The sequence below is a fragment of the Nesoenas mayeri genome (genome assembly GCF_963082525.1).
Source record: "Nesoenas mayeri genome assembly, chromosome: 13".
Taxonomy (NCBI): domain Eukaryota; kingdom Metazoa; phylum Chordata; class Aves; order Columbiformes; family Columbidae; genus Nesoenas; species Nesoenas mayeri.
In genome coordinates this window covers 20,993,073-21,045,042 of record NC_137550.1, presented here as the reverse complement: position 1 = coordinate 21,045,042, position 51,970 = coordinate 20,993,073, and the positions used below count along the sequence as shown (strand labels likewise).

Genomic DNA, 51,970 nt, shown 5'->3' with positions numbered 1-51,970 from the left:
AGGAGTCATCCTTTTAAAATACGCCTTTCTGTCTCCCTCCCCCACTTTCCTCTTTCCTCCTTCAGTGTGGTCACCTTGTAGTATTTTAATCGGAGGAAGCAGATATACCAAGGAAGTCAATGGCAGGGGCGAGGTGGGTGGAGGGGCAGAGAGGAAGAGGAGGGAAATCACATCACAGCCCAGTCTGCCAGTGTAAACACTCGATGATTTCCTGTTATTGTAGCCTAAAATGTACCATTACATCATTTGCGGGCCTCCCAGAATCACCCAGAAGGAGGAAACGCCAGCATTCCCAGCCCGCCCAGCGGGAATCCAGGGGATTCAGACCCTATAAGGCAGTGAAGCTTTGCAAGAGCACAGACAGAGTTTCGAAAGCTTTCTTGTTCTTGGCAACGTGGAGATTTCACAAACAGGAAAAACTGCTTTTTCTTTTCCTAAAGGGGAACCGTTTATGCCTCATGAAATATTGATGCCTTGAACCGTGGTTACTTTAGAAGCAGAGCTGAAATATAAGAAATATTCTCAGCTGAGGACAAGCACAGGGAGCCCCTCACCAAAATCACATCAGACACCCACCTTTTATAGTACTTCAAAAATACAGTAGTATAGTAATAGAGTACTTCAGAAATACAGTGCTGTATTTGGAATCATTTGGACTCATATCCTCTCTTGCACACCTGCCAACTACTTGGCAAACATCAGTAATTATAGTGTAACATTTTGTTCTTGAAACAGAAGAAATCAGTGTTTTCATGTTACATGTAAGGAAACTGAGGCACGGAGATTAAATTAATAACTACCTTATGGAACAGAAACTATTATCTTAATGTGGTCTTAAACAAATCCAAATAGTATCAGAAAATTAGGTGTGTCTTACCATAATGTAGACTTGAAAGGTCTGAAGGAAGTAAACCTGGAGAAGAATGATAGAAGCAAGTCTATTAAGTAAAGCACAGTTGGGATTGACATCGAAAAGAAACAGAATAGTCTTGCAGTTTACTGGACAACAGATAACAACCACGTATAAGTTTTGCTGTTGTTACTCTCATTTGGACTTACTGGAATACAAAAGTGGGTTGTTCCCCATGAACTATTTTTGGGTAGCAGAACCAAGCCATTCAGTTCTTCGCCACACTGAGCTCTTTCCAAAGCTATATATACAAGATGACTATCACTTGTTAGACAGTTTTCATTGCAAATGCTGCAGGATGCAGCACTGGGAACTGAAGTAGGCTTACATCTGTGCACGACTGTGTCAGGACCCTGCATGCAATGATCTCAGAGGCTGGGTGCTGCTCACGGCATTGGGAACCTGCAAATCTACACCCAGCTCTGCTGGGAGCCAGGGACCAGGACAGCACATCGCTCAGATGCTGCGGTGACGGCTGTGGCTGTTGAGGCCTTGAATTAACTTTATTATTCTGTATCTCACTAGAGGGATGAGGTTATCGTGTGGGCTTGGAATGGAGGGGAGGAGTCCTTCTAAGCACTGAATTTGCCAGATCCAGTGGCAGTTGTTCTGTCTGTGGGATTGTTGCTGAGTCTGACGCAAACACGTGGCCTGGTAAATGGCAGGGGAGCCGGCAGCAGGGCTGAGTACTGGATTGCAGCTCAGGGGAGGTAGCTGTGGGGTTTTGTGGTGTGAATATTTGTCTAAGGTGTGTGTTTCTGGGATATTGATCCTTGTTTGTGCAGGAGAAAGTCTGAGTCCTGTGCTGAGTCTCTGTCCATTCCGGCAGCACAGGGATGAGCTGCCGGTGCAGGGATGAGCTGCCGGCACTGGGATGAGCTGCCAGCACTGGGATGAGCTGCCTGTGCAGGGATGAGCTGCCAGCACTGGGATGAGCTGCCAGCACTGGGATGAGCTGCCTGTGCAGGGATGAGCTGCCGGCACTGGGATGAGCTGCCAGCACTGGGATGAGCTGCCGGCACTGGGATGAGCTGCCAGCACTGAGATGAGCTGCCTGTGCAGGGATGAGCTGCCAGCACTGGGATGAGCTGCCTTTGCAGGGCTGCTCTTCACCCCACCACCCACTCTGCCCGCAGCTGCAGCTCTCGGCAGGCAGAGCAGCGGCAAGTGATTTTTGACACAGATAGCCTTTGGTGTTCAATATTTCCCATTTTGGTTTTATGGCATGGCATTATACCGTGTTCCCTGAGTGTGATGACGATAACAATGGCATGGTACTGTGATGCAGCATGATTGGGATTTATGAGAATACTTCATCCCTTATGACAAATATGAAGTGGTGCAGAGGTTGGTAATGATGACAAAGTAGAAATAGTAGCAGTTTAGGTTACGATGACGAGTTTGGGAGAGCAGCAAAGCGTGGTAGATTTCCACGGGTTTGTACAGGATTACCTCTACTTATAGCCAGACTGAATCATCCTGGAAAGTTTGTTTTGTTTGTTGTGGAAAGCCAGGCAAAAACAAAGTGGAAGAGAATCTGGAAGAGCAGTCATTCATCAGGGCAGTAAATCCAGGTTTAAGACTCTAAGTATGAGACCAGAATCACGTTGGCCTGGTGATACAAGGAGCCAGTCGAGAGGTAGTTCTTTCTTCTGGTTCAAATTTATTAAAAAAAAAAGATTGCTGAACTTATTTGTCCCAGGAAGACGGACCATACATCCCCTTAAACATCCACCTCATGGACTCCCATGACCAAATCAAAATCCCAGCTTCAGTTTTGAAAAAATATAACATTTCCTCTCAGAATGTTGCAGCTCAGCCCTGGGGCTGCTGGAAGGTGTCTCCCTCCTCAGCTTCAGGGAGGACTCGTGATATCTCCTGTGCTCTGAGCAGCCATCCTCCTTCCTTAATCGTTATTTTTCGTTGTACACTACTCTGTCACTAAGAGGGACGTTGGTATCTCAATGGCTGTGTGGTTTCTAAAAGAAAACTACTCGGAGAGTTTTTGTGTTTTCTAAGCACTGTACAAATACCAGTGAGCTAATTCTCCCTGCCCCAAGACTGCTGAGGATGGAGGTTTCTGCTGGGGAAGGCTCCTGGACTCGGCAATCTTCTCAAAATATGTGTTTGGGCTTGAAAAACTAGTTTTGACATTGGGGGCTTTCTTACTTGTCCTTTTAATTCAGAGGATTTTATTTTCTTAAAAACAGACAGGATGGATTGAGTGAGAGAAAATTGTAAGACAAAGAAAAAAAAGTGATGGCTATGTTTTTGGAGTGGAAGTCTGTGTTCCTTATGAAGATAGCAAATTTCTGAAACAGAACAGGCATAGCTGCTGAGAACACAGTATGCATGTCTATATCTATGTATCTACCTACCTGTTATTTATCTACCCACCAATCCATTACTTTTTTTAATAACCCACTCACTCTGCTGGTAAGTATATCCTAAATGCCTTAACTCTGCATTTTAGCATCAGAGATGCCATGTGTTCAGTAAAAACCTAGGAAAAATAAGCGATGCCCTCCGACGCGGCCGTGCCTGGGCGGGCAGGGCAGCGCGTGCCGCACCGGCGCGCTCTGCTGCGGGGACAAGAGCTGGATGCAGAGCGTGGGTGCGAGCTGGGGCTGCCCGGGGTGCAGATCACGCTGTGAGTGTCGGCCGGGTGGCAGAGAACTCCCTTCGCTTGTGAGTGAATCAGCTGGGTGGAGAGGCAGCAGGAACATTCCCAGAGTAGAGTCCTGCTCTAGGCACCTCCCGTACTATAACGTTCTGGTGGCTTTGATTTGTTTTGTGTGGTTTTTTTGGTGTTTTGTTTGTTTTGGCTAAGTCTACTTCATGTTCTAGCCCAGAAACCTCTGTAATCCTTACCTAGACAACATTGTCATGGGTGACGGTTTGGTGTTCACCTGGAAAAATCCTGCCATCTAAGCAGGAGACAAGAGTAATGTCTTCAGTATATAATGTTCCTACATTGGAATAAAAATGACTGGCAACTCCCTGTATATTTTTAAGGTTTCCAAAAATAGGTCTAAGTTTCAGGCAAAATGAATGGAGCCAAAACTTAGATGGAAAGAACTGGTAAAGTTTATCTGAAACGGTTAGTGCTGAGATCATCTTCCGCATTACACGCCGCTCTCTGGAAACATGGGCCAGTTTTCTTTTCCCTCTCTATGGCTGTCTGAGCCCTGTGTTTCAGGGCGTTAATTCTCTTGACCGAGTTTCAGTACAGTGGGGAGAACTGACTTCACGTTAGCGGTGAGACTCAGATCTCTGGGATTTTCCAGGCATTTCCAGCTACTTCTGCCCTGTGGAATGGACAAGAGCTGGGACCATACACTGTAATAAGCTCCCTTCCTCAAGGTGGAGAGGGGGTCAGATAAACGGGGTCACACATCCAGTGGCCCCATCAGCTTCTGCCGTGTCCCAGCAGCCGAGTGGGAACAGAGCTATTCTCAACCTGTTCGCATCCTGCCTCCCTAGATGTGGTATGCTCTCCCTTTCCTTTGCTCCTCTCATCCTCCTAGCTTGAGAATCACTGCAAAGATCGCCCTGATGCTAAAAGCACGAAGCTGTTAGAGAGAAAGGGTGTTTGGAAAGAGTGGTTGTGTTTGTTTAGGAGAGATTATGCTTTTTGTCTCTAAACACAACCAAATACTAAAATGGTCCAAGATTATAATCGAATGCCTATCACTGTGAACTTGTGGGCATTAATGTCTGAGCAGAAGGAAACTGTCAGAGCAGGAGAAAGAAGCTTACCTGCTATTCAAAGAATAGCTCATACCTGGACTGGTTAATTTTAAATAGAGGACAATTGGGGACTACCGTGTGCTGAAGGTGTAGCTCTCATACTATGGTAATAATTTCATTTTGTGCCTCCCTTTGCCTATGTGAATCAAACTGAATTTCTTTCAAGCCTCTGATATACACTTTCTAGTATGGAACACCTTCGCTTTTTCACTTTTTGTTTTGTTTTTTTTAATTACATTGCGGCAAGCCGGATGGAATAAGGCCTTTATCTTCTGTCAAAGACATGCAAAGGGCAGTTCAGCTTACCCAGGATTAGTCTGAAGAAACTATAGACTGACGAAATGGCCTCTTGTTTAGGTGCTCATGCTAAATAATTCTGGTGTTTCAGACCAAATAATTTATGTACTTTTTCTGCTTAAAAGAAGGTATTAAAAAAGGTCTGATGTAAGTGAAACCAAGACAATAAATCCCCAGTGAAATACCAGACCTCCTCCCAGGAGAGTGCTTAATGTCATCCTGGTCTAATCTGATTCTAAAATACTTTAATACTATTTGGGCTCTGAGCAGTCTGGAAAAAATGGCATTTTTGAAGCCCTGAGTAACGTTACTCATCCCTCCAGCCTCCTGCAGGGAGGACCTGCTGTCGGCTGACAGTTCTCCCCGCGGGATCTCACCCTGCAGCCGGAGGAGCGATAACCCTCCGTGCTCCCGAGGAACCCATGATGTGCTGCTTCTCACACGGCCCGGCACAGCCCGGCCTGGCGCCGCCATCCTCACCAGGCACAGCCTGGCCTGGCGGCGCCATCCCTGCAGCCACAGCCGGGCCTGGCGCCGCCATCCCTGCAGCCACAGCCCGGCCTGGCGCCGCCATCCTCACCAGGCACAGCCCGGCCTGGCGCCGCCATCCCTGCAGCCAAAGCCGGGCCTGGCGCCGCCATCCCTGCAGCCACAGCCGGGCCTGGCGCCGCCATCCCTGCAGCCACAGCCGGGCCTGGCGCCGCCATCCCTGCAGCCACAGCCCGGCCTGGCGCCGCCATCCCTGCAGCCACAGCCCGGCCTGGCGCCGCCATCCCTGCAGCCACAGCCGGGCCTGGCGCCTCCATCCCTGCAGCCACAGCCCGGCCTGGCACCGCCATCCCTGCAGCCACAGCCCGGCCTGGCGCCGCCATCCTCACCAGCCAGCGGGAGAACTGGGGAGCTGAGGCCTTGGGGCAGCCCCTCTGCAGCAGGAATTCCTCGGGAATCCTGGAATCATAGGACAGTTTGGGCTGGAAGGGACCTCCGAAGGTCATCTAGTCCACCCCAGCCCCATGACTCCGTAGCTGGAGCACCGTGTGGTTCAAGTATTTCAGATATCTTGTCCTCCCGCTCAGCAATGCAGGAGAAGAGGAAAGGAAGCAGCAGGAGAGGAAATAAAACAAGAGCCTTGTGCCTGTTACAGGGAACTGTTGTCTTTCAAAGTGGCGGCAATGGTACTTTGTTTGGCTATTGCTATGAGAAATAGAGAAGAAAGACAAGAGAAGTGGCTGGGGTGAGACAGAAACGTTGATCATGCTGTAGAATTCACAGACTGTTCGCAGACTGTGTGACAAGCAGTTTGTGACTGTCTGTGCACACCGTGAGCGGGAATGTGGTTCTTTGGATTGATTGTTTCACCGGCACGGGGCTCCTCCTGCACCACGGCTCCTGTTCTCAGCATGCTGAAGAAAACATTGGCTCCCTGCGTGCTAAACTACGCCGTAGAAATACTGAGACCATTATCGCCTGAAGGTGAAGAAATGTTGGAACTGAAGTCCCCAAAGATGCGGAATCAGGCTCTCCCGGTCATATGTGACATTGTCAGTGTGGTAATGGAGAAGTGTCCCCAGAGTCACCTGAATTCAGTGAGAAAGCTCACACATAACTCACGCAGATCCGAACCTGGCACTGTGGTGCCTGCTATCATTTGTTAACATCACAAACAAGTGCCTTTATTATTCTAGATCTCTTCTGTCAATGTCAACTTCTGTAGAAACAAGTGGAGCCCTTTCATGGGGCAAACTTGTTGGACCTAGTCTAAGAAAGTATTAATGTAAAAGCAAGGAAGAAAAGTTTGTAAATAGGCTCTTAGGGACCCTGCAACTTTTTGTGTAGAAAAGTTATACCGATTTATATCAATCCAATTATACTGATGTTTTTTCCTGTGTAGACACAGCAGAGATTTTAGTTCGGGTGAAACCTGCATATTCAGATGAAGCAAGCAAAGCTTCTGGACCCCATTTCCACCTCCTGCCAGGGGGGCACAGGAACAGTTTTATTATTCCCGTGTACTCTGCGGTGAGGCAAGGCCTCGTCTCTTACAAACTTCGTTTTTCTTTTTTATAGGGTGAGAACTGTTCTGGATTTTCTCTTTCTCACATAATGCTACATGGTAAGGAAACATCACATTGAAAAGCAAATCAACACATTTTATAAGCTTCTAGTTTTAAAACTATTTGTTATATCACATCTACATTTACAACAATATTATTCCTTGGGGAAAAAAAGAGAAACATCCTTTCTGCAGACCCTGAGGATTTAGTTATGGGTATTTACAAGGCACTTAGGGATCTTTTGAATGAACTGCAATTTTTAAAGTTGTACAAAGTGTTGTTATGAATCTGATGTCAATTCCCAACATACCTCAGTTTAATTTTAATCCCAACAGAATCCTGTAGTCAAATTAAAGAAAACAGTTTACTCAGCAGGAGTCTGTGCTAAACTGCCTAGTAGACCTTGGCTTGCTCTCTGCCTATTTTATATCTGAATTTATGTGTTCTCATATTAACACTATCTTCATTTATTCAACATGCTGGGAAAATTAGGTACGAAGTACAGCTAGTCTGCATGGTCTTTCCATCAGCCAAGATGGCCTGAAGATTGAAAGTGTTCAGTAGATTTCACAAGACATTCAAGAAAAATGGGAAGATAGGTTTCTACCTTCCTTAAAAAATAAGCTGTTAAATTTATTGAGAACACTTCATTTCCTTCTTCTGGACACAAGTTGTTAACTTTAAAAAGAATGATTTTTTTTTTTTTTTTCCTGAGAGAAAATATGACTTGTGTCCTGTTTTACAGTTATCCTCAGAGCCCAGGGGAGATGAGATGGCTTTTCAGATCCCCATGAAAATGCTGGACCTTGACTCCCTCCATCAGTGGCTCCAAAACACAGATGGCACAGGAAGCTCTGGCGAGTGGCTGCTGGTGCTTGGTTATTTTCATCCATGAATTCGATTGTTCATTCGTACCCTGTGATTATGGTGGTGGCCTCCGAGAAGACTTGAGGACCAGAGGCGGTTTGCCTGCCAAGCTTCAGGGAGCCGCAGCCCTTTCTGCTTTTGAAACACCTGGAGCTGGATGAAAAACTGGTACCTGTTGGCCTGTGACACCCTGGTACCTGTCAGCATGTGACACCCTGGTACCTGTCAGGGTGTGACACCCTGGTACCTGTCAGCATGTGACACCCTGGTACCTGTCAGGGTGCGACAGCCCAGAACCTGCCAGGGTGTGACAGCCCAGAACCTGCCAGGGTGTGACACCCTGGTACCTGTCAGGGTGTGACACCCTGGTACCTGTCAGCATGTGACACCCTGGTACCTGTCAGGGTGTGACACTCTGGTACCTGTCAGCGTGTGACACCCTGGTACCTGTCAGGGTGTGACACCTTGGTACCTGTCAGGGTGTGACACCCTGGTACCTGTCAGGGTGTGACACCTTGGTACCTGTCAGGGTGTGACACCCTGGTACCTGTCAGCATGTGACACCCTGGTACCTGTCAGGGTGTGACACCCTGGTACCTGTCAGCATGTGACACCCTGGTACCTGTCAGGGTGTGACACCTTGGTACCTGTCAGGGTGTGACACCCTGGTACCTGTCAGCATGTGACACCCTGGTACCTGTCAGGGTGTGACACCCTGGTACCTGCCAGGGTGTGGCCACCCGGCAGCTGTCGGCGCTCACTGGTAGCACAGCCCCGAGGCAGCTGCAGACGCAGCAGCGCCCCAAGCTGTGCCCCGAGCCCGCAGGACAGACTGGAGGAGACAAAAGGGTCTGTCACATGTCAGTGCAGTGTCTTAACTTTGAACAGTGCCATCACCCATAAAAATGAATTTTTTTGGAAAATAATGCTTTTAGCAAGGACCAGAAGACCCAGTGACACCTGACATGCAAATTAACTTCAGTGTTCAGGGCTTTCTCGGCTCTTTTGGCGCCTAGTTTTGGGGCACTGGGACCCCCTCGGCCCTTGCCCGGGCGGGACGCGGCCGCTGCCCCCGGGGCCGCGGGACGGGTCACACCAACGCTTCCCCTCCCGCCGCGGCGAGGCCTCCCGGAGCCTCGGCGGCGCCTCCCGGCGCGGGGCTCCCCGCCGCACGGCCGGGCCGCGCCCCGCCAGCGAGGCCGAGGCGCGCTGGCCGCAGCTCCCGCCCCAGCGGAGGCAGCGGGGCGGCCGGGGCGGGGCCGGGCGGGGCTTGCGGCGGGGCGGGCGGAGAGGCGCGGTGCCGAGTCCCGTTAGGAGCAGCGCGGAGCCCGCGGAGAGCCCCACCGGCGCAGGAGCAGCGACCTGCCGTGCCCAGTCCGCCGGGAAGATGCCGAAAACGGTGAGTGCCGCGGGGGCGGCTCTCGGCGGCGGCCGAGCGGGGCGGGGGCGCGGGGCTGGGCGGGGGCGGCGGCGCCCGGGCCCGGCGGCGGGAGGGGACGGCGGCGCCGCGGCTGCCCGGCCGCAGGGGCTCTTCCCGCCCGGCCGCAGGGGCTCTGCCCGGCCGCAGGGGCTCTGCCCGCCCGGGAGCGGTGGCGGCCCCGGAGAGAGAGCGGAACGGGGGGGACGGCTCGGGGAGCGCGGCGCGGGCCGGGAGGGAGCGGAGCCGCCCGCCGCTCCATCTTGTGCTCCCCGCCCTGCCGCGGTGCCTCCGCCCGAGGGGCCGCGCCTGGGCCCGCCTGCCCGCTCGGCGTGGCGGGTAACGGCGGGGCCGGCCCTGCCCAGGCCGCCGCTCCGCGCTGGAGGGGCCGCGGCCGCGGAGCCGCCGCTCGCCCGCGTGTGCGCCCGGTCCGGGGTGGGGCCTCCCGGGGCTGGTGGGGAGGTGGCGCCATGGCCGCCTCTGCCGTGCGCCGTGCGGAGGAACCGGGGCTTTCACAACTTGTAATTAGTCAGCATGAGTTGCTAAGGAGCCTTGTCCCAGCTTGACTCGAAGTATTTCTTGGCTGGAGAGATCCTGGTACTTCAGAAAGTCTGGTCAAGTCTGTACTTGACTCTGGCTCTCGCAGCAGGAGTTTGGTGACTAATGAGGAACATGGGGTTTTTCCATTTAATTTCTCCTTGTTGGAGTAAAAGAATTGGTCCTGGCCCTTCATTGATAAAACAGGAAGGAGCAGCCTGGAAGGCTCTGGATGTTTCCTCACCGGGAGGGATCTGGAAGGCTCAAAGAACATCAAATGTTTAAGCTCAGAGTCTGTGGTTTACATAAGGGAGAAAAACACCGCAGCCCCTAAACAGAAACCTGCCCTGTGCAAGCTGAAGTTGGAATGGAATCCACCCTGACTTTTTCTTTTTTACAGATAGTTTAATGTTATTACTTTAAAACACATACTAAATGCCTGTTTGACTGACTTTTACTTTTCCTGCTGTCTTAAATGCCAGCTGAGACAATAGCTGGATGATTATTTTTTTTTAAGCATCAATATCTTAAAGGTTAAGACAGTATTTTCTAAAGCTTTGGAAAGGCCTTTCTTCAAACATCAGCAATGATAAGTGAAAAGTTACTTCCTAAAAAAAAAACCAAACCAAAACCAAAACCCCCAAACCAACCAACTGAACCCAACAAAAACCCTAACAAGCCAAAAACCCCAGCCCCCTCCCCCCCCAATCAGGCAACAAGTTCAGCAAGATCAACAGAAGTAGCTCAGGTTGGGGGAGTTCTGTGTAAAATACAGTGAAGGTATTTTAGCTTGAGAGTTCACAGTTGTGATGAGTGACTTTTTTTTTGTGTGACTCAACCAAGAAATCTTGGCTGTGTTGCAGAGACGCTTACGGGCAGGGTTCCCACCGCCAGGCCGGGTCTGAGCGTTGTGAGCGCTGGTTGCAGCCTCTGTATCTGCAGACACGCCCTGGGCTGGACCCGCGCGCTCAGCCCGCTGCTCTCCGGCTCTCACAGCAGTTCTGCTTTCGGGCTGTTTAAAAACTGGAACAGATGAAGAACTGCAAGTGCTTGCTGTGATGCTGTGTCGCACCCCGCGGATCCCGCAGGAAGCGGTTGGGATGTCTGTGCTGCGCGGTGCGGGGCTGCAGGGCTCTGCTGCATCAGCCCTCGGCTTCCTGCCCCATCTGCCCTACTTGCAGACCAAACTGAAATAATACTTTAAACATTACTTCTTGAGCTGTGGTTTGCAGGAACAGGATATGCTGGCCTAACTGTGTAATCAGTTCTTCATGTGAAAGAAACATGACTACTGCTGTGCTAGCTTAAGATTTGTAGCAGCTACTTAGTTAACAAAACAGTAAAATGCAAGCAACTTTCCTTAATCAAGGTCAAATGTGGGTGAAACTCAGGCAGTTAGATGTAGCTATATGTAGGCTTCATCACAAAAATAAATCCATTGTGAAGAAGACAGAAAGAGGAAATGTTCCAGGGAACAGTTCTGGCTGGGCAGGAAAAACATTTGTGTCTGAAGTGTTTGGTAGCTCTTATCATTCATCTGGCCGAGTTTACGGAACACGCTGCTGTGTGGCTTGCACAGCAAAACCTGTTGAGCTGAGTCCCTGCTCCTTGTTAAGCCAGGCTAAATGTTAACACGTCTAGCTAGAGATTGCCATTTCGTTACATGAGTTTTGCTACAAGTGGCACCGTGCTTTGGTGCACTATTAATAGGAGTCCAAGATTAACTCCGGTAACCTTTGAACTTGCGGCATGTGATGTGCAGTTGTGAAGTGAAACGTCTGCGTGTTTTGGGGGGGTTTGATTGCTGGAGGCCATGTAGGCTGTGTAGAAAGCACATCATGGGTCGGGCTGCGGATCTGCCGTGCTCTCCACAGGACAGCTTCACTGCCTTATCTAGAATGGTCTTGTAGTTAAGCAACCAACTCTGTTTTTACTTTTTTTTTTGTTCTGAAGAGTTTGCAAGATGTAAACAGTTACATGGCCCCTTTAGTGTGTGCTTTAATTTCCCCCAGCGCTTGGTATCGCAGAGGGGAGGCAGTGGTTGAGCGCTCACATGCCTCTTGCAAGCCAGAGTCCAGCTCTGGAGTCTCTCCTGGGGTTGTGAGGAGTCCCTGGCGCCCATGGGCGGCTCTGATCCATTGTGAGGAGTCCCCATGGGCGGCTCTGATCCGTTGTGAGGAGTCTCTGGTGCCCATGGGCGGCTCTGATCCGTTGTGAGGAGTCCCCATGGGCGGCTCTGATCCGTTGTGAGGAGTCCCCATGGGCGGCTCTGATCCGTTGTGAGGAGTCCCCATGGGCGGCTCTGATCTGTTGTGAGGAGTCCCCATGGGCGGCTCTGATCTGTTGTGAGGAGTCTCTGGCGCCCATGGACGGCTCTGATCCGTTGTGAGGAGTCCCCATGGGCAGCTCTGATCCGTTGTGAGGAGTCCCCATGGGCGGCTCTGATCTGTTGTGAGGAGTCCCTGGCGCCCATGGGCGGCTCTGATCTGTTGTGAGGAGTCCCTGGCGCCCATGGGCGGCTCTGATCTGTTGTGAGGAGTCTCTGGCGCCCATGGACGGCTCTGATCCGTTGTGAGGAGTCCCCATGGGCAGCTCTGATCCGTTGTGAGGAGTCCCCATAGGCGGCTCTGATCCGTTGTGAGGAGTCCCTGGCGCCCATGGGTGGCTCTGATCTGTTGTGAGGAGTCCCTGGCGCCCATGGGTGGCTCTGATCTGTTATGAGGAGTCTCTGGCGCCCATGGGTGGCTCTGATCCGTTGTGAGGAGTCTCTGGCGCCCATGGGCGGCTCTGATCCGTTGTGAGGAGTCTCTCGCGCCCATGGGCGGCTCTGATCCGTTGTGAGGAGTCTCTCGCGCCCATGGGCGGCTCTGATCCGTTGTGAGGAGTCTCTGGCGCCCATGGGCGGCTCTGATCCGTTGTGAGGAGTCTCTGGCGCCCATGGGCGGCTCTGATCTGTTATGAGGAGTCTCTGGCGCCCATGGGTGGCTCTGATCCGTTGTGAGGAGTCTCTCGCGCCCATGGGCGGCTCTGATCTCATGCTGACCGGTGCTCCTGCCCGTCCCTGAGTCACCCCAGGCTGGGCAGAGCTGGAATTCACGCTCTGTGCCACATCCCAGCAGAAGTGAATGAGCTGTCATGTTGGTGGTTGGTCTGAGCCTCACAGTTAATCACTTGACTTTAGTATTACAAAAAACACCTTAGTTGGAGGAGTGGAAGGGAAGGCGACATTTTTTGTACCAGTCATGTCAATGCAGTGGCCTGATACTCTACTGTATTTTTAGCTATTAGGAAAAGCAGTGTTTCTGTTCCAGGATTCGTTAACTGTTTTTGCCTGTGAATGTACTCACATCGTGGCTATATGAATGGATAGGCTACCAAGAACTTGAAATGTGAGCATCTGTCGTGTATGAGGCGTGTTCCGACTGTACTATCACTAGGACTTCAGCACTTCTGTTTGATGTAACTTAGTCTTCACCTATAGAGAAATGGGTTTAGTCAGAGCTACTCTCGTGAATGTAGAAAGCTTCACACTAAGGTATAATAAAATTTGGACTCCTCTTATTGTATTGGCAGAACCAAATGTTCCTCTAGATGTTAGGAACGTAAGTCTCCTGGTTTCTAGGGCAAAGTGTTAGTGCAGAGAAAGTCAACTTGGACAAACATGAAGTTTTCAGCATGAAAGAATAGTGAGAGTCAGGTATCAGCTTTATGATGCTATTTAAGAGTTTTTTAAAAGTCTCTTCTGCTGTTGCCTTTTCCTTTAATAGTGTCTAAAACTCAGTGTAGCAATAGCCATTAGGGCCTTCAGGGCCTGTCTGTAGCTTAAATTGGTGGTTATAATTTCCAGTTGGGCTTCAAAGGACCTTGAAGCATCTCTGTCTTCCCTGGGACTGCATGGGTCTGGTTAGAAGAAGGGTAGCAGACACTGGGGTAGGTATCGGAACTCTGGATAATTAGTTTCTTGATATGTAGGTACTTGCTACCAAATGCTGCAACGCGACGGCAGCTGTGAGCAGAGGGCACAGCTGTTCGAGTGTGCTGCTTTGTGCGCCTGGAGTTTGCCAGAGGTTTTGAAAGCTGGAAGGAAGGGTAGGCAGTGATGGAAACCGTGACTTGTAATGGGTGGGCGCTTTTGATGCCATGGGTTTGGATCCTGTTGTGCTATGAAGGAGGACTAGAAGCATTCCAGATGCCTTCTGTCTTATCTGAAGACTGACCCTTTGGTGTTTTGTCTCCTCTCCCTCATGCAGTACAACTTGGGAAGTGTGAAACTACTGATCAAAGTTAAACAGGCTTGGGTGTGACATTGGTGCTAGCTTGTTACAGAAAATAGTCCATTGTACCTCTCTTCTAAGGCTCAGATACGTGGAGTTGCTGTGAAAAGGTGCGTTTGAGAGCTCCCAAAGATCTTGCTTTACACAGAAATACATGTTGCCCCATTGGTGAATTTCAGATGACTTTGTACTTCAGAAGCACCAAGAGCTAAACTGTGGAACCAGCTAAACTACTGGACTGGTATACACTGAATTTTCTGTAGCTTTATACCTACCATGGAATTCCACAAACCAGGCAAGGCCTTTATACTCTTGCTTGCAGTACATTCACCAGCATCGTTTCTAGATTCTGCAAGAATAGCAAGGTTTTACCTCTTGTAAAGATGAAGCAATTAAGCCCGATAGTGAGCAAAAGCTTCTGTTTGGTGCTTCTGGGCTTTCTATGTTAAAACTAAATGGGGAGTTTAAAGAATACCATTGATAAGCTTAGCATTCACTTTGGTTTTACATACTGATAAGACCTTGCTTCCCCTTATGAAAACCCTTGCACACAACTGGCAGTGTTGTGCAAAAAATATCAGTGACAGTGCGTTTGGACTGTAGTGAGCAAGAACTATTCCGAGTGCCTAATCTGAACTGGTGGTCATGATCCAGTTATTAAAACTTTATGTTACGGTGTTAGGCCTAAGAGTGTGCATCATACCAGAGGCTCTAGAAGATCAAACCTGTTAGCTGAGTCCTTTCCTTTTGGACCTCTTGATTTGTTGCTTGAGGCAGATGGGCAAGAAGCAGGTTGGTGAGGTGCACGTAAAAGGAACCTGAGGAAAGGTTCGGATCTGCTGCTTCTGATGTAAGAGCCCCATGAGGAGATGGGTGCCCGGTGCAGCTCATCACCTGCTTCCTGCACGTCCTGTCCCCTTAACACTGACGGGCAGTACCTGGTCTGGACCTGCAAGAGGTTTCAGCACTTTCCTTGGGCTGTCTCTGCCTTGTCTGATTAATCACCTCTGAAGGTCAATTTCAATTCTTGCTCCTCTTGTGAGGATAGTTCGTAAAATGTCTTAATATGGACTCCTTTTTTTGACAGGAAATGGCATCACTGCCTCTAGAGGAAACTTGTTTCGGTTGTTTCATGTACAGTGTCTGATCTGCAGTGAAGTCTCCCTGCAGAGAGCTCCCTGAAGCCCCTAGGTAGCTACAACACAGGCAGCTGATGGACTGAAACCCAGTTATTCAAATCTCGTCTGCCCTGGCGGGGCGTCAGGACCCTCCGCGTTCCCCTGTGTGCCACAGACCCTGCAGAGGAAGATGACTAAAAGCTTCCTCCCTACGTCACCTCCTGGCCTCTTTCCTGGCTGCTGCAGCTCAAACAACCTTATTTGGATGCCTTTTTTTTTTCCCCTTTCTGTGCAGCGAGGGCCTCCCTGAATTTGCACAATAAAGCTGTTATCTGTGCTTAATCGCTGTTCTGAGGGCTACAATGGGGTCTGCTGGTGAAAGAGTTCCAGGATCTCCACACTAACTCCTCGGGTGCCCCCAGGGACTCGTTTTTCTGCCCAGAGACTGTACATGGCCCGCAGAGGAGTCTCTGCTGCTGCAGACACTGTTGGAAAGGAGGAAATCCCTCTCTGCCCAGAGATAATCCAGGGCAATTAACTGATGTAAATGAAGAGCACTAGTAAGCAGCTGGTTAATTACTTGCATTTCCCCAGGGGTGTTTGAGAACAGCAGGAATTTGTACGGTGCAGCCAATGATACTGCATGGTTTGGTTTTTATCCCATCTGAAACTTGGGAAGCAGGCTGAAGCGTCTGGATTCATGGAAAGCCGCTCTTCGGGACACACGTCTTTGGAACACTGCTGTGGCTGCTCCTGGGTGGAGCATTTGAGTGGTTTGGAAGTTGTGGGCATGAACCCACCCTGCTGACTCCAGTAGCTCTTACTGTAATGTTTAGAGATGGTGCAGCAAATACTTGGTAGGGATGTAGGAAGAAACAGACACTGGCAGGCTTGGTGGTTATAAAACCACAGGATCAGCTGCAATGGTTTGGAGGCTCAAAGTCTGAGACTGCAGAGTTTCAGGCCTTATATTGGTAGGAAACAATTATGGCTGCAGCAACTCTGGGTCTGTAGGCGGGTGGGCTGGTGCTGCGTCCTCCTGCACAGCTGTGGAAGGGCATCGTCACTGGTGTGGATGTGTGATCCCCAGTGGGGTACCAGGCAGGCAGGAACTCCTGCCTTTGTACAGTAGCTTGTTGCACTTGTATTAAATGGAGAGAAAACACTATTTGAAGAGGCTTTTAATGGTACAACTCCTGTGAAATGCTTTTTCCTGGTTGCTTCGACAAGCTGTAATTGTTCTGAGGAACCTATTTTCAGAAATACAGACTTTGGATGAAGAAGTGATGTTTGTTCTCATCCCATTCCCAGGCTAAGAAATAGGAGCTTTCGACTGTGCTGGGTTTCTGTCCGTGTGCTGCTGCTGGTGCCATGCAGCTCGGGACCCAGGCAGAGGAGCCTCGGCAGGAGCGTGAACGACAAAGCTCCAAACCTGATCCGCTCTGCAGAGAAACGTGCGATTAGGCAGAAATGGGATGACGGACCAGGAGCGGGAAGAGACAGACTCTGTTCTTTGCCAGCAGCAGTTCTGAGTCAAGAAGAACGACATCTTCAAAGAGATCAGAACGGATAATCGAAGTAGTGAAAATGGCATGATATGCATGGTCTGGACTGATCTGTGCTCTTGCAAGTTTCTAGCACTATCGGTCAACTTGTGTTCTTAGTAGAGGAAGGCTGCTTAGGAGAACAGGCTGCACTGGATGGCAGAGTGAACACCATAAAGAAGCCTCGGTATTTTTTTGAGAGTGGCAGGGAGGAGGTTAAGTTGGTGTCAGAGAATCTCATGTGCAGCATATTGGAGAACTGCTGTTCTGCAGTTGTATGCCTTCTGATGTGCTCCAGGTATTTTCTTTTAAAGTGAATCTGCTGCAGCAGTTTAAAGCAAAACTTCTTGCAGCCCTGAGCTGTTCATCTGTATGTCACCGATTTGTCCTCTTCTCCTTAGCAAGCCCTTATGACTCACAACCCTTTTTCTCTCTGGATTGGGAGACTTAGTTCTGGTGAGGAAGTGACTAAGTACAGGAAAAATCTGCCATCACAGTCTGATCAATCACTTAGTCACAACATTTCATGAATGTATTTGGTTTTATGTAACACGGGCTAATAAAGCGTGGAATTCTGGTCTAAATCTTTCCTTGCCGTAGTTTTTAAACTGTACTGAACCTGACTCTTTGATATTAAATCTGTGCTTCGTTACAGTGCAAAAAAAAAAGGAGCTGCCGGACAAATTATCAGGGTGAAGTGTCGGGGCTCTCAACAGTCCCCACCCCCGGAGGTGTGACCTTGTTCATTGTGTCTCTAAGAATAGTGTGTGATTTATTTCACCCACTGAATATGCTATTCTGGAATAATGAATAAAAAAATCAACCTCTGTTTCCTCAGCGCACTGCGCAGTCTTTCAGGCTGGCTGCTGGGTGACAAGAGCCTTCTGGTCGTGTTAAAATCCAGAACTTGAATTCCTACTGAAATGATCGCAGTCCACGGGACTGTCAGACGGGCAGCAAAGGGTTCTGACGGCCCTCTGTAGGGAGGTCGGCGGTTCGCTGGGGACAAATTCAAACAAGATCAAATTGCCCATAAAAACATGGTGATACAAACCCCACATAATACCTTGTGGTCAAGTCCCTCCTCTCATAGGTAAACAATCCTAATAGTCTTTATTAATAGGACAACTCACTGGCAACCATGTTATTAGGGGCATTCAACGTGTGCGTCCAGGTCACTGCCAGCAATAATGCCCAGCGCTGGTGACGGTCACAGGCTCTGCTGTCCCGCGGTTCTTCACCCGAACCGGCTCGTCCTGCAGCTGCTCCACAAGGATACTGAGAGGGACGGTATCCAAATCCTTACTAGAATCCAGAAAAGCTACATCCAGCACCTTCCCTCTGTCTCTTAGGGGGGTGACCTTATCGTAGAAGGTTATCAGTAGTGCCCAATTACTTGGTTAAGCTATTTACTAGATTTAGTTAATATCTGACCACTAAAACAGATCTTCTAGTAACTATATGTCAAGAAAGTAAGTTACCTAGAAAGCTGGATGGGTTGAAAGAAACTTGCTTGTATTGCAGCTTATAGTGCAGCTGAGACAATAGAATACTCTCGGCCTGAGCAATAACCATGTGCAGAATCGTAACAGTTTGGTGTGTGTGTTTTGTTGTGTGTGGGCTTTTGTTTGTTTTAAAAATCCAAAGTTGTCCTTTAGGGATGATACTATATTATATTACTAATTAAATTCATGCATTACTGATTATATTCATATGTTCCACTAAGTTTTGTTTGACAGCGTTAATTAATGGAGACGCTGCTCAGCAACCATGAGGAAGGTGTTGCTTTTCTAGCTTACAGTTTGTATCTATGTTACACACCAAATGTTACGATAACTCTGTGATGAGATCAAAAGCTTAAGCATCAATAACTATTTTGCCAACATCCACTTATTTGCCCCTACATATATATAATATATATATTAAGGACATTGAAAATCACTTCTGAAAAAGTGGACTGGTTCACTTCGTTTGTTTTGCTGGGTAGATAATAAGAACTTTAGCGGAGCCGTATTGAATGTAGCATCTGTCTGTGTTCGGCTCTGTGGCTGCAGGTATCCGCAGTGAAGATGAGGATCTGCACTCACCCCGGGCTGAGAAACCCTCCTCCTGTTTCTGAAAACGTGCTGTGTGAGCAACTGGTTTTTGTTCCTGGATCTGTGATTTTTCACCAAGAGGCACCTAACACATGAATTTGTTTGCAGTGGTGAAATACAGGAAGCAGAGCGCCGTAAAATGATTGTTCTGGGCAATATCCACGATCCTGGAGAACCAGGGGCTGCTGTGCGAATGAGCTGTCACACAGGCCTGCGCAAAACCTGTAAGGTTACTGGTGCCGTGAATAGCGGGATCAGAAAAGGCTGCTATTGCTTACAGCACCCAAAGTTCCAAGGCTGCGGTTGGAAGGTGGCAGGCTTCGGGAGCATTACTCAGCACCGTAAAACACTTTATCGCTAAACCAAGAAGATACGACAGTAAGCAACGTGTCTCGGTCCTCCAGCCTGCAGCTCTTGTGCTGCCTCTGCTGCGGGAGCTGCTGTCACTTGCTCTTGCCTGGGGTCCTGAGATGGTGCGCGTTCCTTGCTGCTGTAACGCTAGTCCTTTGCTTCAAAAAGCAAGCTAGGAGCCTCTGTTACCGACTCTTTGTGTGCAAAGCCTCCTAAAGCGTTTACTGCCTGCTGACAGAGTATTTTTTTGTCTTAAAACAGTAAACTGCACCTTCTGACCCAGCCGTGACGAACTGGGAAGCAGTAAGTTCTCGCAGTAAGTTCCTGAAGACTCAGAATTTTCTGGTTCTCAGTGGCTGGCTGCTGCAAGTATTTTGGGCGATGTGAAACGCAGAATGTCGTTAGCACGGGTGCGCACAGTGTGTGCCCGGGGCGTTGTGGTGACAGCTGTCTGTGCAGAAGCGAGTTGATGCTCAAAACTGCCCAAGTTGGCGGTTTGTGTGTGGTGTTGTTTTAAAAAAGTTTTGCTCTCTGGTTTATTACTGAGGTCTAGAGGTGAAGGTTGACTGCAAGCTGCAGGGCCGTGTGCTGTGCTTGGTATTGATAACGCTTTGCACAAGCAACAGAATAGGGTAGAGATCTTCTTCAAATGAGGATAGGTGTCAGCATCTTCAGCTGTAAGAACATATCATTGTAGTGTCTGTCTGGAATCTCTGTCAGAAGAAAGCAAATAGAAGGACTAAGTAACTTGCAAATTGCCAAGAGATCAAGGAAATCAACTGAAAGTGAGATGTGAACAATGTTTGCTTCAGCATCGTACAGGAAATATGATGCTATCTTAGTGTGTCTTTTGACAAATGGTAAATAATCAAGTAGACATCTGTCAGAAGGGTGTCCTGCTTCTCCTTCAGTTCTGACACATTTAATGTATGGGCTTTGTTGCTTGCTGTGTACTCGGTTCTCTGCGGAAAGTCTCTTCTGCCACCGAGCGCAGCCGGGTCGGGGAGCGGGCGGGGGCTGCTCCTGTGGCTGAGCTCCGAAAGGGGCTCTCATTCGTTCAACAGAAAGAGCTGGTTGGTGGGTGTCTCTTCTTTTTGTATAGAAACCCTCAAATTCCTGTAAGATATTTAAAATTTAAGCTTCAGTGCATCACAGCTTGGTTCTCAGTGAGCTGCTTCCCTCAGTTTAGAGGAGGGGTGCATGTGACGTGACTCTCACCTTTGTATCTTGGGACTATGGGTTTGCATTACTCAAGTTTTCCTCTACTATGGCTGCTTTTTGACTGCTTAGTCTCATGGTGTCCGACTGATCTCTAGAATGTCCAGCCATCATCTGCCCTTAATTCTGTGCATAGTAATGGTGGTATGTGATGGACCTGTATTTAAAAGAAACACATTAATAGATCTTACTTGACTGCTGAGATTCCTGGGCATTTAGCAACGTCGTCTTGCATGCATCTAAGTTTCAAGTGATAACTGCAGTTTATTGGTCATTTTTTTTCAAATAACTCTATTTCAAGCAATGTATTTCAGGAGGTGTATGAGCGTGAACTTGAGTGTTCATTTAATTGCAACCTTTAATGATCTAGATTAACTTGCTTGCATGTTTGAGAGCTTTGCAGGCACTATGCAGTTCTGCTCCCGACGCGTTCCTGCCCTGCGCTGCCCATAATCCAACCCGCTCGTGCACCAGTTGTGCCAGCCCCGCAGAGCCTGGTGTGACGGGATGTGCGCGGGGCTGATGGACGTGTGTCACAGCTACCGCACAGGGTAAGGCTGGAGTGCCTGCGAGCCAGGAAGAACGGTTGTTCCGTAGCTTGGCCCATCTTGTCCAGTTGTACCCCAAAAAGCATTTTACCCTTCCTTTGTCCTGTAATCTGTGCCAGTATCAGTGCCCCTGTGTAACTGCAGTGAAGAGCACCAACGAAGAGGTTCTGCTGGAAAAAGTAACGGGTGAGTTATTCTCAGCCTGATTCGTTCTTTGTTCCCCGTTATGGTGCAGTGCTGGGGCACTGATCCCGGTCTGAGGAGGCAGCGGGAGGCCGAGGGGTTTGGGGTGGTGGGATCGCCCTGTGTGGCACCGCTCCCCCGGCTCCCTGACCCCTCTGCCCCGGCCGGGAGCGTTTTGGGGTGGAGTCCTGGGTGTCCTGGTCGTGTAGCTGCTCTCCTCTGTATTAGGAAAGCTCAAGTGCTTGAACTAGATGGAGCTTAAAATAACAAAAGGTACTTCAGCAATCGCAAGTTGGTCTTTTATAAACTACGTACAGTCCCAGCAGAGCTATTTAAAACCTAAAATAGGTTGGTGGTGAGGAAAGCAAATATGGGTGGGGAAACTGGGTATTTAAAAGAAGTGTAGCACTGAGCCATTTCAGGGAAATCCTGCATTTTAGGGAACCATGACCTAAATAGAGACGAAAAGGCAGCCAGCCTAAATGAGACCCTGCGCTGAAAGGAAGTTGAAGGATGTGCTCAGCTCACTGGAAATGACAGGACTGAAAGTCACAGGGTGATGAAACAGCGTTACCTCACGCTCGGCTGTGCCCGCAGTTAAAATTGGAGGGATGGCTCATAGTCTGGGCAGTTGGGTCCCACAGTGGGCCTGTGTTCTAGCTCCTACAAGTCTGGCTGCTGTTCACATTGCTCAGAGCTGGCCCAGCGCTTGCTGTGCCACACCCGGGCAGTGCGGGGCTGGCTGGCTGTCCATCCGGATGGGGGTGCAGGGCTGTTTGTCTGTCCGAACAGGGCGTGCGGGGCTGTCTGTGTGATCAGTGCGGGGCTCGGGGCTGTCTGTCCAGACGGGCAGCCCTGTGTTCAGCTGTCCCTCCTCACCAGCTGGAGTGCTGGGTGTCTCAGGGGTGAAGAACAGAGCAGTGTGTGAAAGGGACAAGCACGCTTCTGGATTGTTGATCTTGAATGATAAGCCGAGCATCTGAGCGTAGGTGGTTTATATTTGCCCTCGGCTCCAGGTTACCTCTAAACCAGTTCTGAACTGCAGGTGAATTTAGAGACCTTTACATAGGGAGTGAGTATTTGGTCTGTTAGCTCATGAACCTCAAGTACTCACTGTACATCTGGTGCCTCTGTGCAGCTCACGCTTGTCTTGTTAGCATCCTGTCTTGATCTTATTTTGAGTCTCTTCCAGCAAAATAGCTGCTCGTAATGTTGGCAGATGGCTCGGGATGCTGGGTTTGGAAAGCTCATTGGCCGTCTGGAAATGCAGCTCGGCTACCAGGCTCGTCTGCTTAACCCCTTGAACTGGGTCTTCACAGCTGTTCAACAGTACAGGGAGATCCTCCGCCTTTGGAATAAAGCTTGAGAGGGAAGAACTGGACTGAGACAAGTTCAGGGATGGGGGAGAAGGTTCCCTGTAAGAATCTTCTCTGAAAGTCTGAAATACTTCCACTGGTGGGGGGGATGTTGGGGCTGGTTTGGTTCAGTTGCTGCAGGAGCAGCCAGGGATATAACACTGTTGTGCGGTGCATGAGTTGAGGGGATCACCAAGCACACATTTAACCTGTGAATAGGATTGCTGAGGGGGGACACACACCAGCTGCCGGGAGCATCACCTGTGTCACCGCCGGCGTCTCGAGCGGCGCCCTGCAGCTGGCCCGGCGCGGCTGAGCTCAGCGTGAGGAACAGCCGCCAGCCCGCTGTTAGCCCGCGCACGCCATAATACTAAGGCACATTCTATTTCTCCAAAGAACAGTGCCTTCTAACAGGGCCGAAACAAATGAGTGTTTACAAACTAAAACAAGCTCAAAACAAACTCCAAAGCTACCTGGAGTGTAGAAGTTGAACGATGGCAACTGCATACGGCTGGGTTTTGCTTTGAGTTTTACCTGCTGATCCAGATGTTGTCGAAAAAGGGTCAGGGTTTTCCCCATGATTTTTTAATCTGCTGGGTTCTGACTAGTAAAGGATGTTCTCTTGAAGTACCTCAAACAGCAGGTACAAAAATAGTTATTCTAAGGGTCTATTCAAACTAGCTCTAAAGAAATAGCAAATGGCAATGTTAATGGCTTGGAACAGCTGCAGGAAAGCAAAGGGAGGAGCATGAGGAATCTATTTATGAGAAAGGAAATGGCAAAAATAGAGAAATTGATCCATTGCACAAGGGTGTGTATAAGTTGTGTAATAAGTAGCCTAAAAGTATCTGGACTTGAGTATAAATGTGAGGATCCGCCCATGGCTGCTTTTACTGGCTTAGTACTTCCATCCTGAGCTCCTCTTGTCAGGCTGGATGTGGTTTGCCCCTGCACGGGGGAACGAGCTGCTGGCAGCCGTGGTTTTGAAAAGGAGGGAACTGTGTTCAAGTAGCTGGAACTTGGAAACATGTCACTGATGGCTTCAGAACCCGTGCTGCACAGAGGGCGGGGGAATTCCCTGTCTTTTTAAAAAATGGTTTTGAATGAGTAACTTTGTGGTAATCTTCTTATGAAGTAGAACTTTTATTCCTGAAAGAGCTGCCTGCCCAAATCAGATCACTAATTGCATTGTGTAAGTGATGCCTCCAGAGTTCCGAGGTGCGGAGTTCCGCGCCCTGTGAAGCAGCGCTGGCGCGTCCCGCGTTCCTCGTGGGTGCCGGTTGCGGGTGACAGCTCTGCCCGCTGGAGCATCGACTGTGGGAAGCTGGGAGCTGGGGCACGGTGTGTGAGTGAAGGGCTCTAAAATAAGGCAACTATGAACGTCAGCCCCTTTGCATAATGAACAGGCTTTTTGAAGCCGTCTTCTGAGCTCCATGGATGTGGTTTGAAGGACACCTAATTTTTCAGAGATTGTCCTTGGGGGTAATAAATCTGATTCTCCACGACTTGAGGGGAAAAAAGAAGCACTAGCTGACCTAAGGACGTAGACTCCGTGGCTGGGTATGAGTGGCTGAAGTCTGGGCTGATGGGCCCGTCCTGCGGGGGTCCCCGCGGGGTTGCTCTGCGCTCCGGGTGCCACTGATCAGCGCGAGGCCGTTTCAGCACGAGCCGCTTGTGGCTTCTCACACTCACTGGTGCGAACCGGAAAAGCAGCCGCGTTCTGCTGGTGCCCTCGGCAGCTTCTCAACCGCCGCGAGTGGCTTCAAGGAGGCGGATTTGTTTCTTTTTTCTTCCCCATGGCAACATTCCTGTTTACCACCGACTGTATGGAAGAGTTTTATTTTCCTTATCACTGGGAGATGAGCAGTTCAAATTAATCTCAAAATAGTTTCTTGTGTTAACAGCCAAACAAATACCCATTTGGGGCTCTGACACTAGTGTGATGGGGTTTATATTGGGCCAAATCACTTGGTTTCCTTTTTGAAACTGACTGCTTTAGCTTTATATTTTGTGGCACTGTTTAGAGCTGCCTCAGTCAATCTCTCTTCCTTTCCGTTGTCAAGAATAAGGATCAGCTCTTTGAAGCGCTGGACACAACGCCCACTATAAACCCTGTCAGGGAACTTGTACAGCAAGTGCTGTTGGAGTGGACACAGAATCAACATATTTTGAAGCCCTTTGTGCTTTTTTTCAACTTATCCTATCTTAAAGAGCCTTTTCATAGCCCGTATATGATAATTGTGCTGCAATTCAAGTGATTTGCTCTTTTATCATTTTTAGTTCAAATGCTGACCTGAGCATGAGGTTTTATGGATGGGGCGCTGCGCAGCCAAGCTGCCACTTGTTTTTAAACAAAGGAAGGTGTTTTGGTGTGGTTTGGTGTGTGTGTGTGTGTTTGTTTTGTGGGCTTGTTAATACACGCTGTGTACTCGGGGCAGAACAGTATATTGCATGTGTGGCTACAGGGCTCTGCACAGAAATCCAGTGGTTATGGACTCTCCTTGAGGACTCTGATCACACTTGTGATCTCTAGATCAGCAGCACTATTTATTTTCCAGTGGAATCTGGAGGATGCTGCTGGTTCCTCATGTTTTGGGTCTAGAGCCCAGTGGCGTGTTTCAGAGCGCACGGTTTGTATGATCTGCTCCGTCCTGCTGCGGGGGCTGTGCCGGTACGGGTGAGAGGACAGGCCAGAAAAAACACTTGTTACTGAAGCTCATAGGTGCATCTTTCTGTGCGTCCAGACTACGGTTCCTGATGTGTCTGCCAAGCTGAACTCACAGTGACTGAGCCCATCCATTGAGACTGGAGTTGTCCATTCCCGTGTTCCTTTTGTCACTGCTTGCTCACAGCAGCCTGTCCTCCCTCTGCAGATGGCTTTTAATTTAGTTTTATTATAGACACAAACTGAAATTTCCCTTAGTGGATGTGAAATCAGGCATAGCAGTGGATGAAATTTTACTGTAAGCTTCAAGCAAACCTGTAGTTTCTTGCCGGGTCCAGCTGCTACAGTTGGTGTTTTCTGTGCTTTAATGACAGCCATGTGTGTCTTGTTAATGTAAAGTAGCCTGAAGCTTGGAATATTGAACTAGTTTTAAATGGGCCTTGGGTGCATAAGGCAACAATGCATATGGAAGGCAGTAAGCTGCAAGGTCCTTGGGCATCGTGGTACCTTCAGAAATTTGATCCACAATCTATAGCTGTCTGTCCTGTATTACATCTTAACGCAGAGCGGGTGAAGACCGTTGGGATGTGTTTGTAACGAGTGTACTGCTGAAGGGTACAGTCCGCTCCGCGTCTGGCTGGCTCTGTAGGAAATGGCATCAAAAATAGCCACAACCGAATAACCGACAACTACTTCTGCAAAATGGGCTTAGATGCTGCGCTGTTGAATGTGTGAAGAGAACAGGAGATGGGTGGGGAAAGTGCCTTTTTTTTTCTTCTTACAACAATCATGGGGGTATCTTATATATCTGGTAGAAGTGTTTCAGATAGTGATCCATTTTGTGTCCATTTTTAGTCCTAGTCTAAGATGGCTAAAAGATGTGTGTGCAAAGAAGCTCTGTTTTCTGTAACACCAGCTCCTTGTCTTCAGGCCCTGCACCGGCCGGTAGGGGCTCTGTGAGCGGGGAGTTCCTGCTGCAGGCTGGAGCCAGACACCGAAAGAAAGCCAAGACACAGCCAGTGACTGGAAGGGTGATGTTATAACGTGTACCCTATAGCACATAAGTCGTTCTTCTGGCTCATGGGTACCGAGCGCATCAGAGGTGGGCAAGCTTCCTCTGCCACTGCATTATGGTGACTTTATTCGAATTGTCACAGTGGGGTGGAACAAGGCGCCTTCCTTGGTCTCACTGGCCCTGCTGTGTCCCCAGTGAGGTGATGAGATGAGCAGGAGAGGGCTGGGGCTGCGGTGGGGCCAGGGCCCGGCGTGTGCCGCTGCGGTTCCCCCACCGACAGGCTTAGGGCTATGAAAAGGCCCTTTAAGACTGCTGGAAGGGGGCTTGGTTTAATTCAGTCTAATCCCTTTAGCAATTGCAAGCGCTTTCACATGACAGCCTGCAGCCTCCCCCTGACACGGAGGAGCCGGGGCTGTTTGGGCAGGGTGCTGGTGCTGGGGAAGGAGCCGATGTCGGTGAGTATGGCTGGCGCGGTGGGGGCGTCACCTGGTGCGCTCTGCTGGGGCCGTGCCAAATGGGCAATAAAGCATGACTTTTCACTATGCTATTTTCTCCAGAAATAGTCCACTTGATGGCTTGAAGCTGGGAAGCGTGAGTATCTGAAGCTTGCAGGGTCTAACAGCTTCCCCGCCTTCAGGATGTCCGGGGAGGAAAGAAGCTTTAGCTCGGGGTCAGGGTTTTGTAGAGGTTGATGCTCTGTTGTGCTGACTGTACCCGTTATTGTGACATGAATTTCCTAGTGCTCTGTTCCTGTCTCAAATTCAGACAAACAGAATTGTCTGTTCTACCTCTTGTGCCGCTCATTGTGCTGAGGCATTAGTACAAGTTACACATCCGTTACTCAGTGTGACCGTATCAGTCTTTCCTGTTTGCCCTGCCGTATGTAGCTACTCATTTTCATCTTGGGAAGTGGTCATAGCAGGTTATTCAGAGACCTGGAAGATAACTGATACTCCTTGCCACTAGTAAAACTCATCAGGAGTCTCAGTGGGGCAGAAAGTGAGACTTGAAGGGGTATGGGCAATGTTAAAATTCTGAGGAGCCGTTGCAGAGGTGCCCGATAGCACTGTGTGCTGCGGCCGTCTGCTGAGTGCGCCAGGCCGCTCGGGAGGCGCCCCGGAGCTCCTGCGAGCCTTTGCCGATCAAAGGGGCTCTCTTTGGCTGTGGCTGCTGGGGGGCTGGGACGGTGTGTGCTCCGTGCGGGAGGGTCCGTCTGTCCGTGGGGGTGGGAGGGTCCGTCTGTCCATGGGGCGGGAGGGTCCGTCTGTCCGTGGGGCCGGGAGGGTCCGTCTGTCCGTGCGGGAGGGTCCGCTGGTGCAGGTCTCGCGCTCTGCAGACACTGTCCTTGGCAGCAGGAAGCTCTGACATGCTCTGTTAGTAACAACCTTTAGCTGTGCTTGGGCTGGTAGAACAATGGTAATTCCGCAAACAGAGAAGAGGAAGAGTCCCTGGTTTCTAGCAGCTTCTTTCCTGTAGCTGTTATGAAATGAATCAGTTAAATGTTTGTTGGTTTTTTTTTTTCTTTTAACTGAGTATTTTTTAGCTTGGTGGATGTAAATTTGCTTGTTGAAATGAGATACCTGAGTTTTCTTGTGCAAGGCAGCTTCCTCTGGGGGCTGCTCATACAAGGTTGCCAGCTGTTTGTGTGCAAAATATTGTATGAAGTGATGATGGAAAGACAAAGAAAGGCTGTTTAGAGGCCACCTACTAGGGTAAAACTTCTCCTAGTTTAAGATCTAACCAGGATTTAGAGGGTTGCAGATGCTTGGATGCAGCAGTGAGTGCATTGTAAATGTTATGATAAAAATTTTATTTAGTTGTTTTAAATAGAATTTGAGTATCAATTACTGCATTAGGGTAGTAATTTTTTGTAAATCTGATGATGAAATCCAGTAAATCCTTTGAAGACACCTCCTGAGTGGAGACTGCTGAAGACAAAAGTTTACTAACAATCAATTTTGGAAAGGGGGTGTAGTGTGCTTGGGGACAAGCGCTGTCGCTGTGGACCTTGTGACCGATGACTGCTGAGCAGTGTCTTTCTCGCTGTGTTTTCTCCTTCGCGTGTCTGCCTCGCCTGTCGGGACTGACAGAGCCGGACTGGGTATGCTCAGCAGTCCAAGCTGGTTTTCTTATTGAGGAGCATTACATTCCGTTTGCAAATGATGAGCACGCCAACGGCTATGCCAGCCCTCAAACCCAGGAAAACCTCATCAGATGGTGTAAACGTACAAAGTATAGAGGATTAATGCTGGTGAATCTTGAGGCTTTTCTTAGAATAAACATCGATGGTAAGCTCGCTAAATGGTTTAGAAGTGCTTTGGTGGGGTAGTTCTCAAGGGATGGGGCAAACTAAAGCAGAGGAGGGTCAGGCTAGACATGCCTTTTGCCGTGCTAGGAGAACCGGTTTGTGTTTCTGTTCCAGTACACAGATTCCTCAAACAAAACCCTCAGTCAGGCCTCGCATCTCGTGCCGGGGCTGGAGAGCAGCCCTCCCACCACCTGGGACGGCAGAAACCGCGCTTGTGTTTCCAGTTCACAGCAACTGGCTCAAGAAAAACCCTGGCTTGGTAGCATATGGGAAAAAAAGTCTTTGTATGTTGTTTCCGCACCAGTGAAGCTTAACAAAGCTCAGTTTTACAGCAAACTAACTTCTCGGCCAAGTATTAAATGACTGTAAGCCCAGCGTTTAGAACGTCCCAGGCTCTGCCGGGACGTGCTCCCCCGGCCCCGCGCGGCGCCGCGAGCAGCAGGAGCGCAGGGACGGGACGCGGCGCTGCCGGGCGTGGCTCCTGCAGCAGAACCGCTTTCCTGTGGTGCCTCAGCTCAAAACCGCTTTCCTGTGGTGTCTCAGCTCACAGTTTTCTGCAGCAGCGTCTGCCAGAGCTGCGAGACCATGTTCAAGACTCTGCGTGTAAAGCTCAGGGTGCTGTTCATCTTGGGCTCAGGAGGCTTCCGCTGGGGAAGAACGTGTCTCTGTACTGGATGTGCTGGGCAAAGGATGGTAGCTGGTCACATAGCTGTAATGCATTTGAGTGAGTGACAGTGAAAGAATTTTGCTGCTTCCAGACCTTATTTTACTGTGCTAACAAAAGTGTGAGTCTTACAAATAAGTATTCTGCATGAATGATGCAGATACTTACTGAAACAGCCTTATTTTAATTTTTGAGGTCTGATTTGCTCTGGATAGCTCAGAAGCTCTTGGGGCACAGGTTGCAAAGAGCTGCTGCAGATGTTTCAGTTCTGTTTTCTGGTGTTTCCTCTGTGCTCAGATTCTTCGGTGTTCAGTCACCTATGCAGATGATATCAGAGTAGCTATTGTGTTCTATCCATGACCAGTGGAGCAAAAAGGCTTGCTTTCTTTCGTTGTAGCTGGTATATTAGTGTTTTATGTGAATGGAAAAGACTTTAAAACAAACAAACAGAAAGAACCTGTTGCTGAACGGCTCATTCACCGTAACCCTCCTGCACCTGCACAGGGCTTTCGGGCTCTGGCTCTCCCTGGCAGGTGTCGCTGGATAAGCCGGGCTCCCCAGCCAGGCTCTGGCGGGACAGACTGCTGTCCCGTGTCAGCAGCAAAGCTGCTGGGGAGAGTTCAGCCCTTCTAGCACGTGACGTTCCTGTTTCACCGAAGCACTGTGAAATTAGCCACATGTCAGCACCTGGGAACTCAGGACAATAATTTTGGGAAGGTGTAGCAAGAGAACTTAAGGCACCTCCATGCTATTGAAAACTGCTAATTTTAAACAAAACGCAATTGCTTATGAATTCAGGTGGTTTGCTATTTCCTTACTACTTCTATGGGATGGTTCTTCCTCAGTTTGACTTAATTGTGTCAGAGGGTTCAGGAGGATTTCAAAACCAACTTGTACCTGGCCTGCTTGTTTGTATTTTTTCTCTAATAATGTGTGTTATTCCTTAGCCATTCTACAATTAGAACTGTGACTCTTCTTGACTTCAGTTGTGCTGTGCTAAGCCCGCATTTTAACTTCTTACAGAATGTACTTCTTAGCTAAACTTAAACGAAGAAAAGCTTTAGGTTCATCCTGAGAGGATATCAAGCATGAACCAGGTGTGCCGAGGCTCCAGTACGCTTTTTGGGAAACTTCAAAATGGATTTGACTGTAGTGATCTCTTTTGGCACTTGACTTAGATTTAACCAGCAGAACGGTTTGTGCTTATGGACAAAGCCTGTTTGTAGCTCTGCTGCTGCTTGCTGAGTAAACAAGGTGTGCGATCTGTCCCTGTACTTGGTGGAAATACAGGGATCGGGATGGGCTGTGATCGTATGGGTGCTGGGTGGTGCCTTGGGTATTTCTGCTGGCTGGAGCCTTCCTCGCTGTCTCGGGTGGTGTGTCTGGCTTCTCGTCCCAGCGCGGGTTGGGGCGATGGAGCGCACGGCGCTCCCGCTGCCGCCGGGGAGGCTGCCGGGCGCGCTGCGAGCGCTGGCTGCGCCAAGGGCGGTGAACTGGGGTACGTGGCTGCTGGCAAGAAAGAGAACTGTGAATGCAAAGCCTGTATGCTGGTGTTTGTGCATTGTGAATATCTTGTCTGTACAACTTGAATTTTGAACATTTGCTTTGATGGAAAAGCATTAAAACGTTTTGATCTAAAATATCTGCGGCTTGTGTTCATAAATTGTGAAATATCTTTACCTTTTTCAACTGATATGCAAATAGAAATGAATTTTCAGACAGCTTGGTGTACTTGCAGGTCTTGCTTTGCCTGTCAAAAGTTAAGGCATCTGCGTTCAGGCAGGAGGGTTCCAATCCACCCCTAAGAATCTGCACAATGTTTTCCAGTAGCGGGCGGGAGTTGTGAATGGAACTGACTGTGTTACACTAATTTTTGATCTGAAATGCCTCTGCCATTTTAACTTGTTTTATGAGAATTATGGGTGGAAGATGTGCAGATGCGTTCCTGCCTCTGTGGGGTGGAGCTGCCAAGTCCCTTGCTGCAGTCCCCTGCCACTTCATTTCCCATGTGGAAGTGTGATGCTGAGGCTTTCCTGCCCAGACAGAGCGCATCAGATAATGTTTCTTCTGGAAGACCATTCATGATCTTACTACTTATGTCTAAGACTAATATTGTCATGAAATTTTGACTGCAATGTTAAATTACACCCAAACTGTTCCTGCGGTGTTTAGAGACCTTTCACCTCCCTGAAAGAACTGGAAAGCAGCAGGCGACTCTGTAGATCCCGGTGCAGCGTCTGCACGTAGTGATGCGCCTGTTAGTTCAGCACGTGTCCTCTTTGCCTTATCACAAGATCCCCTGTGTGTCCTGTCTGCTTCACACCTACAGCCCTCAGAGCATATCAGGGATTGTGCCTTCTAATTTCTCCAAATACCCATGGAGATGAGAACAGTATTGTTAGTATTGACTAGTCCACCAGGCTGAGCTGTTAATGCTTCCAGGGAGTTTCTTGATGTTCATCCTTCAGGTGGAAGTGTTGGGTGTCTGGTTGTGTGTGCCAAGGTTTGGAAACTTGAACCTCCTCACCTGTAAATGGCTCTCATGTGTCAGCATACACATGGGAATATTAATGGGAAGAGAGGAAAACCCTTACACTGCGAAACAGGAGAGTTAAACTCTGTAGGGAACTAGGAGCACGGCGCTGGCAGGGCGGGTGCCTCCGCCGCCGGCACCGCGCTCCGGGGGCTCGGGAGCCGCTCCCCGCCTGCGGGCAGCTGTTGGTTCCGTTGTGTCGTTTGGAGCGTGTGCTGTAACGATGCATTTTGTGTCTTCCAGATCAGCGTGCGTGTTACCACCATGGATGCTGAGCTGGAGTTTGCCATCCAGCCCAACACTACAGGGAAACAACTCTTTGATCAGGTAAGTGATGGTGCTGCAGAAGATCTAAAGTTGGTACAGCTGTTGTGATTCTTTTAAGGCAACAGCAAACAATTTCTAAAGGACTTCAAAGATAAAGTGGCAGTGTATGTAGTGACTTGATGAGAATTCAGCATAGTAAGAAATAATATATTTTTTTCAAAACTACTGCGTTTTTTTATCTCCGAGAATGTGTTAGGAGCTATTCTGTCCTTACCTCTGATGAATGGAACTGGTGCTATAGCTCATAATAATACTGGAAAGCAGTAGACGTCTGCAGAAAAGTCTTCTGAGGGAGCTAGTGAGCCACCTTTAGTTGGTTTCCTTGCAAGCATTGTGTAATTGGTTTCGAAGAGCAGCTGGTCTCTGGAACAGGAGAGGCTTAGCTGCGTTCCAGCTGTTGCTGCAGCGGGGGGTGCAGTGAAGTGATGTCGTACAGCCCCATCGGGGCCTGAGGGAATCCTGGGGGTGTGCTGTGTCCATCGGGCGCGTCAGCCGTCCTCTGCCGCCCCTGCTGGGCCCGTTTCCTCCTGCCTGGTGCAAGCGGAGCCAGGGAGGCGTGTGCGGCCACCGTTGGAGCAGCTGGGACAGACGTTACCAGTCCCAGCGGCTGAAACTTGGGCAGGCTCTGCTGTGTTTCTCTGCTGCGCTCCATGGATTGGCTGCTTGGGGAGAAATCTGAACAGGACGTTCATAGCTTAAAGAAGAGTAAAATGAGTTGTGGATTCATGACAAGATGAAGGAACTGCCAGGCCAGGTATATCCAATATGGGTGCAGCGTGTGCTGGGGCCAGCTCTATGTAGTACCTGTCTTAATGAAGAGAGAAACTTGGGGGCTGACGCACCCAAAGAAGTCAGCTATTTCTTTTGGGGCCAGGAAACCCAATTTACTTTTTTTTTTTTTTTAAGGTGTTTAACCACAAACTACTACTTTCCCTCGTACTGAGCAGGATGATTCAGCACTAGATATTGTATTGCTCTTTGCAGCCCAGCCCTGAAAAGGAGGGAATAGAGTGGAATAGGCTTTACTAAAAGAGCATCCTTTCATAGTGGGAAAAGGAGAAAGGCTTTCAGGAAGGCTCTGGGTTGCAGTGCAGTTCTCGGATGCCTGTGTGTTACTATGTAGTAGCTCCTACATACTTGAGCCAAGTGTCTCAAATCTGGCAGTTTTTGATGGATAGAAATAAGAGCTGGATTCTGTCTGGAATTCATCCATGCACCATGGCACTTCAGCAGTTATTTCCTGGGAACAGAGGTGGCATAGATGGGAGATGAGGTGACAAACCCCATGTTCATCAAAAGGTGAACTGTTTTTAGAGAGTGTTCTTCACATGGATGCTTCCTGTGATCATTTTTCAATGTTTGGTGTCTGACATTATCCAAGTAAAGCACCAGGTGCTAAGAAGTGATACGACAGAAGTCAGTAGTATTTTCGATCTGCAAATGCTATTTTCAGTCAGCTCTAGACCACCTGCAGCCTTTGTGGCAGGCTGGCAGAGTCGGGCACAGCAGTTAGTTTCTGTTTGAGAAGCACCTTATCGTGTTTCCAAGTGTGGGAATGTCTTCCCAATTGATTTCACGGCTTTGTGTCGTCTCCCCCGGCAGCTGTGCGTTCTCCCTGCAGGGTGCTCCCCGCAGCTCCCGTCTGAGCAGAGCTTCTGCTTGGTTTGGGTTTTTCCTATAGCAAACACTTTGTGCAGGGAGAAAACAAATGCTGTTGCAGAACTGAATTTCTAAGTTGCTAATATAAATGAGGCAGTGTTTAACTTCGGCTAAATTGGATTGTAGGTAGAGTTGGAAGAGGAAGTACAGTGGGGAGAAAGTGTGTGAAGCTACCTGTTAAACGTTTGCTGTTTCTAAAAGGTTTAGTAGACACTCTCTCTTTATGATGTCCATATATTATGCTTGCTGGAATAAGAATCAGACTGTTTTCTGGTGCCTAGCACGCAAGATTTCCTTGTGGAGGTAGAATCGTTGGTTCCTGACAGGGCTGACACTGAAATGAATGTCCGAGAGCCTTGCCGGGGCAGGAGTCCAAGCTTCGGCTAAATGATTAGTCAGAGACTGGCACGACGGTGCCGGTGGCGTTAGCGCGGCGCCCCTGCGGTGGCGGGGAGAGGGGCCGGGCGGTGTGAGCGCTGCCGTAGGGAGCCGCAGCAGATGCAGGAGGTCAGAAGCCCTTCACATCTCACGTGAATAAGGAGGTTTGGAGGCTGCTGCTGTGCGGGCGCTCGAGGGGCCTGGTCCCCGCTGCTGTCGCTGCCCTGCCGTCTCGTCATCAACCCTTTACGATTAAGGAACCTAATTGTAAGGGAGGTATCTGTTCAGCTCCTGCCACAATGGGAGATTTTTAACTTTGGTCTCTTGACAGCAGATACATAAGACTACTGTCTCTCCGTGTTTGGTGTGGTTTTTTTGGTAGAAAATTCAAGGCAAGCCTGTACTTTTTGTATGGGGACGTGCTCAAACAGATATTGATCTTTGCATAAAGAACTAACTGAATACCAAACCAAAACATGAGAGCTTCTCATGAGCTGACAGTAAATGCTGCCCTTGGGGATGAAGCTTTGAACAGCCAGCGGGCGTGCCCGGTGTGTTCGGGGCGCTGCGCGGTCGCTGGTGTGTGCGCCGCGGCCCCCCGAGGACGGTGCAGGTTCTCCCACTGGCGGCGCTGAGCAGCGACCGCTGCCCCGTTCTCTCTTCGCTCTGTTGAAGCTTCTGTCCTGAGCTGGTCTTGGGTCCCCTGATGGGCTGTGTAAGAGCAAGGTTCTGGCTGTTCATTTCCTGGCTCCCGTAAGCTGTCCTGTGCTCCTGGAGCTGCCGGCCTGGTCTTTTTGCACGATGCTGGTCCTGAGAAAGGAGCTGCTTTCGTCAATGCCTTTTTCTTTTTTTTCGGAAGGGAGGGTTCCTCTGCAAAGCAACTTACGGTTTTGCTGTTGCAGCACATTGATCTTCTGGTGTGAAACCTGACTTTTGACTCTTTCACAGAAGGAATTTAAGATACCCTGCGTGTTTTTGCCCTGGAGTGCCCTTTCAGTTTGAGCTGGTAGTTCTGAGCTAAGCAGAAGGGAAGCTGCGGAGCGTGGCCGAGGTTTCTAGCTGCGCAGCTCTGTGCATGCTGCTGGCTTTGTTCACTAACATTTGGGTGGTATTTGTTTCCACCTGTTGTGTATAAAGGTAGATAAATATATTCATTATGGCACACGTAATTCTGACCTACTATTAATAGGATTCAGAAGACTTTTGGCAAGCTTGTATCTAGGTAGTAGCTTCATGAGGAAGAACCGTTTGAGTCTAAAGTTCCATGGTAATAACAGGTGAATGGGCTTGAATTAGAAATGTTCCTGTCTCCCTCTTTCCTGTTTGGTTAAATTCGGCATGGATTTTTGTAGTGACAGAACAATGCAGATGCTTCACTGCCTTGTTAGAAATCATTTTCTGCACCAAAGTAGCTAGCTGTGGAAACATCACTGAGCTAGTATATGGGGCAGCAGCATCATGATTTACACTAGAGATCTTTCTAGAACACCCCATCCCAAGGCTTGTAACTGTACAGCTTTCGCTTAAATAGCTTAAGCTTGGATGCACAGTCAAAACCTGGATTAATTGAGACAGCAGCAGTGACTCGTGTTCTGCGGCTTTGCCCGTGTGCCCTGTCTGTGCTGCGGGGGCTCTTGGCACCGCTGCTGCGCTCCAGCGTGTGCCCCGCACACCAGGCCGACTCGGCTCCCTGCTCCCGTTCGCCCGCCGCTCGGCACGGGTTAGCAGCGGAGCCTGAGCGCGGGCTGTGCCCGCCGGCTGCTCCTGTCCCGGTCGTGCTGTGCTGCGGTGTAGCCTGGGGTGCTTTGGCCTTTGGCGCATGAACTTGATCCGAGTAGGGTGGCTTCTCTGCATGTTTTGGTCTTGCCTCTGTGTAATTAGTGCTTTTATGCAGGATCTGCACGTGTTTGCCAGTGTGGTGATGTATTTCCTGGGCTGAGAACAAGAGAAATCTTTGGTCATTGTTTTGACACTGAAATCTACATTTAAGAGGCCGCTTATGGCTCTCTTGCTGTGAGGCAGCACTCAATGGCAAGAAGAGGGTTGGGAGGAGACGGGTGAGTGCTCGGGGACGGACGGGTGGAGTGACAGGCCTGGAGACTGTGGAGTAAGGAGAGGTGAGAAAAAGTTCCCTGGAAGATACTGTATTTCTCATCTGAACATAAGTTAAAGGAGTGTATAACCGTGTGCTCAGACTGTCACCAAAAGGTGAAGTGAGAGTCTCCAGAAATGTCAGGGTGCTGCGGGACAGCTGGACTTTAAGACTGCCTGTAAGTTTTTGCCAGTTGTGGGCTAAGCTGTGTACTGCTGCCTAAACAGCACCCAGGGATTGACTCAGCGTGCTCTCTGGCCTGAAGGAAAGGTGTCACTCTCTAGCTGAGAGTGTAAACTTGAAGTATTTGAGCACAGTGGTGCGTGTTGAACCTGTGTCCTCCTGCCCCGTGTGCCAGCTCCTCTCCATCCTCAGCCGCTGCCGGGAACTGTTCGGAGCATCTCGCGGTTCCTCAGGGCTCTGCCGTGCACCGCAGACACACCTGAGCTGCTACCTGCCAGCCAGGCTCCTTGCAGCTGGAGAAAGCTGTTTCTTCGTGCTTTTTCCCTTTCTAAATGGCACTAAACCTGCTGAAGCTGAGGTGGGAAGGAGGGAGGAGGGCTCCTCCCCTCCCCATTTGACCAAGGCTGCTGTCATGTGCATTTATTTGGTAAACAGTTTCCATAATTGGGTCTAAATGGGCCAGACCTGTGCTCAGGCTAAGCCACAACATGCCTTGCTTTACAGCTCCTGTAGTTCCTCCAGCAGGAGTCGTGCTGCATTTGGGTTTGATGCAGTAGCAGTCTGAGGGGTGGCGTTCTGCGCTGTCCCTCTGCCCGCCGGGGCTGTCACTGCCGCTGCTGTGGAATACGCGTCCTGTTGTGCGGGGCCTCCGTGTGGTGCCCGGCGGGCCTGGCTGGCAGTCCAGCCTGTTGCGTCCCCAGGCGTGAGCTGCTGGCAGTGGCGGGCGGCGCGCGGCGCGCTCCGCAGGGCCGGGGCTTCACCCCTGCACGTGTTCATGTTGCCGAGGTCAAACCTGGAACAGCCCTTCTTCCTCATGCGCTTTCAATGTATACAGCAAACTCTGCTTCTCCGGAAGCCTCCTTAGCCGTGTGCATCCTACAACGTGATGTGCGCAGATTAAGGTTTATGTGCCCCACTTTCCTTGTGTTTACTGTGGGCTTTAGGCCAGTTCTTCAGTTTGCAGTCGAGCAAGGACAGGGTGAATAATTTCATGGAATTCAGTGGGATGATGTGAGCAGACTGTATGACCTTGCGTAGGTCTTGTCTGCGTGTGCACGCGACAGCACGTTTCTGCCAAAAGCTGCCTTCGGGTTTGGGGCGGGAAAGGAACTGGGGCCCTAGTGCTGCCTTTGTAGGGCTACGGGAAACGCCTGGTCCAAGCGCCAACGAGTGCGACCAGTGGTGCGTTTGCGGGGAACCGAGTGCCTGGTGTGTCTTGCCAAAGCTAGAGACCCCACCACAGAATGCATCCTTGGCATCCGACAGGGAAGTAATTTAAAAGGAAGTAGGTGTTAAGGTAGAAAACATAAAACATGGGACAAGGCTTTACCAAGAAGCTTCCCCCTCCTTTGTACCAGAAGTAGCGTTATCCTGCAGTCGTCTTGCCCCCCCATGAGGTGCCTGTCTCTTGTTACAGCATGTCTGCAAACCCTTGTGTTTTCAGAGCGCCCGTGGTGTGCTGGGGACGTGACTAAGGAGAAAGCTTACATAGCGGTGCAGTTCATTTCTGTGGTGGCTCTTTGTCCCAGCACAAGGGACAGCTTATGGACGTACCCACTGCAGCACCTCCTCACGGTGCCCCTGGTTGCAGGGCTGCGTGGAAGGCGGTTCCGCAGCTGTCAGTGGGGTAGAATACGAATCGTGACATCGCAGACCTGGTAGGTCACAACTGAGCAAGGCGATTCATGGCTTGCCCAGGAATGTAACATTTGCATTTCAGGTGTACCTGAAAATGGATCTGTGGTGTTGACACTTGTCAGACCCGTTGCATTGTATTTTGATTACACATAGAATAGAATAATAGAATAGTTTGGAAAAGAGCTTTAAGATCATTAACCTAGCACTGTCAAGTCCACCAGTAAGCCATGTTCCTAAGCACCACGTCTACATCTCCAGGGCTGGTGACTCCAGCACTGCCCTGGGCAGCCTGTTCCAATGCCCCACAGCCCTTTGGAAGAAATTGTTCCCACATCCAACCTCAACCTCCCCTGGGCAACTTGAGGCCGTTTCCTCTGCTCCTGGCGCTTGTTCCTGGGGAGCAGAGCCCGACCCCCCTGGCTCCAAGCTCCTTTCAGGCAGTTCAGAGATCAGAAGGTCTCCCCTCAGCTCCTGTTCTCCAGCTGAACCCCCAGGTCCCTCAGCCGCTCCCCATCAGACTCATGCTCCAGTTTTCTACCCAGCAGACGGTGCTCCCATCCAAGCCAAGAGCAGCCAGTTTCTCCAGGAGAATGCTGTGGGAAACAGTGTCAAAGGCAAATGTGTTGGCTCACAGGTGGCTGAATAAAATAGTGTCCTAGTTGTTGTTTGTAAAGAGCAGCAAGCCTTAAATAGATGAGGGAGAGGGACGAATGCAATGCATCTCCCACTTGAGACCCCTCATCCAGGTGTGTGCAGCGCAGCAGGGGCGGCGGATCGCTGGGCACTGGGTGTCTGTGTTTGAACGTGCCTCTGACACGTTCCTGCCACCCTTGAGATCAGCCATCTCACTGGGGCTCTTACTAATCATCTTTCTTCCAGGTCGTCAAGACAATTGGTCTAAGAGAGGTCTGGTTTTTTGGACTTCAGTATCAGGACACCAAGGGCTTCTCAACATGGCTGAAATTGAACAAAAAGGTACGTTTGCTTCAAGCTCTCTTGTCCTGGGTTCGCTTCTCTTGGAGGATGGGGCAAATTTGGTCTCTACTTGTGTCAGGGATCTGTTCTTGCCTCTCCACACACTGAGGTGCTGCAGGACCAGCGAGTTGGTGCTGCTGTCCTGCAGGCTGCTCCTCCCGTCCCCGGGCAGTCAGTGTCTGACTGGACCTCTGCCTCCAGTCCCGCTTGTTACCCAGGCAGAGCTGTCACCTGTCCCCGTAACGTGCTGACATGTTGCTCACGTGAGTGTCTTGGTTGGAAAGTAACTCCCATAGTGCTGATTTTAACTAGTGGCTTGTCGTAAGTCCTGTGTGGAGAGGTGAGGAGGTATTTAGCAGTAAGCAGCTGAAAATCCTTGCATTTCTGCCCACTCACTTCTGCATCGGTGTCAAACCAGCACAACTGGAAAGGAGAGTTGTTTTCTGATGCATGCTTGTCTTCCTGCTCGTAAACCTGCTCCCTTCAGTTGGTATGTAGGCTGTAAAATCTGGTAATTCCGTTCCAGGTAACGGCACAGGATGTACGCAAAGAAAGCCCCCTGCTTTTCAAATTCCGTGCCAAGTTTTACCCGGAGGATGTGGCAGAAGAGCTGATCCAGGACATCACACAACGCCTTTTCTTCCTCCAAGTGAAGGAGGCAATTCTGAATGATGACATTTACTGCCCTCCAGAAACAGCCGTCCTTCTGGCTTCCTATGCTGTCCAGTCAAAATACGGAGACTTCAACAAAGAGACACACAAATCTGGCTATCTTGCTGGTGACAAACTGCTCCCACAGCGGTAAGTGGGCCTGGGGGGTCTCACACCTTCCTTGCCTTCAAGGGTTTGTGATTATGTTTTTTTTTTTTTTGGGGGGGGGGGGCAGGCTGGGTGTGATTGGAACGTTCAGAATAAAATATAGCCTGGTGCCTCTGCCTGGGGTTAGTTGAGAGCTTTAATCTTAAACATCCTATTGCTGCTGAAGGAACTCTAATCAGAAACAGTGAGAGGAGCTCCAAAACCAAATAATGGAATGCCACAAGGAAAAGCACAGCTGAATACAACTTTGTCGTTTGTCAGAGTCTGAACACTGACCAGTGTGTCTGTAGCTATCTTTATAATAAAGCTGTGTTTCCTGGAGTGCTTTTGGGGGGAACTGTGGTGACAGTGAGTATTTAATGAAGCGTTAATCGAGAGTGATGTGACTGTATGTTCCGTGTACTCCTCCTAGAGTCCTGGAGCAGCACAAGCTCAACAAGGACCAGTGGGAGGAGAGGATCCAGGTCTGGCATGAGGAGCATCGAGGAATGATTAGGTAACTGGTGCAGTGTGAAAATGGTGTATTCAAAGTAGCGTGATACACGCTGTTGTGTAATGTATGAATGCATACAGAAATCCGTGGCTTGCTTCATGATGAGTTAGCATTCCTCAGGGGTGCTGGTCCCCCGCAGCGGGCTGGTCTTGGTACAGCGAACTGAGTTTGCAGAGTGGGTTTGCTGTTACCCGCCAGCTTGTTGCTGCTCTGCTCATGCAGGAGGACAGCACCTTCTTGCTCTAATGGATTATAGACTCAGAAAGGAATATCTGCTTTCTCTTTTGCATGCTGCAGAGAAGATGCTGTCTTGGAGTACCTGAAAATTGCACAGGATCTGGAAATGTATGGTGTGAATTACTTCAACATTAAGAACAAGAAGGGCTCTGAACTCTGGCTAGGTGTAGATGCTCTTGGACTTAACATTTATGAGCAGAATGACAGGTAATAAACCCCCTCTCCTCATCATTACCTTCAGCTCCTTTCCGCTATAAAGGCATTCAAAATTAATCTTCTCTGGACTTCAAGTCTCACTAAACTCTACAGTTTCTATATCATCCTTGGCTGTATTTTTGATGCTGCCAGAATGATCCATAAAACACGCCGTTTTGGACCAAAAAAATACAAGAAATTGTCATATCTTATCAAGCTACTTTTATTTGTGTCTCTAGTCTTCCTGCCGTAGATGTATTCTCCAGTTCTGGTTTTGATTAAAAATAAAAGAGGGCAGGATTGAAAAATTGCTTCTCGTTCATAGTTCATTTGCATGACTAACTTTGTTTGCTGATTCCAGTCAACATAAGAGTACTGAAATATGAGGGGAGATCTGGTAGGATTTTGAGGTTTATGTTTTAAGTTAAAGATTCGTAATGACTTGGGGCCTTTTTATTTCCTCTGCTTTCTGTTTCTGCAGGCTAACACCAAAAATTGGATTCCCTTGGAGTGAAATCAGAAATATCTCATTCAATGACAAGAAATTTGTTATCAAACCTATTGACAAGAAAGCACCAGTAAGAAGCAACATTCAAGTTAAACTTCTGGTTTCTTAGCTGAACGATCTGTTTTTCTCATTGCACACAATCTTTTCATCAACAATGTCAACACTGACTTAAGCAGTGCTCTATTACCGGATCTGTTAAGCTCAGTGTGTGCAGAATGGGTCTAATGGCAGCGAGGTGATAGTCGGGATTTATTTCTGTCTGGAGGGTAGAAATTTGTGCAGTAGAACCTTAAGCTGTTCAGTCAGAGGCAGGGAGAAGTTCTTTTCTTTTGCACTTCAAGCTTCAGGCCATTTTGTAGGGTACACTGGGAGGGGTTTTTTCTAGCTTATTTATAATGAGCATAATTGGTTTCACCTTTAAGCCTTATTAATTTTTCGTGTCAGCTGATCCCTTCTGTTCCTCTGGTCGTTCTTGTTGCATTACTGCTTGGAAACATTTCTCTGCTGCTGTTGCTACTTGTTAACAGAACAAAGTTATTTATCCATGGGCCCTTTCTGCCATAAGACAAAACTTTACAACTGATGTGTCTGGCCAAAGTGTCGCATTGAATAACTAAGTGGGAGAGGTCGTAGTCCAGGTGTGCGTGGCGAGCCAGCCGCCGGTGGTGTTGGTGGTGCTGTGCGTGCTGCACGTGCCGGGGGTGCTTCACAATGGAACCCAGCACACTCACAACGCGTCGGGCAGTTCTGCCCCGGGTGTGTTTGTCAGGTTGAAATTCATTCCTGAAAGACGCGTGTCCAGCTGCCACCACCTGTGAGTGAGGCGCCAGCGAAGAAAGCTAGCCAGCAGCTCTAGGAAGCCTGGGGTCCGGGAGCTTATTGCATACACAGGAGGGTTCTTATGCTGGAAGAACGGGTCTAACGCTGCCTTTTTCTTGTGCCAAGGACTTTGTTTTCTATGCCCCCCGGTTACGGATTAACAAACGAATCTTGGCCCTTTGCATGGGGAACCACGAGCTCTACATGCGCAGACGTAAACCAGATACCATTGAGGTGCAGCAGATGAAAGCACAGGCGCGGGAAGAGAAGCATCAGAAACAGATGGAGAGGTTGGTGGGGTTCTGAGGAACCCGGACTTGGTTATCACTGAGTAGCATCGTGTGCTGGCAGCACCTTAATCAGCCTGAGCCAAAAATACAGCAGATTGCTTTCTGCTTCAGTATATCTAAGGAGCTGATGGAAATGGCACTCATCATAAATGTGACCCGCTGTCACTTTCTTAAAGATTTGCCCCTCTATTTGATGGGACTAATATGGATCCTGATATAAGGAGATTTCCCTCCTAACACTGCCGTTGTGAACTTGCCATTGAGCTGAATGCCAGCAGAGTGTTTTTCTTTCTGCACTTCTGTAAAGGGACACACCTGGAATAAAACTTGCCAGCTCAGTGCTGTAGTGCACGTCCCTTGTATGCTCACAGCTTCGCTAGGAAGCACTCCAATCTGACGAGCTGTTAATTGGAAATTGTGTTATGACTTCCCCCTCATCAGAGCATTGCTGGAGAATGAGAAGAAGAAGAGGGAGTTGGCAGAAAAGGAGAAGGAGAAGATTGAACGTGAGAAGGAGGAGCTAATGGAGAGACTCAAGCAAATTGAGGAGCAAACCAAGAAAGCTCAGCAAGGTGATACAGATTGTTCCAGTGTTCCCTTAGATGCACAGTGCAGTGTTGCCCCAGTAAAATGCTGTATGTTTCTCTGCCTTTAAGGGTAGAACTTTGAGATGGGTAATTCCCCACAAATCAGTTGGGCAAGTAATCAATTAGTTTGGAACAGGCCTGGCTCTTAGTCTTCCAGCTCCCGTTACAATGTGAAGGAAAGGAAAGGGGAGAGTTGCTTATGTCTCCTTTACCTGTTTCTCTGAAGGAACCCCCTTATCCAGGATGCAGGTGGTAAGGGCACTTTCTCCTGCTGCCATTCTTTACTTGATCTCTCTTCAAATGTGCTCCTTTATTCTTTCAGAACTGGAAGAACAGACGCGCAGAGCCATGGAGCTGGAACAGGAGAGGAAACGAGCTCAGGAGGAAGCAGAGAAGCTGGCTAAAGAACGTAGAGAAGCAGAAGAGGCAAAGGAGGCCCTATTGAAAGCATCCCATGATCAACAGAAGACCCAGGAACAGCTGGTAAGTGGGTGACCTGAAAATTGAGTAGGGAAAATAGTGACAGGGTCGGCATCTAAGCTTTTGAAGCAAACCAGGCTATGAGCGCGGTGAGGCAGCATAGTTTGGTTCCGTAATTTTTTTAGCCTCAAGCAGATGAGCTTATGCCTAAATACAAGTGTAATTGTACGGTACATCTGGATTGTTGTGCTTTTTGCCTGTTCTTTTGTGTGTGATAATGAGAACAGCATTTAGAGTTTGCTGATTGCTTTCTCTGGTTTGGATTCAAAGAATTGTGTAGCTCTGTTTGGAATTAAAACAAAACAAACCTCAAAAAACCACGGACACACAAAACCAGACACCTAAAGCAAACCAGCCAACCCCAAACAAAACAAAACGAAAACCAAACCCACAACAAAACCCAAAACTTCTTTACTTCCTTGCATCATGGAGGTATCAGTGGGACTGAAGTTTACAGCAGGGCTTTCTCCTTACTGAGAAGATGTTAGAGATACTGTTCTTATTCAGGACTTGGACTATATGCTTCATTTAGCGAGTACTTTTCTTTTGTCCCACTAAAAGCTTTTCTGTTGCAGGCTGCTGAGATGGCAGAACTCACAGCAAGGATCACGCAGCTGGAGCTGGCCCGACAGAAGAAAGAGAGCGAGGCCCAGGAGTGGCAGCAGAAGGTAAAGTGTCACCTGAGCACACGGCAAGTTGCTCGTCGTTCTGCGTTATGACCTAAATTGCTGCACTAGCTGCCACACTAGACTGAGTGTCCGCAAGCTTGAGGCTGTTGTAAATACCCAGCTTTGCCTTTCTTGGTGCAATGAGTGCCCTATTCTGACTCCTTGTAGAAATATTTTGACTAATTAGGCTTATAGGCTATATTTCATTAATTATAGCTGTTCTTCTCTGAAGTGTTAGCCAGCAGAAAGTTTTGCAAAAGATTGTGGCTGAGTGGCTTTGGAACACATCACTTGAGTGTTCACGAGGTGCAAAGTGTCCTGTAGCAAGCACCCAGCAGTGCTGCTGTGCGAGTCTGCGAGAGGCCTCGCGCGCTCAGGATTGGAGTGACCAACTCGCTGTGACGTGTCCCACTGCAGGCACAGATGGTGCAGGAGGACCTAGAAAAGACCAAAGAGGAGCTGAAGACTGCCATGAGCACCCCTCATGTCCCTGAACCCATGCACGCGGAGAACGAGCACGATGATGAGCACGATGAGAACGCGGCAGAAGCCAGCGCGGAGCTGCGGTCGGAGGCCACCATCAAGGACCGCAGCGAGGAGCAGCGGACCACCGAGGCAGAGAAGAACGAACGGGTCCAGAAACACTTGAAGGTAAGAAGTTGACAGCAGAGGGGGGGTGGGCATCTGGGGGCTGCTTCTGTTCTTGCCATAAATTGCAGCTGGAAAGTGTTACTGGTATTTTAAAAAAAAAAGGTGGGGGAAAGAGGAGCGATCATGATCTGCCAGAGCGCTGCCGGACCGTGGAGCAGAGGCAGGTCCTGTCTCTTGGCACTTGACTTCCATTTCCCTGGAAGCAGTGAAGTGTGTTCAAGCAGTGCCGAACAGCAGCATCTGTCAGACGTAGCGTGGCTGTGTGGGTCTCGCCAGCCGTCTGACAGCTGGATTCAAAGTGAACCGGTGATTCCGGTGAACCGGAGCCTTGGTCTGGCTCCTGTCGAGCGGCTGCCTGCGGCTGTCCTGTCTGACCGCGCACTGCAAGCGGCGCGCGGGGCTCGGGGCGGAGGGAGCAGCTGCACCACCTGCCCGTAAGGAGCTCCCGTGCTCTGCTGCCCAAGCTTTGCAGCATTTTGTTGCGCTGCCTGTAGCTGCCTGACTTCCGTCAGGCTTTGCTTGTTCCGCATGGTGCTGTGGTGGTCATGCACAAGTGGAGTGACAGAAGTGCCCTTTATCTTCTGCAGCAAGTTTCTTTTGTAGAAAGCTAGTAGTTGCTCAGATTCTGCCAGATATTCCTGTTGTCTTTAGGGATCCCTCCATTTGACTATTTTTCTGAAGTACATTGGAGACCGTCCTCCTTACTGTGCTAGACAGCGATAAATAGGGTGACAGATTGTCTGATGTTTTCGACTTTCAAATGCTGGGGAAAAATGTTAACAACTTCCGCAGAATCGCAGAATTGTTCAGGTTGGAAGGGACCTCTTAAGATCATACAGTCGCACTTCCTTGCTCAAGCAGGGTCAGCTAGAGCAGGTTGGCCAGAACGGTAGACATTTGGGCTTACCTGTTGCCTGTCCACAGGGATATTGGATCTTTAGTATGATTAACAAGGAACCTCTTTGTCCAGCTTTGAGTCTCTGGCACGTGCTAACCCATTGCTGTCTGTTCCCCCTTCTCCGAAGGCTCTCTCCTCGGAGCTGGCAAACGCTCGGGATGAAACCAAGAAGACGGCCAATGATATGATCCACGCTGAGAACATGCGTCTGGGCCGAGACAAGTACAAGACCCTCCGTCAGATTCGGCAGGGCAACACCAAGCAGCGCATTGATGAGTTCGAGTCCATGTAAACTCCCCTGCACCCGCTGCCCTGCGCTCTCTTCTCCCTCTGTCCCATCCTCTCTGTCATTCACTCCTAATCGTGCTGCGCTGGAACCACTACAGAAGAGTGACCATGATCTTATTTATCAAGTTTTGGGCAAATGCTGGGTTAAGCAACAGAAGAAAGAATAGTATTTACGTCTTCCTAAGTTGGCTTGGGAAAGCAAATGTTTATTGGGGCATGTCTGAAATTGTTTGGCTTTGAGTACAGTCTCGCTGCGTTCAGTTTTATATTGCTCGCTGCAGTGGCTGCGTTGCTGTCCTCTGCCGTGGGGTGGGGAGGCCAGCAGATGCTTTTACTGAATTACGTAAAGTGCTAACAGTTTGACGCTGTGCCTTCCTACTAACTTGCACAAGCTTCAGTATTAAGCTTAGTAGCCAGGGTCCGAATCATGTAGCTGAGAGGGGGAGGCTGGAGCTTAGGAAGAAATGTTGGAAGTAGAATATGGACTTTCTTTCTAAAAGACCAAAGCTTTTGTCCTTCAAACATAAGCAGACCAAACAGATTCTCTGGTGTTCCTGCTGGTTTTACCTTTTGTTGCCTAATGATGCAACTTTGAATTTCCTAATCATGAGGAGGCCTTTGGAATATTTCCACTGACGCAGTGTGGTTTGGAGCCTCACCTTCCCTGCTTTCCAGGAGTTTTGTCTCTGGCTTTGTTCGCTGTCATTTGTCTGACTTGAATGTAACCAGTGAGGCAGAGAGAGCTGAAGAACACTTGCCTTCCTTTTTGGGTTTGCCAATGGAACCCTAAAGGGGTAGATAGACAAGTGAAAGACTAAAAATTCCTGTAGCTGTATTCTTCCTTTACTGAACCAGTACATTTCTGATCCTGTGAACGGGATTTCAGGTTTTTCCCTAAGAGGCCTTTTTAGCACATAGTCATTGGTGCCTTATGACTGTGTATAGATCTACTGTAGCTTAGATGTCTTTAGTTTAAACTAGATGCAATCAGAAAGTGATCAGCAGCTGGGGACCAAAAACTACTCTTGTATCTGGATCATGTACAAGACTGCATCTGTATTCCTGGCTTCAGTCAGCGTTCAAGGGGAGAGGATCCTGAGACGTTTGTCCAACTGCTGCCTTAATCATCGTAAGAATTCTGCCAGATCCCTGGCAAGGCCTTTCCTTCCGCAGAAGGTGCTTTGCCCCTTCGTAGCTTTGATCAGAAGGCCGTGTCTCCCGAAGTGGGACACGAGTGGTTGTGAGACTGGTCCTGAGAGCCGTTTGTACCGGTGGTTGTGATACTCGTCACCTCCCGTCTTCCGAGCTGTCCGTGCCGCAGCTGCCCAGCGTCCCTCCTGCCATCGCTGGGGCGGAAACGGCCCCGTTTGCTCAGGATTGAATTGGGTTTTGCCTTGATTCTTCAGAGAAGGAAATGTAACCTTCACAAGAGGCCTCTTAAAAACGGAGTCCACCTGTAGTGGAGTCCCTGTCTGCTTTGCCCTCCTGGGTTAGCCTGTCCCTATAGGAAGCTGTCAGCCCAGCCTGTGACTTATTGTCTTGCCTAGCCTACTCCGAAATCTTGTGACTTCCCAGTTTTCTGTATTCCCCCTTTGTGTGATATCACTGCTAGTGATGATACAAGGAAAACATCTGAATGCTAGAGCTCGCTGCTTGGTGGGAAAGGTAAAGGGGGACTGTGCCAAAAAGAAATGCTCATTATAGTGTTAATACACGGCAGTATTTCCCCAAGAGCTCCTTGGCTGCTGGGAACGACCTTCCCGGTGCTGTGTGGCTCCCGGGCGCAGCGCGGCGTGCTGCCTCGGCCTCCCCGCAGTCCCAGAGCCCCGTCTCCCCGGCGCAGCGGCCGAGGGGCCGTGGCGTGACAGGTTTTGGTTGGCCAGAAACACGCACCTCGGTGCTTGGAAAGTCACAGATGAAGGTTGCGGTCGAATTCGTCAGAACTGATGTGTGTGTTTCTGTAATGATTGGCACTGGCTTTATGTGAGTCTCATTACTGGGGAACAGACAACTTTACACTCCGTTTTGGTGCTTTAAAGCTGGTTCTCAGCACTCCTGCTCTGTCCATAGCAGCTATTGATGCATTTGCAGGGAGAAAAGCCTTTATTACATTTTTAACAATTTCCTAACAAGCTGATGTATGGTGCCTGGAATATGTGTTCAGGTTAATAACCCAGTAAACCTTTCTGCTTTGATGGGTCACACAACACTGCTGAGCTCATGTATTATGATGCTGGCATGACTTCTGTTTATAGGGTTTTTTAATCGTTCTAATTCCACATTGTCCAATATAGGAATAGAACGGCTTGTGCCAGTGAGTCCACCTAACTCTTTGTAGTTGTTTCAGCCCTGCCTTCTTAACCAGTATTATATTTCAGTGGTATCTAATGATATTTGATTTCAATACTTCTAGCTATGCACAATTAGAAAATATTAGTCATGGGATGGAGGATATGTTTATGGTCCTCCTTCCCTTGGAAATGTATACTGTATTGTAAAGAAATGATATTTTGCAAGAAAACTAATGTAAGAAGCTTTCAGTATTACAGTGAGATTTGTAGACACGTTTTTTATTTGTTAGAATACAGTGGATTGTTCTTCCTCTCCATGTTCCCCTTTAATTGGATGACGACTCCTTCTGGGGGCGGGGAGGGAAGTTCTTTATCTAATGTTTGCCTGGCTTGTTTTTTGGTTTTTTTTGTTGCTGTAAATTATGTTGAGGTTTTTTGACCAGTCTTTTTACTGGATTGTAATAAAACATCAGTTCCTTAAAGTTGTGGAGTAATTAATGGTCCGTGTGCTGATCTCCAGAGAGAACCTTGATATTAAGGCTTTCCTTTTTTCCTGTTTGGAGTTGTTAAAATCATGCCCTGTTCTTCCTAAAGTGCCAATAAAGTTCATAGAAACTCAGCAGGCGGTGTGTGGCTGGTTACTTCAGCTCGCTTTGAGCCCCGCGCGGTCTCCAAGCCCAGCAGCTCTGCCGCCGCTCCTGGGGACACGAACAAGATGCTGCTTGTGTCCTGAAAAGAGCTGCTTGAGCCTCGTCCCGCCCCGGCCCTCGCACTGCACCAGTGCCGGAATTCACACCTCTTTGTGGAGATGGAGGATAAATTCATCATGTTTAACGTGCAAATGGATCAGCGAATGCAGGAGGAGCAGCTGCTGTTGGAATCGCACCTGCCCTGCCAGCCCTGGTGCCGCCGCAGCTGGGGGCACTCGGTGCTGCCGCCTGTCCCGGCGTCTCGCGGAGAGTCTGTCCTGCCCCGGCCCCGTACCGGCGGTTTCAGCCCCGTTTGTTCTCAGCTCCCTTGCTCCTGGCTCTCTCCGCTCCTGCTTCCCGAGGTCTCGGGACTGGGGCCGGTGATGGAGGAGCGTGGCCACCGCCACCCTTCTGCTGACAAACCGATCTGCGCAGCTGCCTTCCACGCGGCAGCGAAGACGGCTCCGCATCCTCTGCCCTGCGGTCGCTACACTGTGGAATAAGGCAGAGATTTCGTCAGAATGTCTCAGTGCTCAGAGACCCGGCGCTCGGGCACAAACCCGAACTTGTCTGTAAACAGAAAGTGAAGTGTGGAGCAACGGAGACTCTGCGGTCCCCACCAGGCCTGGGCGCTGATCCGGTTTCCACAGGTGGGTCTTTCTTCTTCCTTCCAGGATTCCAAAGACCGGACCGCCACTGGAGGGACTGCGTGTCTGCGTCAACGTCGCTGCAGCCTTCAAGTGAAGGTTGCTGTGCTCTGGGATGGTTTTTCACGCAAATGGGCTTCTTGAAGGACAATACCTTCAGCTTGTGTTTGAATTGCGGGAGTCCCTGAGGGCTCGGTGCTTGCAGCCGGATCGCTCCTCTGCACGAGCAGCCTGCCTGCCACGGCATTCCCTCGCCTGGATCTCCGGAGGCTTCAGAGGTTTAGTAGTTCTGTTAGGTGTATCTATATTCGGGTTTTCTTTCTCAAAATGGAAGTGCAAAGTGTTAATGGCTGAAGGCTGCTGTACAGGGCCAAGTAATCAGAATAAAAGATATGGAACACATGATTCTTCTCATTTGTTGGAAGGCATTTTGTAGTTTAGAATCAGATCTGTATTTAACCTCTGATCTGTGTAGACACCTTCCACGGGATTTGCTGTTCCGTCTGTCATGTGTTTTAGATCCAGTTTAGGCTACACCAACAAGTGCTGGGGGCCCAAATGCTTTTGTCCGCAGGACAGGGACAGACTAGAGCATGAAAGGCTCTTAGCAGAGCTGGGGACCAGGAATGCCGTGCAGATTCTGGAACGTGGCTTTATTAAGCAATGCGACTCGCTAAAACCTCTGAAGAAAAGCAGCGTAACTCTGTACAGTCAAGTTTTCATTCAGGTAAATCTGCCTGTTGGACGAACGTGTGTGGCCTGTGGTACTTTGTCCTCCTCCCTGGAGCCAGTGCGGGGACGCTGCCTTTTGACAGCACTGTCCTCTTGAAATCTGTTTTGGGTTGTGGAACCAGTAAATAGCCTCTGGGATATCAAACAAGATTTGTTCTCCCTTTTCTCATGTTAGCTGGTCCCAGAAGGGTGCAGGTTTGTATGACTGAATGATGCCTAAATGAACATCTAGTGCCAAGTGATGGGTCTCTGAAAGTTACCCTTAATTTTAAGATGGACTTTCTTGGGATAGATGACAGGATGAAGTGGATATAGGGAAAAGTGGAGGAAAAAATAAGGAGCAGACATTAGAGAAAGAGTAGTGCTGAGACTGCCAGAAGGAGCAGTGGCGCTCCGGTGAGGGACTGTGCCGCCAGCTTCTGTTGAGAAGACGCTGTGACCGGGTGTCTGTGCCATTGACACAGCTTTCTGTTCAGCGGAACTAGTTGGAAAATTACAAGCATCCGTTATTGCTCTTGCCTCTGTGCATCATCTGTTTAAGAAATACAAACCAGGGCTGATCTTCAATCATCAAGACTGACTGAAGGGTCAAGGAGATGTGGAAATATAATACGCGTTGAACTGCGGGTTACGGTGAAGGCTCTGGCGCACCCTTGGCTGGCTGCGCGTGCCCGGGAAGGCCTTGGCTGGGCGCGGTGGCTGCAGTGGCCGTCGCCCCGGCAGCTGCGGCGCTGCCAGGAAGCCCCGTTGTGAACCCCTTTAGCTTCCTTGTTGCAGGGTTAACCCATCTTTGATGGTGGGTTTCCTGCCCTCCTGCTTGCAGCGGTGACAATTTGGCCCTTGTTCCTTTTCTTTGTAGGGATTCTCAGAAGGTTGCTGAACATCTAGAGAAAGGTCGGGGCGGGCCAGCGGTGCCTTATTTGAGAGGTGTGGAAACTGAGGCAGGTTTAGGGCCTTGTCTCCACAAGGCTGCACCTGAGACTGGCGCACGCCTGATGAGAGCACTGTGTCTGCAGGTTTGTGTTCAGTGGTTGGAGAACAAGTGCGAATTGTCCTGTTTGCTTTTGTTAGCAGCTTGTTGTGGAACAGGAAAGGCAGCTGATGGGTTTTCATAGTGATGATGGGGAAGGGCAATCTTGGTTTTGTTCAGAGCTCAGCTCAGACTTCAGCTCCGGCCCCTGCGTGTCCAGAGCTCCTGCCCCGCACCCCGAGCAGCGCGGGCTGGTCCTGCTTGCTCCAGACAGCAGAGGAGCGGTGAATGGTCTGCTTGGACGTGGTGCTGGGCCCCAGCTTCGTTGTGATCTGCTGAGCTGCTCGCTCAGTTCCTCCCTCTGCTCTGGACACCTCCTTCGCATCTGCTGCTGTTGAGCACCTGAGATTTTGTCAAATACTGATTTGACAAAGTGCCACAGTATCGGAGCAAACAGGTGTTAGGTTGCCCTGTAATCTCTCTGCAGGTTGCAGGTTGCTCATGGCAGGGGCCGTGTGATTTCTGTCCCCTCCCTGTCCTGCTCTGGGGGCTGCAGGACGGGCTCCCTCTCCCCATCTTCCTGCTCCTGCTGATTCTTCTCCTGCTCCTTTGCAGAGGAACTCTTCCTGCCTTAGCGCATCACATGTATCAGATCTTGGTTCAAATGGTAGTGAGTTACTCTCACAACCCCAGAACTGTATCATCACTAACACTATATTAATGTGTATATTAATAACTAAAGGATTACACAA

The 51,970-nt window shown here is 49.4% G+C and overlaps 1 protein-coding gene across 1 annotated transcript; it reads left to right on the top strand.

Moving 5' to 3' along the window:
• Positions 1-9,212: 9,212 nt before the first annotated feature.
• Positions 9,213-46,404, top strand: MSN (moesin). Its single transcript, XM_080352651.1, has 13 exons — positions 9,213-9,277; positions 31,948-32,031; positions 38,861-38,956; positions 39,483-39,757; positions 40,188-40,271; positions 40,566-40,712; positions 41,182-41,278; positions 42,154-42,317; positions 42,759-42,889; positions 43,227-43,387; positions 43,960-44,052; positions 44,470-44,703; positions 45,729-46,404. The coding sequence occupies exons 1-13, from the start codon at positions 9,266-9,268 to the stop codon at positions 45,891-45,893; spliced, it is 1,743 nt and encodes a 580-aa protein (XP_080208777.1). The 5' UTR covers positions 9,213-9,265; the 3' UTR covers positions 45,894-46,404.
• The last annotated feature ends 5,566 nt before the right edge of the window (positions 46,405-51,970 follow it).

Coding starts and splice junctions, on each gene's coding strand:
- MSN (XM_080352651.1), top strand. Junction 39,758..40,187: donor GACAAACTGCTCCCACAGCG/GTAAGTGGGCCT, acceptor TACTCCTCCTAG/AGTCCTGGAGCAGCACAAGC. Junction 44,053..44,469: donor CCCAGGAGTGGCAGCAGAAG/GTAAAGTGTCAC, acceptor GTCCCACTGCAG/GCACAGATGGTGCAGGAGGA.